Source organism: Haliotis cracherodii, unplaced genomic scaffold, assembly GCF_022045235.1.
Source record: "Haliotis cracherodii isolate W230 unplaced genomic scaffold, xgHalCrac1.p SCAF_12, whole genome shotgun sequence".
Lineage (NCBI taxonomy): Eukaryota > Metazoa > Mollusca > Gastropoda > Lepetellida > Haliotidae > Haliotis > Haliotis cracherodii.
Genome location: NW_027266267.1, coordinates 41,738,961 through 41,811,049, shown reverse-complemented (window position 1 = coordinate 41,811,049; position 72,089 = coordinate 41,738,961). Strand labels below are relative to the sequence as shown.

The 72,089-nt window shown below is 41.6% G+C and overlaps 2 protein-coding genes across 3 annotated transcripts; one reads left to right on the top strand and one right to left on the bottom strand.

Moving 5' to 3' along the window:
* Window positions 1-19,627: 19,627 nt before the first annotated feature.
* LOC139457390 (uncharacterized) lies at window positions 19,628-20,635 on the bottom strand. Its single transcript, XM_071238793.1, has one exon. The coding sequence runs from the start codon at window positions 20,633-20,635 to the stop codon at window positions 19,628-19,630; it is 1,008 nt and encodes a 335-aa protein (XP_071094894.1).
* An 11,626-nt stretch (window positions 20,636-32,261) lies between these two features.
* LOC139457901 (uncharacterized) lies at window positions 32,262-64,605 on the top strand. 2 transcript variants are annotated; one of them, XM_071239246.1, is made up of 6 exons: window positions 32,262-32,347; window positions 55,682-58,788; window positions 59,184-59,336; window positions 60,186-60,362; window positions 61,436-61,570; window positions 62,751-64,605. In XM_071239246.1, exons 2-6 carry the CDS (start codon window positions 55,756-55,758, stop codon window positions 63,003-63,005), a joined length of 3,753 nt encoding a protein of 1,250 aa, XP_071095347.1. In that variant the 5' UTR covers window positions 32,262-32,347; window positions 55,682-55,755; the 3' UTR covers window positions 63,006-64,605. The 2 variants fall into 2 exon arrangements, with proteins under 2 accessions (XP_071095347.1, XP_071095346.1); XM_071239245.1 differs by having other exon boundaries at window positions 60,183-60,362.
* The last annotated feature ends 7,484 nt before the right edge of the window (window positions 64,606-72,089 follow it).

Genomic DNA, 72,089 nt, shown 5'->3' with positions numbered 1-72,089 from the left:
AAGCAAAGTCATGAGGATTGTTGGCTTAAGCTAAACTGTCCAGAAAAGATAACAGAAACTGAAAGCTATCAATCATTCTAAGTCCATTACTTTGGTTGTTCTCACTTTCCCATCCTTGTCTGTATAATGTATAGTTTTAGTCAAAGAGAATGACATAAAACTTTCTGTATTTTTGGAATACACATTAAACCAAAACCAGTCTTCGAGATAGCTTGCATGATGAGATGAGAATCATTTCCGATAATACGGGGATTGTTATTGTGTGGGGATTTATTTTAAGTTAACATTTACCCTCATTGTTAGCATTTATCTAAAATCTTTTGCAACCAGAAATGTGAGATTGGTGAGAGTCTGTGGGAAGAAGCCTTAACTCGGCTGGTTCAACAACAGCATTTTTAATAACTGGTAGGTTCTTGTCAAGATAGTAGATTATCATTAAGTAAAGTTGAGTCAGAAACTACAACTGCAGTCAAAGATGGCCAGCATCCTAAATGAAGTCATGAGTATTACGTGCATCAGAGGGCCTACGCCATGTGATTGACCATGAACATTTGTACAAGGCAAAGCAAATTTCATTCTACGCCTAAAGAGTATGAGAATTTGTACTTTACTGAAGAAGTGTTGTCCCAAATATAACATTTGTTACATTTGAACACTTTGTAAATTGCATTGTGTGTTTATAATTCTAACCTGGAATATATGACAAACAGGCATTTCATGAAAACCTTGGATTTATATAGGGCTTCTAAAATAACCACATTGAGTAAACACGTGTAGTAAACATCCATTATTTAAAGATTGTCTAAAAGAGATAATGGGAATGTTATCCTCATGTGTTTATGTATTGTACGTACCATACATTAGAAATAAATAATATAACATATTCTCAACAAAATTGCGTATAATACATTGTTTATCCCTTAAGTATTACTTTTTTGATACAGAACCTCACACAGTTAATAATCCGTTTTAATGGAAAGTCATCGAACTATCCTATGAATTTTTCATATATGTTCTGATTATTTACCTCGTCAGGAAATGTTCAGGTAAGTTAAAGTATATCTTTTGTATAACAATAGCACGAAACATATGTAGACGAAGGTTGTATGCAGATAAATACATATTATGGACATACCACAATGGACACACTTTGTTTCACCACTTCGAGACTTTATACATGTGCTTCCTGGCTGACACCCGGAACAGGAAACCTGTGAAATGAAAGAATTGGTTGGACTTAGCATCCGCTTATAACAACATAGTGATTGTATTTACTGTGGTATACATGGGGGCAGTTGTGGGGGGATGCTAAAAGTGGTGCAGGCCGGAGGCGTCTCTTAACCGTACTTGCTTTTTTTAGTTTGTTGCCTCAGGCCCCACATCAGGACCATGCTACGGCGATTTGTAAACAACCTGTATTCTCAAGTGCAGTGACAGCAGATTTACTGACTTTGTGGCAACTAAAAATGACATGATAATGCTGAATTACATCTGCTGTGTACAAGTGCAGAGATTTTGCTAAGGGAAAACGTTTTAGAAATAACTTCGTTTTGCAATACAGTGGTGGGGGGAGTGGGGGTAGTGGGGATAGGGGCAACATTGTTTTTATTAATTGATTAATGCTGCTGGGGTACTTCAGTCCACCGGCAGAAACATCGACCTAGTTGCAGCAAATATAACCAGAGAATTACCAGTCTTAACTATCAAATAGGTGCAAAAGAATTGCGGTAAAACTTTTATGAAGAGATACTAAAAACACCGAAACCAGGTGTTCGCGAAAAGGGTAAGCATGTCCTGCTCTTCCGGTAGCAACCGCCACTCATGCTATTTGCATATAAAAGCAAATGTGGGATGCTGGGTGCCGCACATCAGTACTACTGCAACGCGACGGCGACATGTTTCTTCACAGGCAACTGTGCCGCGTATAAAGGATGCCGTACGCCTACAGTATGCAATGACGTCTAATAGTCAATTCAATTTCCCGTTCTGTGTTCAAGATCTCCATCATTTGTGATGTCGAATATAGCTATCTCAAAACCGAACAACACCTACTCATTTGGCGTAAACCATTTGACCAGTGAACTTCCCACAACTCTTGCCTATTTGTGTGACACAATCGGACAGCAAGACGAGAAGACAATGTCCAAATGAGACCTGAGGAACTGTACTTTATTCTTCCTGTCAGTTCTTTGAACGTCAGAAATATGAACTTCAATATGATTTCCCCTTCCAAACTTCTGAAGGAAAATATATTAAGCAATCGTTCTTGTGCATATTTGTCAGATATGCTGACAGGAATGACAAAAATCCGAAAAAGGAGGTATTTTGTAAACACCAAAACACCAATATAATAAATTTCAACAAGCATGAAAACCTCATACGAAAGAACAAGAAAGGAAATGGATTCAATACTGCGAGATGACATTACATCACATAACTGGACACTGTCATGAAACTTGTTGAAACATACACAGCAATTCCATGTGCAGTGTCTCCTGGATAGACTTGATATCCAGGAGACTTGCAGGTCTATTTTACTGTAATCATTGATGTGTGTTTCTGTGAAACACATACTTTACGAGTTTCCATTGCAACAGCTTTTACTTCGACTGAAAATGGCGGTAGTGCTTGTTTTCTGAACAGATCTTGAAAACCGTACAATACTTCTTTACCAAACTTGGCACATAAATAGGTCTAGAGGAAAACTTTTGATATTTTAGAATTTTTTTTAAAATATACTTTTCGAGTTTCCCTGGCAACGGCTGGGACTTAGACAATAAATCTTAGAAGAAAAAATATTATAAAGGGCACCAGTTTTCCACTAGACCTATTTATGTGCCAAGTTTGGTGAAGAAATATTGTACGGTTTTCAAGATCAGCCCCGGCAACGAGCACTACCACCATTTTCAGTCTAAGTCAAAGTCGTTGCCAGGAAAACTCGCAAAGTATTTTTTTTTTAATCCCAGAGAATCAAAAGGCACCAGTTCACCACTAGACCTATCTATGTGCCAAGTTTGGTCAAGATACCTCTCGTGGATTTTGAGTTCTGCTCCAGAAAACGAGGACTACCGCCATTTTCAGTCGAAGTCAAATTCGTTGTTAGGGAAACTCGAAAAAAATCTTTTTGAAATCCCCAAACTATCAAAAGGCTCCAGTTTTCCATTAGACCTATTTATGTGCCAAATTTGGTAAAGAAATATTATATGGTTTTCAGGATCTGCTCCGGAAACGAGAACTGCCGCCATTTTCGGTCTAACTCAAAGTCGTTGCCAGGGAAACTCGAAAAATATTTTTTTTAAAAGTCAAAGTTGTTGACAGGTAAATTCGAAAAGTATCTTTTTTCAGATCCCAAACTATCAAAAGACACCAGTTCACCACTAGACCTATCTATGTGCCAAGTTTGGTTAAGATATCTCTCATGGTTTTTGAATTCTGCTCCGGAAAACGAGGACTACCGCCAGTCAAATTCGTTGTCAGGAAAACTCGAAAAATATCTTTTTGAAATCCCGAAAACTATCAAAAGCTCCAGTTTTCCATTAGACCTATTTATGTGCCAAATTTGGTAAAGAAATGTTATATGGTTTTCAGGATCTGCTCCGGAAACGAGAACTGCCGCCATTTTCAGTTTAAGTGAAATTCGTTGCCAGGGAAATTCGAAAAATATTTGTTTCAAGTTTCAAAAGGCACCAGTTTTTCAATATTTGTTTATAATCCAAAAGTATCGAAAGGCATAAGTTTTCCCCTTGCCCTATATATGGGACAAGTTTGGCGAAGAAATATTTACGGTTTTCAAGATCTGCTCCGGAAACGTAATGTGACGGAAGGACGGACGGACGGCACCAATTACCATAAAGGTATAACTTACTATTAAGGCATAATGAATAATATTACTAAAAAGGCAATCTAAGGGCAGTGGTTAACCCGTTAAGCATTTGGTCTTCACTCTGAATGCCCTGTGTGTATTCACAACGTAGGAACATTGTTTGAAGCCCATTTCCGGTGTTTCTGTTACTAAAACTGACGTAAACCTCAAACAAACATGAATCCATGAACACTACTATGTGACTGACAAACCCAAGACACATAATCAGAGGATTACGAACCAGAAATCATAGCTTTCTGGCACGCCTAAGGGACGCATCTCTTCAGCGCAAATATCAGCGCTTCAGAGAAATAAGTCCATGGTCCCAGTTCAGGGGTTCATCTGACAATATCAAAAATATTCTGCAAAGTGTCTCAGTTTAAAAGTGACAAATGTATGTTCCTTACTAAACTTGGATTCTTCCGACAGGTCCAGTCTTCATTAGACTCTGTATTCTTTGGTTTACCAGACGGCACTTTATGTGATGCCTTGCAGATCCTGCAAACCAGCTTCTTGGAACTGAATCTAACATAACTGCAACTAGCGAACTGCAAACATTTAGTGAAGCACTGTAAATTCCCGTATGGCGCCAGTTCAGCAAGAGGGGTGTCACATGGCTCTTCTTGTGCACATTTTCTGAATACAGTCTTATCCTTGAGCACATCTACCCTGTACATTGCGACCAACGGCAAAATAAAACAAAAATAATGCACGTGAGGTGTCATTCTTGAAATCTTTGATACCAACACTCTTAATAGTTGAGTATAAAATGCTCAAGAAAAAACACGTCACGGTATTTTACAAAGCCTACTGCTACACAACCTCAAGAAAATTCACATGATCATAAACTGAACTTTTTATGGAAAGAGGATTCTTTCTTTGTTCACAGAGCGACTGCTACTAGTGTTCACTTACATTTTAGACCACGCTTGAGTAGTCAGCATCAATATTTCATATCATATCTAGTTAAATTGAAGGTTAATACGTTCCAGAGTTCTATCAATAAACCTTTAATGACACCTATTAACTATAAAATTTGTCGCCATGAGCATTATCAGTTGAGTACCAATATCTAGCACATTAGTGAAAATTAGAACATTTTACTTTCACTCAATATAACGATTAAGCAAATATAACAGGTAAAATCAAAATGGCGTGAAGAATCGCAACTACATGAGACCACAAATAATTGAGGATGGTCATCATTAGTTAGATACTGTGAAGAAACTCTAAATTTGTCTCAACGGGATCAGGTTGTCTGGCTCGCTGACTTGGTTGATGCATGTCTTCGATCACAATTGCGTGGATCGATGCTCATGACATTAATCACTGGATTAAGACTCGATTATTTACAGACCCCCGTCATACAGCTGGAATATTGCTGAGTGCGGCGTTAAACAACAAACCAACCAACCAACTCTGTGTGGGTCACAAATTTCCCTTTTGGACGATATCATCGCCTGAAGAAGCTTTCATTTTGGAAGCTCTAAAATCAGATTTGTGTTTCTTGATGATACATATCGGTATATAATTAATATCCAATTTCAACTACAATGTTAGTTAATAAAAATAGAAAACCAGCATATCCGGTACATTCACCACCTCGTTATGCTGACAGTAAAAATATATAGATCTACAAGGAGTCCTTCTTAAACCTTTGTGCTGATAAATAAGGAGTAAGCTTGCCGAGACTAAACAAACGGATTTAGTTATCAAGTTTGTCTAATTAAACGGACATAGTTAGAATGAGATGAAGTTGAGAAATTAAATTTGGAAATGTGATGTGTGGATACATATTGAAGAACCTAATATTGCAATAATTATTTTGTTTTATTGAACTTTCCATAAAATGAAATGGTCAGGTAGCATCAGATCATAGCAGAAATACAGTACCTTGTAACATCGAACATCTAAAGGTTTATGTCCAGTTCGTTCACTAATGAGTGGTTCATAATGAGCAGTTCGACAAATAGTGCGAAAGATGGCATCATGACATTCTATAATAACAGCTTCAAATTAGCTCCGGCATATCAAAACTGTTGATGCTTGTGAGAGACATACACAATACATGTGCATGGAATCCAGTCAGCCATGTAACTTAAATTCAGTTATCGTCGTATTGACATCATATAAGTATATTTGGTTAGAGTGATATGCTACTTATCAAAGAGACATATATTTCTCGTACAGGCATACACAACACAACTGTGGAGAGTCCTTGTTCTCACCATCACCGAATACTGTCGCACTTTCGCCGCTTCATTCAACATCTGTGAGTCTTCAACAGTATAGATTAACTGTTTACTCCCGTGACAGTTTGTGATCACTTTTATTTGAGAATTTTCACCAACTCTTAGCAATCTATGTTCGTGTCCTGCTCTCCAGGGCGCAGATGAGGCCAATTAGGTACAGTGTCCACAGGCAAGTGTCTTCTCCTAATGTATTCTTGTCTTCCTGTTTCTCTGTTATAATTTAGGCCTCTCTCTTAGAAATGCCTTCATCTTTCCGGGCAAGAGCTTTCATCTTAACATCAAGCACATTTCTCAAACCTTCATAAGAGATGTCCTCAAAGAAGTTGATGTGTAAGCCGCTTCTTCTGAGAAAATATTGTACGGAGGTCATAATTTCATACAGTGTTTTTCCTCGATACTCTCCCCCATTCTGATTTCGTACCTCAGTCACGAAAACCATGGGAGGTCGCTTTCTTCTTTAATCATTTCATGAAGATCAAGGAAAGAATAGATCTTAAGTAACCCATACTTGCCGTGAAAAGCGACTATGCTTGTCGTAAGAGGCGACAAACGGGGATCGGGTGGTCATGCTCGCTGACTTGGTTGATGCATGTCATCCTATCCCATTTGCGTGAATCGATGCTCGTGATGTCAATCACTCGATTGTCTGGTCCAGACTCGATTATTTACAGACCGCCTTCATATAGCTGAAATATTGCTGAGAGCATGTTATATGATTGTTCATTCTCTAAGTAGCATTCAGCAAACTGTCTTGAGCTTTAACATGCTGTTTAATGTATATACACAAAGTCCTATGTGGAGTAGAGTAGAGTCCTCTAACGTTGTTAGGCTGGAAACAAAATATCACCGTTAGTAAGTGAGTAATATTGCTTAAACCCACATCAGCAGTATTGCAGCTATTCGCGGCTACACTGTCAGTTACAAAAATAATCACAGGCCAGTGATTTTCTCCATGAGGCAATATTACACACAGCTTGCATATTCATTAAAGCAAAATTCTCACACACCAGCTTGCCATAAATTTGATTAATAGATTTTACATCCCGCCTTACATTATTTTATAGCTAAAATGGATAGAATAAGCATTAAACCGCCCGCATGTTATCAGAAATGAGCGGGCCATTGTTTAAGAAATAAACGACACTGAAGGGAGAATAAACGATGAGGGGTGCAGTGTCTTATTGTATGATAAACGCCCACCACGAGTCGTTTATTTCTTATATGAGATTTGAAAAGTTATGTTCTGCCTCTTTAAGAAAGTTGATAAAATGTACAAGCTTTAAAAATAGTAACCCTTATTTAAAAAATGATGACTCCCTCAATAGAATCCGACCTCGGCAACGTCGGACAAGTCCATTTTATGCACAGGTGGGTATTTCCTGCATATTCTCACAATCCTCACGCGGATACCCGTACCTTTTCTCCAAATACCGATTGTCATATCTCTCCCGTTCGGTCATCGCGTTTATCTGCGTTTCCCTGCTACATCTGTCGAGAACAACTCACTGGACACTCCCCTATCACAAATTACGTCGTCAATCATAAGACGTCATCAAGTTGCAATGTTTTATCATGAAATAAACCACGCTTCGTCCTTCATTGTTCTTTGCGATTTATCGCGTAGCTATCTTATATAACTTGATAATGCCCTCAATTTTCTTGACGACTAGCTATTATCACGCCCGTTGTTAGTTGACGTCATATGACGTTCAACTGTGACGTCATCTGGTTTGTTCTTTGGCGTTTCCATATTTGTAAACGTGGGTCAGTGACATTCGTAGTATGCTCATCGAAGTAAATGTTTCAAAAAGGAAAATGATGTTAATTTAATTTGATAACAAATTCTACCCTTTTTAGCTAACGCGGTAACGCTATTTTTCAGGGCGTTATCATTTGCCTCCAAGCTCCTGGAAATATATATAGATATACATGTACATATCGTTAATATGTATGTTCCTACTTTCTTTACTTGATGAAATACACCACACTCGTAGCCCTACTGAACACTCATGATGCACGTGAATAGTACCCTTTGACAGTAATTGTACACATAAGCCTTAAATAGTTCTATAAGAAAAAATAAATATTGAAAATAAAATGCCTCCCGTCTACCATGGTTTTTTTTAAAAATCAATTAAACTTGAACTATTAAATTCATTGCGGCCTTAACGTCTACATGCCAGGCATGCTTATACTGGTTGGTTGGTTTGTTGTTAACGCCACACTCAGCAATATTCCAGCTATATGAGCGGTCTGTAAAAAAGTCTTTACCAGACAATCCAGTGATTGATATCATGAGCATTAATCCACGCATTTGGGATTGATGACATGCATCAACCAAGTCTGCGAGCCTGACCAACCATCCGTTAATCGCCACTTACGACAAGCACAGTCGCCTTTTAGGGCAAGCGCGGGTTGCTGAAAAGCTTTTCTGCCCCAGATCTTCACGGGTCACTTGTACTGGAAATGTACCTGAATATACCCTGAGGAATCGGCATGGCTCTGAAGAAGTGAGTGAGTTTGGCTTATTGACACAAAAGCACGAGAACGCAAAATCACGAGATCGCGACACTGACACTTGCGTTTTTAAAAATAGTTACATATAACTGTATAGGCAGTTTGCACAAAAGCCGAGAACACGAGATCACGACATTGGTCACGTGTAAAATAGTTACATATAACTGTATAGGCAATTAGCACAAAAACACAAGATCTTCGGATCAGGACATTGGTCAAGTGTCGCTATCTCTCGATCCCGCGTCCTCGTGGTTTTCTTTTTAATAGTTACATATAACTGTATATGGTGTGACACAAAAGTACGAGAATTTGTGATCTCGAGATCACGACATTGCTCATCTTGTGGCTCAGTCGTCTGAGGCGTCGCTGAGTTGCGTCCCTTGGACGTGCCAGATGGTTGGTTTCGTCTCATTTTAAACTGACAAGCCAGGATGTTACTAAGATATAAATATTTTCAGAGCCATGCCCGCCCTTCAGGTTGTATATTGGGGTATGTTTCTAGTATAAGAATGCCTATTATATGGACTTTAAGGCCTGAATGAATTAATTAATTTAATGTTTTCACTATCATTGGACATTCATGTACAGAATTTCTTTTGTTAAATTTTATTGTGCATGTTAAGGGGTTTTCATTTAAAGTACATAGGAAACTGTAACAACGGGAGAGGACTCGTACATAGGACTTTACTCTACTCTACTCAACATATGTGTATGTAAATAACATAGCATTTTCAAGCAAAAGTCATGAGTTTGCTAAATGCTAATTGGAGAATGAAGAGCATGAAAGAAGCATGACCAAAGGAGTGTTAAGGTGAGCATGCCCCTTGACCTTATGATATTACGCATGCGCACGGACAGCGTCTAAAATACCAGAACGCGAGAGCGCGAGAGCGCAAGATCGTGATAAAATGAAATGTTGCATTCTCGCGTTCTCACGATTTTGTGTGTTTGTTACACGATCGGTAACTCGGATCTCGAAACCAGGTGGGCACTTACTCGATTGTCTTGCGACATGGTGGGCTTCAAGTCCAAGAACAGGTAAGCGTAAGGTTCTTTGGTGGCGTCTTCAAAGGCTTCACGCATAGAAAGAATTTTGCCTGGAAACACCTGGCGGGCAAGACTGTAGATTTGCGATGCAACTCTCGGATTTTTAAAGAGGACCGTGTAGTGAGCATTCAGACTAATGGCAAACAAGTTCTGAGTTGGATACTTTTTCTGGCAAGGCACTATCCACTTCTTTCATGCTATGCACAAAATCAAGAGTGACCCCTAAGAGGTCTGCCATCTCTTCCAAATCATGATGAAGCGGTTGCCATTTTCTGTACACCCACACGATGAGATGGGGTGGTGTATCCAACACCTCGGGGCGATGCATCTGCTCCATACATGATTTCACAAAGGAACTTTTTCCTGATCCTTCTGGTCCAGCAATGAGGAGGGTTAAAGGGTGGAGTAGGGTCAAAGGTGAGGTCATGACCTCTTCATCATAATCATCACCACGTGATGCCATCCTGTGTTCGGCGGCGGTGGCGGCAGTGATGTCACTGGTCTCACAGGTGATGGTTTTGGTGATAAGGAAGGCATCTCTTCTAGGAAATGTCTTACCACAGTCTGTCACTGACATGTAGATAAGACTTTATCATGTGTTCTGGATGAATGACACAAAGCAACTGATCTTTCAAGCATGGTCTTTCGCATTTATCTTTTTTTTCTTTACTTTTACAACAAACATGTGCAGACATGGCAGACAGACAGCGTTGACTACATCTCAACTCAGCCTCTGCACTCGGTTTGGCACCCTATTGGAGTTGAGATAAATCAAGAGACAAAGAGTGAGTTCAATCAATCACTGTTTAATAATGAACAACAGCAACATCACCCCAGAGACATAGGAAATACGAAAGACAACTGAGGAGGGAGTGCTTAACATGTCCCTCAAGAATGCGAAAACCTTTCATCTTCCATCTTCCATCTTCCATCTTTAAGCTCTTCAAGTGTGGTCATTCATCATACTGTCCCAAACAGGTCCCAACAATGTTTGGGACCCCTCTGTAAAACAGGTACAGTCTATGGCATCCCTGAAACAGACATGACACATCACTTGACCACTGTTGCAGCTTATGTATTTCAACATGTTGTTATGGCGGCAGACACTACACTCATGTTGTATGGAAGTGAGTTGAGCTTCTCCATAAGGATCGTCGTCGTTGTCGTCGTCACGAACCACTGGCAAACCTGAGGAGAAGACATCCTCCGGTGATGATGGTGACCAAGAAGCATCAAGCAGGATAGGTGTGTCCACCTCCATGGCAGGGAGTGCTGACAACTTGTGTGCTTCATCATCATAATCACTGATCATCATCACTGGTGGGTTAGGCCAATAGGTTGGTGTCCGAGGGGTTTGTTCCAACCACTACGGATGGGTGTCCTGTCAATCCTACAAGAACAGAACCCTTCAGTATACCCATGATCATAGTCATACATTCGTGATTCTCATGATAATAACGGCATACACATCCCATAGAATAGCAAGGTACTTACAGCTGTTCTTGATGAGGGGTCTTCAGAGACAGTTACTTCCGGAAAACGAAGACTACCGCCATTTTCAGTCTAGGTCATATTCGTTGCCAGAGAAACTCATCAAATATTTTTTTATTCAAATCCCAAAGTATCAAAAGACACCAGTTTTCCATTAGTCCTACTTATGTGCCAAGTTTGGTGAAGAAATATTGTGTGGTTTTCAAGATCTGCTCCGGAAACGAAATGTGACGGACGGACGAACGGCACCAATTACTCTTAAGGCATAACTTACTATTAAGGCATAATGAATAATATGACTAAAAAGGCAATCTAGGGGCAGTGGGTAAACCGTTAAGCATTCGCTCGTCCCTCTGAATGCCCTGTGTGTATTCACAACATAGGAAGATTGTTTAAAGCCAATTTACGGTGTTGCTGTTACTAAAACTGATGTAAAACTCAACCCAACATGAATCAATGAGCACTATTATGTGACTGACAAACCCAAGACACATAATCAGAGGAGTCCCAACCAGCAATCATAGCTTTCTGGCATGCCTAAGGGACGCATCTCTTCCCGGCAAATATCGGCGCTTCAGAGAAATAAGTCCATGGCCCCAGTTCAGGGGTTCATCTGACAATAATTTTTGTACCTTAAAGTTTCTTTCATGCTGATTGGCTGAATGGGTAGTCTAGTGATCTGATATTTGGAGTTCACACTCCTGTGAACGGACTGAAAAATTCACACAATATGAATTTTTTTTTGGGAAAATGGTCGTGTGACCTTTTGCCAGAACTACTTTCTGGGGTTTCCCCGAAGTCTTGATCAGTGTTTACGATCAACTCGTTTTATCTATTTTCTTTTTAATCCCTGCATTTATCAGGAATATAATTTATTCAGTATTTTTGCCAAATCCAAATAACAAATCCAAACCTCCAAATCTAACACACCCTGATGACAAGTCCAGTCTTCATCAGACTCTGTATTCTTTGGTGTACCAGATGGCACTTTATTTGATACCTTGCAGATCTTGCAAACCAGCTTCTTGGAATTATAGCTAACATAACTGCAACTAGCAAACTGCAAACATTTAGTGAAGCACTGTAAATTCCCGTATGGTTTCAGTTCAGCAAGAGGGGTGTCACATAGCTCTTTTTGAGCACATGTTTATGGAAAGAGGATTCTTCCTTTGCTCACAGAACGACTGCTGTCAGTGGTCACTGACCTTTTTTACCACGACTGAGTAGTCAGCATCAATATTTCATATCATTTCAAGTTAAATTGAAGGTTAATATGTTCCAGAGTTCATACACATCAATAAAAACCTTCATGTGTCATTGGAATCTTTTATCTACACACTAAAAATTTTGTCGCCGTAAGCATTATCAGTTGAGTACCAATCTCTAGCACATTAGTGAAAATCAGAAATTTTACTTTCACTCAGTATAACAATTAAGCAAATATAATCATAAGTAAAAACAAAGTTTTGTTAAGAATCGCAACTAAATGAGACCACAAATAATTGAGGATCGTCATCATTAGTTAGATACTGTAAAGAAACTCTCAATTAGTCTCTACAGCGTCAGATGACAATAGTCTCAAGGCAAAGGCAAAATCTCTTCATCCGTTTGAATTTGATTAATCTGTTACATGTTACAACTGAACTGAAATACATGTCCTGTCTCACAGCATCGTCATTATACTGCTTCGTGAATCTGATTTGGTAAACATCCCGCTGTAATGAGAGAGTGTTTGGCCTATACATACGAATGTGGTGGGCAACCACTCCCTTGTCGCCGGCGATGCTGTAGATACGGGTTCACTTGTCGGCGAAATTGTTGACTTCTCTGTGTAGGCCACAAATTTCCTTTTTGGACGATATCATCACCTGAAGCGGCCTTCTTCCTAAAAACAGATTTGTGTTTCTTGATAATACATATCGGTATATAAATAATATCCAATTTCAGCTACAATGTTAGTTAATAAAAATAGAAAATCAGCATACCGGGTTCATTCACCACCTCATTATGCGGACAGTAAGAATATCTAGATCTACAACAAGTCTTTCTTAAACCATTGTGCTGATAAATAAGGAGTAAGCTTGCCAAGACAAAACAAACGGATTTAGTTATCAAAGTTGTCCAATTAATCGGACATAGTTAGAAGGAGATGAAGTTGAAAAATGCAATTTGGAAATGTGATGTGTAGATACATGTTGAAGACTCTAATTGCGAAACCTAATATTGCAATAATTATTTTGTTTTATGCACTTTCAAAGCAGAAAAAAGTACCTTGAAACATCGAACAGCTAAAGGTTTATGTCCAGTTTGGTCATCTATGTTGGAGTGATAAATGCAGGTAGCCGTTGTCACCCTTAGAGAGTGGTTAAAGTAAAATGCTGTGAAACTAGCTGATCAACAAAAACGCCTGACCGTCTGCCATGGGGTGAACACCAAATGGGGCTTCAGCAAACCATGTTTCATATAACTGGTAGCAAGGATGTTTCAAGTAGAAGCCGTTGCATGATCCTTTCCTTGGTCGAAAAAATAATTATTCTACAAAGAGAGCGAAAGATGGCATCATGACATTCAACAATAACAGCTTTAAAGTAGTTCCGACATATCAAAACTGATGCTTGTGAGTGATATGCGAACTACATGTGCATTGAATCCAGTCAGCCATGTAACCTAAATCAGTTATCATCTTATGATATCATATAAGTATATTTGGTTACAGTGATGTTACTCACCAAAGGGACATATATTTCTGGTATAGTGTGTTTCCTCGATACTCTTCGCCATTCTGATTTCGTACCTCAGTCACTAAAACCATGATCAATCCAATCCTTTCATTCTGAACAAGGATCAACAGTTCTGACACGAACGGAGTTTCACAGACACGCCTTCTTCTTTCATCATTCCATTAAGATCCACGGTAGAAGAGGCAACTAACGAGATCGGGTGGTCATGCTCGCTGACATGGTTCATGCATGTCATCGTATCCCAATTGCGTGGATCGATGCTCGTAATGTTAAACAACTAACAAACACCAGTCAGTACTGTTTAGGTAATCATGGGTCGCTAGCTGGTATACAAACACAGTGAGCGTGTTCTTTTCAGTTTCGAGTTTCTTTTGACGAAACGTTGAACATATGAAAATACGGCTGCGTTAGTGGTAAGGGGAGCGATATGGCGACCGTCCAGGATTCTGGGGACCACCAGGGAGTGAGGAGGAGGGAGGAGTGAGGGAGGGAGGAGTGAGGGAGGGAGGAGTGAGGGAGGGAGGAGGGAGGGAGGAGTGAGGGAGGGAGGAGTGAGGGAGGGAGGGAGGGAGGAGGAGGAGGGTGTGAAGGGTGTGTGCCGATTGCGTGTGGAGATGATAGATCACTGAGATGAGCTTATACACAGTCGATGACCCAGCAACTTTGTTGCTAGGTTGACGTCACATCGCGAAAGGATCTTGCAACAAAATTCCACAAATGATGTCATCAGGTATTATGACGTGATTGTAAACTTTGAGGTGCAAGGTCTCGTTCCACAAGGCGATCATATTGTAGCACAATGACAGTCGTTCGTCTAAGTTAAAGTATGTGAGTTGCAATCACCTAAGTGCTACGATCATGTTGTGGAACGGACGTCTGAATTCTAAAGGTGAACAGACATGGACAGACATGGACGTGGTGTATGAATGCAGGGAGCGGATAAAACATTGCTGCTTGCTGATGGTCCGACACGCTGCGCGCTGATTGGTACGTTCCGCCGCCTGGCCTGAATCCTGGTTTTCCAAACTGACCTGACCCTTGTGTTTCTTTTCCATAGGAAAAGTGATGACAAGAGAGCGTCTGTGGGTTTTAGGGCACTGAAACCATTTCTCAGTCTGAGGCAGCGAATGTGCCGAGGGCTTTAAATCACCACACTGTCTTGAATCATCTTCTTTGACACAGGCACGTGGATCAGCAATGGACCCATTGTATCACCAACAATTTGATCTTAGACCATGCATTTTTGTATAGCCACCTGTCATGGGAATAGCCCCCTCTTGCCACTGGGCCAAGGCACTCAAGGGAACAGGCGTCTCTGTGTAGGTTTTATAGTCCTCCTCACCGAGGAGCGGTAGTTGAACAAATCCGAGCATTCTCGAGAGTGGACTTGGCATGACCACTTCTGTGGAATAGAGTGGTCCACCAATATTTCCCATGATAGGATGATTGATTGCTACTTCTTCAGGGGCTTAGAATCGCACCTTTCCAGTATGTCAAATCGAAGACTATCTTGGGGATACTTGACATCAATGACAAACCATCTGCCATCACTTTGCACACTTTGGGCTGTTCTTTCAAGACACCCGTAATGTGTTCCTGAATCAAACGGTTGAGGGTTTTCACCAAATCTTCAGATGAATAGACCTCTTTCTCGATAGGAATCTCCTTGCTCCCCGCGCATTGTGTTTCATACACAAGGGTGTCTTTTTTCAGTTTGAGGTTCAGCACAAACCAGCCAAAGGTGGGGCAACGTTATACAATGTCAACTAGTGAATTTCGTGGATGCCCACCTCCCACTGTTGACGTTCCAGATGCAGAGGATAAGGCAACTTGATTTCATACGCATTGACGGTGTTGTTTGGATAGTTGTCCATGTAAAAGTCTTGTTTCCAAAAAAAGGTGGCAGCCATGAAGGAGGTTCTGTCATCACTGTCCACCCTCTGAATGAGCCTGAGTGACAGCATGCTCCTTATTTTATCTGTAAATGATCTGAATTAAAACTGGCAGGGTAGCTTGTCCATGTCACCAAGACCTCTTCTTGACCCTGTTTCGGTCCTGTACGTCTTTTCAGCACGCGATCCATGGCATACACATCATCTGTTTTCAAGATGGGCTGTATTTCTTGAGGGTAAAAGATTCCTTTGAGGACTTCACCATGATGATCTTTGATCCGATACACAGGAGATGTTCTCCCTGTGAACAGATGGTCCACCTTAAACAGTTCCGTGGTCCAGTTGGGGAGATAGCCTTTCTCAAAGGTGCCTTTGGTCTTGTTCAGACCTATACGGGTGCCCGGCAGTAAAAGAGAGCAGATCTTGTCGTGGGGGACGACAGTCTTTGGGGAGTTGTTTTTCGTAAACGCTACTGCCGTCATTGTCGTTGTTCCTCCATGTAGTCTAACACCCAAATTTCTGACGGGGGGTTCTCCTGGGAGGACGTCCTCAGGTCCCTGACCAATGGTCTGATGCACACGCCGGTTGTACGCCTTGACCAACTGGGGTAAGACTTTCAAATTGTGTCTGGTCCCATGCTGAGTAAAGTATCACCACATTTTATTTTTCAGCGTCCTTTGAAACCGTTCCACCACAGCTGCTTTCGTTTCAGGATTTTGACTGGTGTAGAAATGAATGCCGTGCTTCGTCATGAGAGCATTGAAAGGGCTGCTGACAAATTCTCTGCCTTTGTCTGTTTGCAATTGAGCAGGTAGTCGGCCTTTGGCTTGTTTCATCAGCAAGGTTTAAAAACCTTCAGTCAAAACAGAACTGTTCTTGGCCTTCAGGGGTTGCACCCATGCCATCTTTGAAAACACATCGATCACGCACAGCAGAAATTTGAATCCTTGGTTGTCATCTTGAAAGTCAATCATGTCACTCAAGTCTGCTTGGCACAATTCATCGACGGCTCCTACACTATAGCGGTCTCTTGGAAAGGAGCGTCTGGCTTGTTTGTGCAAGGTGTAGGTACTTTGGGTTTGCAACCAACTCTTGATTTGACTTTGCGATTGGATGGTTTTCTTCTTGCTTTTACTGGTTCTTGCATCTTGAGCATGGAGCCGTGCTGTTTTCCACAAAGGTCGCCAGCCGCCAAAACTTGCAGGATGTTCATGATGAAAGTAGTTTTTTTTCCAACCAGGCCGTGCAAAGGGGAGTGGGAAGTCCTTTGTGTTGTTTCTTCACATCACACACTGATCCAGCCCTTCCTGGTGTCACTGCTTTATGACCTTCCTCCAAACAAAGAGGCTAGGGCAGAACCAATAAGAGGAATGAGTCCTCCTAATAATCCTCCTCCACGTTGAAGAAGTTTTAGTTTCTTGCTCGGTGGGACTTGTTTTTTTCATGAGCCTATTCAAGACTTTGCCGTGCCGTTGCAAGTGTTTACGTTGAGTCGTGGTCATTGGAATATTGCCTGCATACAAGTTCACCACACATTCACAAAGGGCACGGATAAGATCGGTAGAAGCATGTTTGAGAATGGCTTTGCGCATCGCTGGAGCAGCAGCACACAAATGACACAGAGCGTGTTACTGTTTCCTGAGACACCAGGACATCTTTCCTGCAGCTTCTCTCTTTAATCAGGCAGAAGGGAGTCGCAGCTGTTGTCGATCTGCCTTCTTGGACTTTCTTTTGGTGCGCATTTGCACTATCCGCATGAGTGCATTAGCTTGATACACTTTCGTGAGAGGGTCATGAGCCTTTACTCCTTTTGACTTTTGTCGTCGTCGACGTAGATCGGTGATCCTGTTTTTTTTAGGAGGGGTGCTTGAAGATAATGTTGCAACAGGATGCTTGTCAGGACCCCTGCAAGTGTTCCACTAGCACTGCGCTGCATCAGGTAGCTATACATGGATTGACAAATTTAGTCAGGGTATCTTTATGTGTCCTTATGTTGAGCTTTCAATGGGGCGCGTCCTGCTCTCAGGTTCCGCACGACAATCATAAACCACTGCAAAATTTCTTCCTTTGACGGCAAGGGTTGTCGCAAACATAGACAGTCTCTTGTCTTTTTTCTTCTTTTGCGCGAACGTCTTCTTCTTCTTCTTATCTTCTTCTTCTTATCTTCTTCTTCTTATCTTCTTCTGCTGCTGATGCTCCTGCTGCTGCAGAGGTTGAAAGCGTTGAAGATTGTGTGGTGGTGGCGAGGGTGCTGATGATGTTGAAGGCCGTGGCTGTTGCTGCTGACGATGCATGTTCACAGGTACCATGAAGAGTGAGATGGTCCTGGTGGTGAAGGAGTCTTCTTCTGAAGTGCAGAGGACACAAGTCCCCCTTAGCGATCAGGGGGTGTAGACCATGTCATAGAGATCCTTCATGACCATCTCTTGGTCTTTGTTCTGTCCCTTCATAGGATGAGTCTGTTTCCGTCTTCGCCCCATGATGACTGTGACTCAACTGAAGGAGTCACATAGGTTCTCATAGCTTCGGCACATACAAAATGGGCATCTCGGAAACAAGTCCAAGAACAGGTAAGTGTAAGGCTCTTGGGTGGTGTCTTCATAGGCTTCACGCAGAAAAGGAACTTTGCCTGGAAACACCTGACGAGCCAGACTGTCGATCTGCGATGCATCTCTTGGATTTTTAAAGAGGACCATGTAGTGAGCATTCAGACTAATGGTGCGATGTTGTGGTCATTGGGCAAACAAGTTCTGAGTAAGATACAGCACGGATTTGTTTCGGTGATGACTTTTCTTGGTGAACCATCGCATCACTTCCGTTTCTTCTTCTTTCGTATTGTCACCCAGCAAATCATGGATGACGAGCCAATGCGGGGCCACCACTTTTTCAGGCAAGGCACGATCCGCTTCTTTCATGCTCTGCACAAACTCAAGAGTGACCCCCTAAAAGGTCTGCCATCTCTTCCAGCTCATGATGGAGTGGTTGCCGTTTGCTGTACACCCACACATTACCTCGGGGCGTACATCTGCTCCATACATGATTTCACAAAGGAACTTTTTCCAGATCCAGTGGGTCCCACAATGAACATCGTAAAAGTGTGACATAGAGTCAAAGAGGAGGTCATGACCTCTTCCTCCTCACCATGCGATGTCATCCTCCTGACTGGGCTGGGCATGGGCTAACATCCCAACTCAGCCTGTACCCTTGGTTTGGCACCCTATCGGAGTTGAGATCAATCAAGACACAAAGAGTCAATTCAGTCAATCATTGTTTAATGATGCGAACAATGCAAACAATTGGAAACAATGCGACACAATGCAGAGGAAAAAGCGGACTACAACCCTTATGATACTGGTGTTGCTGTTACTGCTGGTGTTGCTGCATACTGCGTGGGTTCATGGCTTCATGGATGGTAGTGTGCAGGGCATGGTACTCTCTTCAAACACGTCTGTCTACAAGATATAACGCCAACAGCCAACACAGCGTGAGGAACATCATGAAAATGGTTTATTCTCTGTACCCAAAGGGGAGCGTGTCTACAGGCAGGTCTGTGGTTGAATTTTAGACGATGCGTCACTTGTCGTAAACAGTGCGGTAGTCTTTTTGTGAGGGTTGGGTAACAAGATCGTTCCCTTGCTGAGGTCCTTTACACTGATTGATTGAGTATGGTTTTACGCCGCGTTTAGCAATATTCCAGCAATATCACGGCGGGGGACACCAGAAATGGGCTTCACACATTGTACCCATGTCGGGAATCAAACCCGGGTCGTCGGCGTGACGAGCGAACGCTTTAACCTCTAGGCTACCCGACCGCCCCGAGGTCCTTTACAGACGATGCAACCTGATTTTCTTCCCCTCCTCCCCAGGCTGTTGTCCCTTAATCAGTCCTTTCATGGTGTCAAAGTTGAGGCGTTGTTGGTTTCTGTAATTCAAGGTGAACCCTCGCACTTTGCAGGTCGTGCACGTTCCATCGGGTCTTGGGTTCATTAACTCATAGGCATAGATTTTGGGGCCTCCTGACACAAACGTCTTGATGGTGTTTCCGTTCAGTTCGTCTGTAAAATCAACCAACGAATTGCCCAGCTCTGGATTCCATTCCCCAGGTCGATGAATGTATAAGACGCTGTCCGTGTCTAAGTACAAGGCCCTGCAACCCAACAGGCTGAGGGTCTTGCACAGCTCGAGACGCGCTTGTGCGGTGACCCAAGCAGCCAGGACGACATTGAAATTAGGATGGGATGTGAGGAATTCTTCCTTGCGGGTATAGGTCACCTGCACTATATGTTCGTTGATAATGTTGATATCGTCGATGGTATTTCGCTCATCTCTCAACAGAGCAAAGTACTTGGCAGGATCACTCATATAGATGGACTGACTATAATCTAAGCACTGTCCGTACTTGCCCCAGTGGGAATTAAGATTAAGCTTGGCATTAGCACGGAGTCCTGGGTTCTTCTTGATGTCGTCCTTGTTCAGCAGGATGCCTTCTTTCTGATAGATCGCCTTAATGTAAGCATCGTGATCGGTAGATCCCTTGGGGTATCCGCTGGCTTCGAGCTTCATCTTGAAAAAATGGTAGACATGAGGGGCAAAGAGTCCTCCTTCGTGAGTGTCGGGGTCATTCTTCTCAAAGGTGTTAAAATGCCAGACTCCGCAGATCTGAAGCACTTTGTAGCCATACTTCTTAACAGGCAGGACCTCTCTTCGTCCGTGTGCTCGCAGGACGTTTCTGACCGGGTTTCGCCACACGTGCAGCTCAAAGGAGTGATCAGTTTTCCACCCGATCTGTAGGTCATTGTGGTGAATGGTAGAGTTGTGTCGGGGGAAGGACATGACATTGGATAAGACCTTTCAAATCAAACAACTCCTCCACAGGGGGTTGATGGTAGAGGGTCAGGTGTCCCGTGGGAAACTCTCCGGTCTTGCAAATGTAGGGAGAAAACGAACAGAAATCGATATACTTGATGGTTTCACCTTCTTGGGCCTCGTAGTATAATCGGGTGGCATCGGTTCGTCCTCCATACAAGGCGTCACAAAGGTTTAGCCGGGCAGGTAAGTTGGTACAGTGGGGTCCCTGCAAGAAAGCACGCAAAGCTGGGTCTGTCCGTTGCTGGGCTTTAAAGTCGCATTCCCACAGGGTAACGATACGCTTTACATCAGGGTGTTGCTTTAAGAGGCCAAGGGGATATTTGGTGTCAGTATAACATGCTCCCATTGACGCACCCAGGACCACTTGAGGTACTCCACATTTGGTCTTGTAACAGGAGCGGACACAGAAACATCCAATGAATTCATAGACGGTGCTGGTGCCTGATCGTAGCCATCCACACTGTAACGATGTTTACCCTCACCACACGTGAACGTCTTTTCACCCCCATTCTTGTCGTGCTGGATGTGCATATTGGGGTCGAACCAGTTCATACAAGCCAGGGAATATCTTCTCTTGGATTGGTAGCCTTGAGGTGGAATGACGGCTATGGTTTTGGGTTTCAGAAAGAGTTTATTGAAGATTTTCGTGCTGAGGGAAGGGAGTGTCACCACCTCTACAAAGGGATCCACGCCACACTTAGTCATGTAGTCGTGACGGTAGCTAGCGCATCCACGTCTCAAAGTATCGACATCGCTCTGGCAGTAGGCTTCTTCTTGCAAGTCAAACAAGGCTCCTTCTTGAACTTCCTTGTTATGCCACTGGAGGAAGGCGGTGCATTCCGCTGGAAACATGCCATCGGGATCGTACATGTCGGCTGATGGATAGGGACCTCTGTAAGTCTGGTTGGCTTCGGTATTGAACAAGTGAGGAAAATACCCTTTCTTCAGTTCATTCAGTTCAAAGTTCTCTGGCAATGTTTTCATCAGGTAGGGTATGAAATTCAAATCGTCTTTGAAACATAAGCCTCCCATGGTCGTCTGTAAAATCTGTATCCCTCTCCCAATCTTGGCTGGGGGTTTCACCAGATGCGGGAGCATGCCTTTCATGATCAAGTGCAGATCATACCCCCGTGCGTTATGAGCAATCGCATAAATGAAGTCATCCTTCTCAGGTGGCTGGATGGGGGGGTTCTCCGTCTCCTTCATCTCCTCCTCCACGTCCACCTCCATGGCATCCTCACCCTCACCCTCCTCCTTGGACGGTTGACATCGCCGACGCTTTGTAGGGGGCTTGCTTGAGAGGGTCCCGTCATGTTTTCTTTTGCCTAGGCCTGCTGCTGCCCCCTTGAGTGCGTCCTCCTCTTGGTTCCTCTTCTTGGGTTTTTTGGACAGGGTCATCAACCATGCACACACATCGTCTAGTGTGGTGGGGCCTTGAAACACTTTCTCGTGGCTGGTGCCATAACCTTCTTCTCTCCATAGACAGTCTTCGCACAACTCCTTTGCCGCTTGACCAATGCATTGTCCACATCCTAAATTCACCACACACAAATTCGGAGTGTGCACCCCCGTCTCTTGCCTACATTCAAAATCATAGTAGAGGAATTTGACGTTGTCTTGTCGGAATTGGTTGTAGCATCCCTCCTCCTCCTCTGCATCATCAGCTTCACGGAGAGGTGTGACGTAGCATCGATGTTCTGGGGTCACGGGTTCTCGACACACTTAGCATGGGAGTCGCTCATCTGAGCACTTGTGATGGGCCATGAGTGTGTCCAAGACGTGGACAAGCTGAAAACAGCTCGGGCACCTGTGAATCGATTGACAGGCGCTGGGTCCTCCCTCTGATGGTGACTGGAATTGTCGTGTGTAACAGCATTGATTTCGGAACCATCTTTGGCTGCCAAGCAAGACATCCCATGATCTTCCTTGGGTCCGCAAGGGGTGGAGTGGAAGCATGCATGGCAGCGATATTGCTTGCAGCAGGGGTGTTTTTCAGGATCCTGATAACCGCGGTCGCAGAGTTCACAGTAATGGTTAGACCCATAAAAGGCTGCCATTGAAGTGATCACATCATAGTGGTCATGATGATGGTATAAATGCAGCACGGTGGAACGAGTGGTGCCTCATCACGCTTGTATAACAGTCTGTTAAGCAAGTTGATAATTCAGTTGATAATTCATTTGGGCCAAGCCACTTTCCGCGCATTCTTGGTCGGAGGGTCGGTCTTCTGGGCATAATGCTGTGCCACCACAATGGCCCTTCCCAAACAGGATTGATCTTTGTTCTTGATCCGTACAAGGCACCTTTTGGGTTCTAAAAATGATTCCAGTCCAAGCACGTTATTCAGACATTGACCATTGCCTGATCCTAGCCTGACGGGATCTGCTACGTGTACTAAGGTGGAAACATCTGACCAATCAGAAGCTTGGGTTTTCAACCAATCAGAAAACAGCACCTGAGCGAGTTGTGCTTTCTCTCCCATGGAAAATGCATTTTTTTCCTATGAAAAAACAAACAAGGGTTGGGTCAGTTTGGAAAAAAAAAACGAGGCTCAGTCCAGGCACCGAAACGGACCAATAGGCGTGCCACGTTTTGGACCCATCAAAACAGGGTCCATTTCCACTCCTAACAGTTGAAAAAAATTAATTGTGTTGTGTTGTCTTTAGGATGTGTAAAATAGTCTGTGCATCTAATGCATAAAAAATGAAAGGTGAATATCACATCAACATAATGATAATTGATCAGTCTGGTTGAGATGACTCTCAAAACATATTGATCTTGGTGGTAGTGGATGAGGAGTCCTTTTAGTCCTGAGTCGGGCTAACTAATCATAGGATGATCTACAACTGTATCCATGGTCTCTTGTTGTGCCCTGACAACTGAATAAAACAATTACACAAGTATTATCTAATGACATGACTGGGGGACATTTTATAACATAAACAAACATGTGTTGCCTCTTCTTTTCAAATAAATAAATAAATTTGTATGCCCTAAATGTACAACTGTCCCGAATATTAAAATTACAAAACTGTAAATAAAGGGACTGGCAAAAATACCAAGATGAATAAAAACAAAAAACATCTTTCAATGTTTTAATTTTTATAAATTGTTTGAATTTATTATTGCATCATTCATACCTTTCTACTGAGTAAAGATAAAGCTTCAGTCAACTTCAGTGAATGCATGATCTGATTGTTTGATACATGTATCTAAATAGTTTTAGACAGGGCTGCGGTAAAATAATTACCTATCAGACATTTTGTTCCCTACTCTTGAGACTTGCACTGGGTACCCGGGTAGGGTCGGGTAATGGGAGGTCGGGTACCCGGACAGTAAATTTGGACTCGTCCCAGCCCTAAAGTATTCAACAGCTAACTTTACCTTTCAACTGTTTCTTAGAAACTAGAGATATCAATAGAAAAATCGCGTGTGTAGGATACGGTTGATGCACTTGGTTGATGCATGTCATCGTATCCCAATTCCGTAGATCGATGCTCATGATATCAATCACTGGATTGTCTGGTCCATACTTGATTATTTCAAGACCGCCGTCATATAGCTGGAATATTGCTGAGCGCGGCGTCAAACAACAAACCAACCAACTGAACAATCCTGAAGAGTGCTATGAAATATCCTGACAATGAAATATCATTTTGGACTTTTATTAATCATAACATCAAGGTCCTGTCTTGGCCCTCCACGTCTCCAGCTTTTTAAAATTAAGAACGGACCTTTTAAAAAAAAACCTGCCAGGTTGATCATCAATGATCATGATGACATTCGGTCCACACTGGCAGGACGTCTACATTCTTTTTCATTCACAAGCCAGGTACTAATGAGCCACAAAAACTATATATGGGCTCAAAAAACAATAATCGCCACTGAAACTGTAGTTTACTGTAATCTGTACTCTGTAAAACATACATTCAGTAATGTTAAATAAAATATTAATTACAAATTGTTCAATATTTGCAATATACTTTCATTACATATAAAAATAGAGTTTTGTTCTTAGTCATTACATCAATGAGAAAAAATAATGTATTTGTATCTAAATATAATCAGCTTGAACAAAGGACAAGTAGAACTGCAAGAAGATAATGAAGCTGTTGAAAAATCCGACCCCAACGTCGGCGATACCTCTCTGGTCGGCTAAATTATGGCTCTCCTGTTAGAACGGTTTTTTTCTGAAGCTAAATGCATCTGTATCAGATGGTATGGCGGTGGGCATACCTTCAGATGAAATCCTCAATAAAGATAAAGACACACGTGTCAACGGCGCCGATCTGTACTACTCGTTCAATTCTGTCCAAGAAAAGAAAACGAGAGTTGAGGAGAAGTGCAGGTAAAAATAACAGTAAGAAGAAATTAGCGTCTAAAACTCTAAAAACTAAGTCGGTCCTCCAAAACATACAATTGCTGAGTACGGTCATGTTTGAGGTGAATATCACTGCATATAACCATAGAAACATGGTGCTGCCACTGACTTTGGGCGTGGACGTCAGAGATACCGGAATAAACAACCGTTTCCGCGTACCACAACCAGTCTTGGCGCGGCGGATAAAACTCGTAGTGCAGCTCAGGGGAAAAAAAGAGCTCTTCCACTTCTTCAACCCCCACAATCTTAGAGGGATTCGAACGAAGGCCCGCGCACACCCCGAAGTCCACGAACAGGTGTAGGTGTTCGCTCTGTGAAGGAGACGCATCCTAAGACTTTCGACTCTATGGTCCACCAACTGAGACGTGTCCTGAGGTAAGACGGTAGCGTGATGGCTACGTACGGGGTCCTGACGTCTACCGCCGTCATATAGCTTGAATATTGCTGAGTGCGGCGTAAAACAACAAACCAACCAACCTGACGTCTGGTGAAGAATCGCTAGGAACTTCTGTATTGTTCCTGCCCCTTGTATTGTAAGGGACATCCTCGCGAAAATCTCGCGTTCTCGCATTCTCCTGTTTTTGGTACGTAGAGCTTTTTGTCAAAAGTCGACAACGCTAGAATACGACATTTGGACATGATGCAAAATCTTGCGATCTCGCAATCTCGATTGTCAAATCTATCAAATTAGACCCCAAACACGCGAAATGGCGAAAACGCGAGAATGCGACATTTCATTTTATCGCGATCTCGAGTTCTCGTGGTTTATTTACGCTGTCCGTGCGCATGCGTAATATCATAAGGTCAAGGCGCATGCGCACCTTAATACTCCTTTGGTCATGCTTCTTTTATGCTCTTCATTCTCCAAGTAGCATTTAGCAAACTCATGACTTGAGCTTGAAAATGCTGTGTAATTTACATACACAAAGTCCTATGTAGAGTAGTGTAGAGTAGACTCCTCTCCCGTTGTTACAGTTTCCTATGTACTTTAAATGAAAACCCTCAACATGTTCAATATAATCTAACGAAAGAAATTGTGTACATGAATGTCCAATGATTGTGAAAACATTAAAGTGTCCGAAAGCTGGAAACAAAATATCACCGTCAGTAAGTGAGTAATATAGCTTAAAGCCACATCAGCAATATTGCAGCTATTTGCGTCTACACTGTCAGTTATAGAAATAATCACAGACCACAGTGAGGCAATATTACACACGGCTATCATATTCATTAAAGCAAAATTCTCACAGACTAGCTTCCCATACAATTTAATCAATAGATTTTTCATCCGCTCCCGTCTGACTACAAAACATTCCGCCTTACATTATTTTATAGCTAAAATGGATAGAATTATCATTAAACCGCCCGCATGTTATCAGAAATGAGCAGGCCACGGTTTAAGAAATAATCGACACTGAGGGGAGAATAAACGATGAGGGGCGCAGTGTTTTATTGTACGATTAACAACGACCACGAGTCGTTTATTTCTAATGTGAGATATCAACATTATGTACTGCCTCTTTAAGGATGTTGATAAAATGTACAAGCTTTAAAAATAGTAACCACTATTTAAAAAATGATGACTCCCTCAATAGAACGTCGGACAAGTTCATTTTAGTTCGATTGCCCGTACCTTTTCTCCTAATACCGATTGTCATATCTCTCCCGGGCATCGCGTTTATATGTGTTTCCCTGCTACATCTGTGGAGAACACTGGACATTCCCCTATCACAAATTACGTCGTCAAACATACGACGTCATCAAGTTGCGAGCGTTTATTCAAATCTCCAGAAAAAAAACGTCATGATAGAACAATGTTTTATCATGAAATAAACCACGCTTCGTTCTTTATTATTTTTTGCGATTTATCGTGTAGCTATCTTATATAACTTGATAATGCATTCATTTTGCTTGACGACGGGTCATTATCACGCCCGTTGTTAGTTGACGTCATATAACGTTCAATAGTGACGTCATCTGGTTTGTTCTTTCACGTTTCCATATTTGTAAACGTGGGTCAGTGACATTAGTAGTGTGTTGATTGCAGTACATGTTACAAAACCGATATTGATGTTAATTTAATTTGATAACACATTCTATCCAGTTTTAGCTATAATCACGGTAACGCTATTTTCCGGGGCATAATCATTTGCAGAAGACCTCAGTGTTTCCAACTGCCCTCCTTCGTCGGGTAATTAATGGAAAACCTCGGAATTCTTCAAATAAATAATGCCCTGAAAAATAGCGTAAACCCTTATACTATTGACACCAAACTCCTGGAAGTATATATAGATATACATATCGTTAATATGAATTTTCCTACTTTCTTTACTTGATGAAATACACCACACACGTAGGCATACTGAACACGCATGATGCATGTGAATCGCACCCTTTGACAGCAATTGTACACATAAGCCATAAATAAACTGGGCGACAAAAGAACGTATAGGTCGAGTTCCATGATCGATAAAAAAAATAACAAGCGGAGGTTTTGTTGTGAATTATAATATAATCTAGGGAGGGGTAACAAATGATTGATCAACCACAGTTTGAATGAAATTATGCCTTCACAGGTAATGTAAGCTCAAGGTAAACAATGGTGGGGTAAGAAATTTCATTTTCAAAAGTTGTTTGAAATGTCACCAAAAAATCGTCAGACACACTACAAGTTCATTGTCGACACAATTGCTATCAGTAGCGTGTATGACGTCCAGCTGCCTCAATGCATGCTGTGATACGCCGCCTCATCGATGACGTCAATCTTCTGATGACGTGGACTGGAATCCGTTGCCACTCGTCTCTCAGCGTCTGCTGCAATTATTCTCTTCTCCTTGACGGGAGGCTGATGGCGTGCTCTTATCTGTCTGTCAAGATGGTCCCACAGATGTTCAATTGGATTCATATTGGGTGAGTGGGCAGGCCTGGGCAAAACGTCAACGTTCTGCTGGTTTAGAAAGTTCCGAGTCACTCTTGCAGTATGGGGCCTGGCATTGTCGTGTTGAAACAATGTCCCCTGCTGTTGGTTTTGTAAGAACGGAACACAACTGGCTGCAATACTTGGTCTCTCTACTGCACAGCGTTCAGGTTTCCCTGTATAATCACCAAATCAGTCTTCTGATCTCCACAAATACCGCCCCACACCAGGACACCTCCTCCGCCGAATGGATGGACGTCTCGAGTACACGACGGAGCCAAACGTTCCCCTCTGTGTGGATAAACTCGTTCTCTGCCGTCATTTAAAACAAGTTAAACCGACTTTCATCAGTAAACGGCACTCGACGCCAATTTCTCACTTGCCAGCGTCGAACCTGCCTCGCCCATCGCAGTCTCAGGCGTCGATGTTGAGCAGTCAGTACCATTCCGCGGAAAGGACGATAAGCTCGGACTCCAGCAGCTCGAAGTCGTCGTAGTACTGTTCGTTGGCTAATGGGATGTCCCAACGCTGTTTCGCAGGTGAATGAGCCGTATCTGACCGTCTTCCAGTGGTGTTGTCTCTCGGGGTCGGCCGGTTCTAGGCCTGTCTTGTGTCCTCCCTGTCCGCCTGTACCGTTGAAACAGCCTGGCTACTGTCAATGGTGTACAACCAAACCTTCTGGCAGTTTGAACCTATGTTGCCCCCATTTCGGCCATACCGATGGCTCTCTCTCTCTCTCTGCTCCTGTGACAGTCGTGGCATTTCTTTTGTGTGTTTTCATCACGTGGGGTTATACCCTGCAGACGAACGCTTTTATACAGCTAACATGCACATGCAGTTTATGGTTGAGGTGTTTTTTGGTACCTGTTCCTAGGCAGTCATATTCCCAATACCCACTTTCCACTAGTTATCGCTGTTTTGAGGAAAGTTACAAATTGCCAACCTATACTTTCTTTTGCCGCTTAGTTCAGTTCGATAAGAAAAAGAAAATTGAAAATAAACTGCCTCCCGTCTACCATGTTTTTAAAAAAATCAATCAAACTTTAACTATTAATTTATTGCGGCCTTAACATCCACATGTTAGGCATGCTTGTACTGGTTGGTTGTTTTGTTGTTTTACGCCGTACTCAGCAATATTCCAGCTTCATGACGGCGGTCTGTAATCAATCGAGTCTGGACCAGACAATCCAGTGATTGACATCATGCTCATCGATCCACGCAATTGGGATTGATGACATGCATCAACCAAGTCAGCGAGCCTGACCACCTGATCCCGTTAGTCACCTTTTACGACAAGCATAGTCGCCCTTTACGGCAAGCATGGGTTGCTGAAGACCTATTCTACCCCGGATAATCAAGTCCGAGAGCCTGACCACCCGATCCCGTTAGTCGCGTCTTACGACTTCGCAATTGGGATTAAAATCCAAAAAGGACGTTTATCAGCTACATAATTTCCATTACTTTCAGACAAGAAAAAAAACATAACTAATTTATCTTGGTTAACATACAATGAGTTTGTTATGTATAAAACTGAACATGGTAGTAATAAGGTATATTGACTGCAGTCACCACTGATGGAACAACTAGTGCACGGAGACGTGGTGCGGACGACCTTGCTTGTATATTTCTTCTGTCATGCAACGCGTCCTTCTGTGAAGAAACGCTAAATTACATTCTCTGTGCGATGTGATAGGAAACATGTTGTTGAGTTACTTCACCACTGGACACGTGAAGATCCGAGGTAGAATAGGTCTTCAGCAACCCATGCTTGCCGTAAAAGGCGACTATGCTTGTCGTAAGAGGCGAATAACGGGATCGGGTGGTCAGGCTCGCTGACTTGGTTGATGCACGTCCTCGTATCACAATTACGTGGATCGATGCTCATTTTGTCAGTCACTGGATTGTCTGGTCCCGACTCGATTATTTACAAACCGCCCTCAGATAGCTGGAATATTGCTGAGTTCGGCGTTAAACAACATACAAACAAACAAACTTCTAAAGCTCAAGTAGTATACACAACTGTATTATCTAGTGGTCTGCACTTGTTATGACAACCGTGTGGCAATATATAGTTTGGCAGAGAAAACCCGAACATCTTAGAATTTGCTGTACTTTCAAACCCTGTCGTAGTGCTCGTGTATACTTGTAATAGTAAGGTTTTTCCCTACGCTCGTGCTTGATCCCGCGGTCAGTTACTGCGTCATGTTATGACGTCATGAATGCTTCATGTTGTTTTCTAAGCGCTTGGCTGCAGACGGCAAACACAACCGTGATGATGCCGTGCATAAGTCATTAACCCCCTGGATGCCACAGGGACATATATGTCCCTCCTCTTCAATCCTCACTTTGATGTCGAATACAATTCAAAATACATCACCCACACAGATACACTTCACAGTTTTGAATAAGGTGGGAAATTGCCTGTTCTGTGATATCATCAACTGGCACTTTAGGCCAAGCAAAAGTACTGAAAATTAGGTACACCGTAAATGTCGCCATTTCTTACACTTTACTAAATCACCACTCACGCCGTTATTTAGAAATCTACAGCATGTCTTGAAAATTTACTCGGAGAAATGAAATTCAAAAATAGCATATTAGTGATCACGGGTATCTGTCTTTTATGAATCACCAATGATCATTCCAAAACGTCTCCTATAACCCTAGATTCGTTTAGAATGTTTTGGAAAATACGCGAACGCCGAAGCGAACTTTCCGCCATATTGGATAGTGTTTACAAAATCACGTTTCAGGTACACCGGTTATGAGGCGCCTGTAACATCACGTATATTTCAAACTTATCTGCGATACACACATCCTTGAATTCTTCATACATTTTAGATCAAATGACCAATGGTCTTAGTCACCAATACAAAGTGGCTGGATGAAATCATGCAAAATAAATTACGTGTGAAAACGAACGCTGTGCACGAAAAACTGCACTTGTTTGAAATGTAATCAAAGCCACATACAGATTTTATACAGTGTAGCATTTTCTCCTATTTTGAGCTATCCATTCGTCTAATCGTTCAAGATATTGGCTCAACATTTTCAGAATATGCATGGGAAGAGAATATATATATATACAGTAAACTACGTTTATAACGAACACGCTTATAACGAACTGACGGATACAACAACTGGTCTTTTGGGTCCCGGCCATTTGATGTATACATGTATATGCTGAATATATATACTTATAACAAACTACGGTTATAACGAACTAAAATAAGTGGTCCCTTTGAGTTCGTTATAACCGCGTAGTTTACTGTATATACGTTTATACCATGCAGAGACTTGAATTTTATCATGGTAGTATAGAGAGTAGTATCGTCAATGTAGCGCTACCGGCATATTTGACCGGGCTTAATTAAACAATTGAAAAGGCACACAGTAGAATAAGAACGACTGGAGTGAAACGATTCATCTCTCGTCAGAAAAATCGTAAACACCATTACTGACGGTAGCTTTATTCCAGTGACTATATATAGTGTTATTTGGCTTGAAATATATAGGATCACGAATACCTATTCGATAACTGTGCCGCCTCCGTGGTCTTGTGGAAGAGCGTCCGCCCGGAGAGCGGAAGGTCCGGGGTTCGATCCCCGACCGCGTCATACCAAAAGACGTTAAAAGATGGTACTTAAAAAAATTGTTGTTACCCTGTCTGGCGCTCGGCATTAAGGGGCTAAACTAAGGACTGGTCGGCTCGGAGTCAGTATACTGTGTCTGAGTGGGGTATTCATGTTAAACTGCGGCATGGTATCTCAGTGAGCTAGCACTATAAATCGGCATCAGTCCGGACTAGTACAAGCAGCCACACACACACACGTACATGCACGTCACTATATATAAGTGCAATAAACTTGGACGCGACGTAACCCCCATTTCATCTCACCTAATCGATAACTGTCTGTGCATAATGGCAAATCCCAAACAATAAAGCTCACACAGTTCATCTATCGATAAATAGCTTTGTCGGCACGCACTTTACTATTAGGGGTTAATGGTGTTCTAAACATGAAACTAAGTAAAGCTGTTCTTTTAAACTTTTCGACTTTACTTTTCGACTATAAATGCCCAATAAATGTCGGCTAGTAAAAGAAGAGAATTATGAAACATATACTTGGTACAACGCGAGGATAGACTGGTACCCTGTCCAACAAGCGACTGCTAGGATTTCGCAGCTGCCAAGGGAAGTAACACTTGGTGTCTCATTTCGATTTACGACAGGAGCCACGGAAGTTCAGGGGTCGTAGCCATGGGAACGTTTAAAACACGCTGCATTGTGGGATATGTTGTATACGCCATGTTGGCTGTCACCAAGCCTTGAAAGAAATATTGTTTACCATTACATCGGAGATCAGTATTTTATTACGTAAGTACGACAATATTCTGCTATATCGGCGATGAGCAATGATCTGAATTACCTTACCCCTGACTTACACATGCATGTAATTGCTTGTACAAGACATAATAGTGAAGGAGACGACGTGTCTTCACTTTGCCGGTAGAATATTTTAATGTCTGTCGTGGATGTAAATATTGGCAAATCGAGCACATGTCAAATTTAACAGTTACACTTGATTGACTGTGTTATGACTACTGTGTACAATATTGAATGTGCGAATTATTTGCAAATTGGAAGAAACTTCCGCCTGTATCCCCCCTCCAGAAGTTATATCTCCTATGCACAAGCCGCTCAATCCTTTATATTATACAGGATACATTTTGGAGGGGGGATATGGTCTTGCCATGAACGATAATTGGGCTCTTTTTACTTTAGGCAACTACGTCAACTAGGTTAAAGAGGACTAGCCTCTGTGTTTTTTTATCAGTCATATCTTCAAACATATTTCACCACAAAACTGAATAATGTTTTCATGACAAAATGTAAAATCGCCAAGCTCCGACGTTCATACAGTTTGGCCATCACCCTATGTATGAAGGTTCATACTCCAATGAACTCACACAAAGTGAAAGTCAATTCTTACTTGTCACGTGTTTGAAAAGTTGGCTAAAATGGTTATAAATGGGAACTACTATACATATATTATTTTTTCAGTTCATTAATTTTCATTATTATGTAAAAGAATGCAGTTTATTGGGGATATTATATTGGCGCTGAACACATCCAAATATCCTGGGCCCTTGGATCTCCTTTACAGTCAATCACCCCTTACGATCATTAGGGTTAGGTACCCATTTAGTGCCTATTATAGATCATTCTATGGCAGCTCCTAATATTCTTCTTCAACCCACCCGTGAAGATTCCGGAGTAGAATAGGTCTTCAGCAACCTATGCTTGCCATAAAAGGGGACTATGCTTGTCGTAAAAGGTGACTAATGGGATCGGGTGGTCAGGCTCACTGACTTGTTTGATGCATGTCATCGATCCAAATTGCGTGGATCGATGCTCATGATATTAATCACTGGATTGTCTGGTCCAGACTCGATTATTTACAGACCGCCATCATATAGCTGGACTATTGCTGAGTGCCTCGTAAAACAACAAACCAACCAAATCAACCTGATATTCTTCACACAAAAAGGTCGAGTAAAAAGGATGAAATTGTTTTGTGTCAAATATTTTGGCTACTGAAAACTGTCCTGGAACATTCACAAAAGCCCCTTGCACCGGGTACATTTTTTCAGTACTGATTCAAAAACGAACTTGCTGTTGTGTCGTCACTAGCCATGCTCATGCCTCCCTCATTCCTAACTATTATCCACATCATCCTTACAGTGTTCTCTACAACACTTTTCTGTCACAAATCCACCTGACGGATTATTTAATACCATGTCATTCATGCGTACTCGAGAGTTCGATGTCTGACACCTGACGCCTGGATCTGTTTTCAGTTCACGCCGGGGCGGTCGGGTTGCCTAGTGGTTAAAGCGTTCGCTCGTCACGCCGAAGACCCGGGTTCGATTCCCGACATGGGTACAATGTGTGAAGCCCATTTCTGGTGTCACCCCCCCCCCCCATGATATTGCTGGAATATTGCTAAAAGCGGCGTAAAACCATACTCACTCACTCAGTTCACGCCATATCGGCTCATTCCTCACCAGATTACAGAATGGGACGAGTGTGCCAAATGGCATTGGGATCATTCATAAGTGTCCATAGACTAAAGTCACGAGATTCTATGCCTACCCATAACCTGCATGAGTGTCCATCATGTCACCTATTCGACCCCTTTTGTTCAGTCCCATAATGTCGTAGGCATGACTAGGTAAATTTGCACTTAGTTTCACAGTGTGGACGTAGCTCAGTCGGTTAGCTGTCGGGCTAACAATCTGAAGGTCGCAAGTTCGCGTCCGACAGATTCTCACAAAAACTGGTTGCTGTATTCTAAAGGTGCTCCAAAGTCCAGTTTCCATCCTTGCAGAACTAGTCTGGAATTTCGTAGTTATGTTTTCCCAATCTCTCTCACTCACTCACTCCCCAGTTCATTATTGCTACACTGGAGCTCCATGTTGTGACTACTCAGCTACAACTCATCAATAAACCTCAAGTCGTAACAGACTCAAAGCAGGCATGATTCCCCGAGACAAAGCAGCTAGTGGACCGTGCTGACCATGTTGTAGAGACCTACAGTAGAGCTCACAGTGTCAGGTTAGGTGGACACATTCGGCTTGTCATGTTTGTCAAGAACTGTGTTGTGTTTGCTCCACGTCAGAACACACTTACATAGCACTGTGGAGTGTAGCATTGTCTTCCCTCAGAACACACTTACATAGCACTGTGGAGTGTAGCATTGTCTTCCCTCAGAACACACTTACATAGCACTGTAGAGTGTAGCATTGTCTTCCCTCAGAACACACTTACATAGCACTGTGGAGTGTAGCATTGTCTTCCCTCAGAACACACTTACATGGCACTGTGGAGTGTAGCATTGTCTTCCCTCAGAACACACTTACATGGCACTGTGGAGTGTAGCATTGTCTTCCCTCAGAACACACTTACATGGCACTGTGGAGTGTAGCATTGTCTTCCCTCAGAACACACTTACATGGCACTGTGGAGTGTAGCATTGTCTTCCCTCAGAACACACTTACATAGCACTGTGGAGAGTAGCATTGTCTTCCCTCAGAACACACTTACATAGCACTGTGGAGTGTAGCATTGTCTTCCCTGTTTGTTGTTGGAGATGTTGATGCATGCGTAGCTGCAGTAAATTAAGTAGAAGTGTCACTGTGAGGTAATTGCCTGCTAACTGTGTGTGCTGTTGTAGCATTTGAATGTTTGTTACCTTGTAGTACACCATCTACTGTTTTAGGCAGTGACAAAAAATTGTGAATCTATATTGTCATTAATGTGTTTTAAAGATTGTGAAAATTATATTTTTAAGCAGGGATTTATCTAAGTACCCTGGAAAGGAAATTGGAGAAAAAACATTTTTTTATAGTTCTTATTTTCTTAATTGTTTTAGGCAGTGACAAAATATTGTGAATCTATACTGAACTGCAAAAGAAATGTCAGCATTGATAAAAATATGATGAACCGTATTTGTTCAAACACTGTAAACATACTTTGAGACATATAAAAAAGATGAAACTTGACAAAACTGATCATCAAGTTTGAAATTAAAGTGTCAAATGTTCTTAAAGTGAAACACAACACTAGTCTCTGAGAAAATGGCATCACAAGTCAGTATCTCGTGTGTCCACCATGTGCATTGATGACTGCCGTGCAACGTCGATACATGGAATGGATGAGGGACTTGATGAAGGACATAGGCACTTGAGCCCACACTGAGAAACGCCTGACACAGTTCAGCTGCAGTTGTCGCCCTTGGTCAGACGTCATTCAGGTTCTCAATGAGATTTATATCGGGACTGCGGGTACCGTTGCTCGAGCATGTATGTGGCCCTTACGTGGACTTGAAATTCATTGGCTACTTGCCGGATCGTTTGTCCAGCTTGCAATCGTCCAAGGGTTTGGTGTCGCTGATTTCTTGTCAATACTGGCATATGGTAGCAATTCAATAACGAATGAATGTTATTCGATCTTGGTGAATTTTTATAGGGCAAGAAATGGGGGAATGCATGTGCATTTCAATTTGCACAGAATTCACGTGCATCGGGTTACCATGGCCGTTGCCGTGATGCAGGGATTTATCTAAGTACCCTGACAGGCAAATTCGTGAAAAAACAAATTTCTATAGTTCTTATTTTCTTAATTTCAGAATTATTTTGACGTTGTATTGAATCATTGCTTTCACTGGCAGAGCTACAGATAAGCTGCATATTTGCGTAAAATACCCCCCAAAGCTATTCAAAACCCAATTACTTTCAATTAACTTCCATACAGAAACGCATGCATTAAATTAAAAACTCAATTGTTTGAAAACAGCAAGCTTTTTCAACGTGCGTACAATGGAGCTAATTTACTTTCTGAGTCAAGCCTATATTTAAAATCATTATGTACATCTAAAACATTATTTCATTCTTTATTAAATCTAATTTTTGGAAGAAAAGAAACCAATAGAGTGATGAATAGATGAGTGAAAAAATATTGGTTACCCAATGAAAAATGTAAAAACCCAATTAAAATAGAAACCTTCGAGTAAAAACTCAATTGCACAAAATGTTATCTGGAGCCCTGACTATAATGTTAAATGAAACATTAAGATTCCTTATTTACTGGTCCTGTTATCAGGAGAATATGAGTCACCTGACTAAGCCATCTCATTTCTTTTAACTATAATCATGATAATGTACCACGGTAACACGATTTGGGAAATGTTTATCTACCATCTGGGATTTTTTTGCAGCAAACTTGTGGTGGAATATCTGCTTCTGAGCAGTTCAAGATAAATCTCTGATATGTGATTGGTTTTAATGACCATCATAGGTAGACTGAGTGATGACTTGGTGTCCTTATTGTTTAAGTACAGTGTAGTACTACATGGGCAGTAGGTAGCTGTGTGGTTAAAGCGTTTTCCTGTCATACGAAAGGCCTTGGTTCAGTTCCCCGCCTTAGGACCATGTCTGGTGATATGTTTGACTATTGTTAAAAGCAGCTTAGAGCTCACTCCCTCACTCACTCACTCACGATGTTACTTGTATTACAGTAATTAGCAGTGTTACTGTAGTTGTTTTGTTTGTTGTTAATGTACTATAATGTACATGTCTTTGTAAACTTGACAGTTGTCATACCGAGTGCAGACTATTAGATAATAAAGTTGTTTATCATCCAAAACTGGCTCCCACAGGAGATATCGCTTGGGTGGGATCAAGCGATATCTATACAGTAGACATCGCTGCAATGAAATTGCATCACAATGCTTTGCAGACCATTGTGACGTCATTGGTTACCATGACGTCACAATCAAATGACATCACGAATGGTTCTGCTACTGAAGCTGTTACTGTTAGTAGTACTTTTTACACTTAAGACACTGCTTATTACTTTCTACAAACTGAAAAAGTTGGAAGAATGATGTTGGATGTTAAAAAAAATCTCACCCGAGTGTCTTTTGATATCAAATATATCAACACTCGTTGATAAAAGTGGGAAAAAATCCTCGGCAAGCCTCAGATTTTCCCACTTTTATCAACTCGTGTTGATATATTTGATATCAAAAGACACTCGGGTGAGATTCTCTATGTATACTACTTGAGCTATAGAAGTTTGTTTGTTTGTTGTTTAACGCCACACTCAGCAATGTTCCAGCTATATGATGGCAATCTGTAAATAATCGAGTCTGGAACAGACAATCCAGTGATTGACATATTAAGCATCAATCCACGCAATTGGGATGCGATGACATGCATCAATCTAGTCTGAGAGCCTGACCACCCGATCCTGTTAGTCACCTCTTACGACCATCATAGTTGCCTTTTACGGCAAGCATGAGTTGCTGAAGACCTATTCTACCCCAGATCTTCACTGGTCTACTGTAATTGTGTTAACGAAAATGTGATTTCAGTGACCAATCATTAACAAGTAATAAAAAGATCATAACGGAGTGAGCGAGGGAACATTTAACTTAGCAATATAGGGATGACGTCTTTAGTTTGTTTTTGAGATACCGATAATGTAGATGCCCCATGCGCTGTCTGGCTGATTAGAATGTTCGCCATACATGATCTCTTATGGATGTGTCATCAGATCTTTCTACAAAGAGGTATATTGTGTCAGAATTAAAAATCTGATTTAAATGGGATTGATAGCAATGAGAACGATTATTCCAGCCTGTGCCAAACACTTTTGAGTCTACCAGCACGTAATTGTCTGTAAGAATCAGTTTTAATAGATTTTAGTGTGTTGTTATATGGACCAGTAATCGTTGAGTCTACTAGACCTAACAGAATGTTACTTAACTCGAGGTGAGGAATAGAGGATTAGATCCCAGACTGTTATTCAATTGAAAGATGTAAGATAAAACCTCATGGTAAATATCACAACTTAAAACAAACTTGACAGATCAAATAGCTAGTCATTTGTCATATGAATGAACTACAGTCATGCCCCGCTTATATAGACTTTAGATATCCGGAAACCTCGGTTCCCGGACGATTTTAATTCAAAACGAAATAATTACTATATAGATTTACCTGTATATACAGAAATTCGGAATTTTCATACACAAAACACTGAAATGCACACAAAATTGTCTCACTTACCAGGACAATACACTTCCGCTGGTGGTAATCCTTCTGCTGGTGGTAATCCTTCTGCTGGTGGTAATCCTTTGATTCGTGAGAAGTAAATTAACCAAGTGACACTGAGTTACGTTTGAGACGAGCTTGTTTATTGTACATGTAATCCCGAAACGTAAGCGACACGCAGTTACAGCACGCGAAAAAAAGGGATTGTTTGAGTGAGTGAATTGGGTTTAACACCGCTTTTAACAGTATTCCAGTTATATCGCGGTGTGTCAGCTTACTGTGGGAGGAAAGCCCGAAGTGATGCAGGTCTCAGACATTTACCACTTCAGTGAAACCCACAAGCACGGGTATGGTGCTGACAAACCTAGAAACATAATAGGGTCGAACCGGGATTCGAACTCACAATCATAGGTTTCTGGCGTGTCCAAGGGACGCAACTCTGCACAGCGAATCACGGCGCCTTAGACGACTGGGCCACCTGTGCCCCCCGAAAAAAGGAAAATTAATATGGTAAGGGATTAATGAAACATATTTTAAAAGACTGCAGGACCTGCTCCTTGTGAGGTTGCATAGCCATATAGTCAGGGCTCTGAAAATTCTGTTTTTTCCTCCACTCTGAGATTAAATCTTGGCTCCCATTTGCCTCATTTCGTGGTGATTAAGGAGCAAATAAAGAAGTTGTTGTACACAACATTACAAAAAGGCGTCCGGTTGGTTGTCATTTAACAGTGCTGATCCACTTAAAAAAAATAAACATGCACAAAGAAATGGTTTTCGCAAGCCCTTTGTAATTTTAACTGGCCATGGGCCAACGGGCTAGCAGTGTTTACTTGTGTACAACTGTGATTGATCCTAAGCACCCTGTCCAGGGGTAGGCAGGTCACACGACATACAGGTGTTTGTACATCTGCTTAGTGTTAGCCAAGCAGTATTATCTGGCAGAGACCACTGCCGCCTGCTGTGAAGTATTTAGCGCATGATTTGATATAGACTTACACAGCCCTGCTGGACTGGGGGCAGGTTGGTGGCACTGATGGTTATCTTCGTAGTAAGTGGGTTTCATCATCACTTATTAACCTCAGAGTGTTCATTTGTATTGATCGTTAGGTTTCTTCAAACTTGAGAAAGACCCACATGAGGTTTTAAATGCGTAGAAAACCCGGGACTTACTGTGGAAGACCCGGGGACTTGATTTTCATCGTTATTTATAAACCTATTCATTGGGATCGCTATTAAGTAAGAGTCCTGGGTATTTTTTTAATATAACTGCCTTTCAGATTGTAACATGTAATGAAATGTAAAATCAAATGACAAATGTTTTCTTTATATTCCCGAGGATCGAACTCGCAACCTTCATATCTGCAGCCCAGTGAGTGTACCACGAGGCTACGGAGGTGTTGATAAGCCTCACTGGTTTTTAGAATGTCCTTTTCAAACTCCATATGCCAGCAACAGATATTTTACGCGCATTTCCTAAGGTTCATGAAAAATATGTTCGAAACATAAAAATGTTGATAAATGTTGATTTAAGTTTCCTTTTTTCGGTTTATAAGTCAGATAAAACACGTTTCGAGGTTTTGGTTGAAAATGTAAACCCGCCTGGTCGGAAAGATCCTAGGCAGGTTTACATTTTCAACCAAAACCTCGAAACGTGTTTTATCCTTCACATAATAACTTGTATAATGTTGAAATGGTCACCTGAAGAAAAAAGGTGGTGTAATTGGTTGTGAAATAAGAGACTTGTATTGTTTTTGCACATTTGCATATCAGATTGGCCAGTGAATTCCTTGTGCTGTTTTAATGGACTTAGATTTTGTGTGTGCATGTAAAGTGTTGGAATAAGCCCAGGGAGTAGAGGGGTTCATGTTGTTACCCTCATGTTAACAGGTGCTGTTTAGGGGTTGACGATAAGTACTATCCGACACCCACGCTAAGTAAAACCTGTCAGTCATGTTCTTCTCCAGTGGCAAGTGGATTGAGGGAGACCAAATCATGTATTTCCTTTAATAATGGTTTTCCCAAACTGTTTTTATTGTAGTGGACAAATAAAATATGTGTGAGGACAAGTGAGTTTTCAAGTGCCACTTGTCTATTATATATATATATATATATATATATACTACTCATCTGTTGATAGGGATACTCAAGACGTGTCATTCTATTTGAATATACACTTGACATATTATGAGAATCAGTTTTGTGCATCATGGAAAGATCTTAGATATCATTCGGAAAAATGGTGTAGTGCATTAGGGTTTGTCAAGCCCTGCTTAAGTTTCCAATCCTTCTAAGGACAGCACAAAACTTTACCATGTTCAAGGAGGAGGGAATCACCACCATCCCCGGCCCCCGCTACCCCTACCCCTATCTATTCCCATCCCTACCCCTATATATATTCCCACCCCACCCTACCCCTACCCAAACCCCTATCTATCTAAGGAATCAACAGTTTTGATGAAGTAGTAGGATATCATTCAATTTCTTGTAGGTTGTTGTTAGGGAACACAGACAATATCAGCTTACCATCGGCATTTATGCTAGTCCTTATAATGATAAGTACAGCAAAACCCTTAAAAAGGCAAATTTTTACTAATCCTTATGATACCTTAACTATTGGGCAGTTTGGCAAGGACTACAGGACCCGTGCCCGTTTCTTACACTGCACTGTCTTCATAATGAGCTTACAGTATATCCTGGCATTCTTTCTAATACAGGGGGGCACGGGGGTCCCAGTCATCTAAGTCGCAGCGATTCGCTGTGCAGAGTTGCATCCCTTGGGCACGCCAGAAACCTATGATTGTGGGTTCGAATCCCGGTTCGCCACGATTATGTTTCTAGGTTTGTCAGCACCATAACTGTGCTGATGGGTTTCGCCGAAGTGATAAACATCTGAGACCTGCATCACTTCAGGCTTTGCTCCCACATTAAGCTGGCACGCCGTGATATGACTGGAATACTGTTAAAAGCGGCCTTAAACCCAACTCACTCACTCACTCACTCACTCACTAACTCACTCACTTTGTAATACATGCTCTTGCATGTGTAAGAGCAGGACTAACTATGTATGACTCCGGTATTCCATGTTCTGAACACAGTGTTTTCTTTAGCCACTGATATGCTTCATGAACTGTTGTACAATCTTCCAACCTCAGAAACACCAGTTGAGAGACTGATTCTAGTTTGATTAACGCTTGTCAGATTTGTGGGTGATAATGTTATTTAGAATTTGATATCCAGAAAGATAAGTGTTCACGGCGGTTTCCAATGTTAAGTAACATTTTGGAATACAACTAAGGTCCTAGAAAATCTGCCAATCTGAAACCCGGAAATTATTGTTTAATAATGTACCATTTTATTGATCTTTGTATGGTTTAATCATTGTATACAATTTGTATCTGCTAACACCTTCATGTGTAAGAGATTCTCTTTCGGGTTATCAAGTAACATTGTCGAATCTGTTTATTTCACAACGTTGTATTTTTCACTCAGCATATTTGTCAGCGTTAGAAATTGGCAATAGTCCTGTAGTCCTTACCAAACTGCCCAATAGTTAAGGTATCATAAGGACTAGTAGAAATTGGCCCATTTTAAGCGTTTTGCTATATGTTATCATTATAAAGACTAGTGGACAAAAACTGTTAGTTTTTAACCCTGTTTGTATTAGTGCAATGTGAGGGGTTTTATTAAAATAGGATTAAATCAGTTATTTCTCTTGGTTGCAATTACTGAATGGGAAAGAAACCTTCCTCATTTAATCTATTGACTAATATTATCCTCGCCCATCCAATATTTACATGTGCATGATCTGCCAACACATCAGTGTTGCTTTCCGTGTGGTTAAGAAAGAGATCAATGCACACTACAAATACCAATTAGATTTTGCTGGTTAATGACAAAGTACTGGGTGACAGTCCGTGGGTCGTCTATGACAACAGCTAGCTACACTAGCGTCGTCAGGCGGACATAGGACACAGTCAGCCTGTCAGCGTGAGCCTCACACACACACACACACAGTCGCTATGCTGCAGCAGACACCTCCTTGGTTCATTGGCTGGCCAGCACCCTGGCTAAGTCAGTGGAGATGATTTAGATAGCCCCTAACTCAGTGAGGACCTGTCCGTGTATGGAAACACTGCTGTGATACCTGTTTATTGTCATGGAACACAGCTAGCCTGGAGACAACATGACTCCCAGGTAGGTCGTGGCACAGGTAGTCAGGTTATCACCTCTCAACTACGTGGAATTTCAACATTTCATTGCTTTAATGATTCGTACTTTCTAGGTGTGATTTATTAGCATTGCCTACATCACGAAGGCAGACATGTTTTCACTTTAACATGTGGAATATTTTATTTGGGGCAGATATCATCTGAACTATCGAAGTGGCTATGAGAATTTGTAAAATCAAGCCTGCAACATAATCCACTAGTCTGAAATCTATGTCTACTCTAACTTCTTTTGGTTTAGTTGGCTCATCAAAAAATGACCAAATGTCAGTGAAACAATCTACAGAAAAGGATGCCAAGAGACAAGCTTGTAACGACAAACTCAAAAAGATTTTGGCACAGCTGCCAGTCCGAGATGAACGTATCAAATATTTATTATTTTCTGTTCTAGAATTTTGCAAAGCACTTTCATGAAGAACACAATATTTTTATGATGGTAAATTAAAATTTTTGGATCGAAATGGACAGAGTTATTGCCCTTGCCTTTTTAAATTCATGTCATCACAGGTAGTCAATAGAAAAACTATTTGAGATTCTTCACAAACTTTAGACAGGTCTTCAAATGTAAAGAACAATCTCTACAACATAAAAACAGACTTAAAAGAACAGTCTTCACCACATGAAAACAGGTCTAACAGAAGAGCAATCTCTATCACATAAAAACAGGTCTAACAGAACAACAATCTCTACTACATAAAAACAGATCTAACAGAACAATAGTTACTCTTTCAGTTCAAATAAATTAAAATAATTGGAAGATGTTTGTCAGCAACAGACCCTTGACTTTATAACACCCATGTTGTTGATCATATAAAACAGAGATATTGCAAAGAAGCCCTGCTGGGGTCTTGTTGGTTACATTTCATATTTATGCCGACCCGCGAAGATTCTGGGGTAGAATAGGTCTTCAGCAACCCATGCTTGCCGTAAAGGTGACTATGCTTGTCGTAAAAGGCGACTAACGGGATCGGGTGGTCAGGCTCGCTGACTTGGTTGACATGTCATCGATCCCAGTTGCGTGGATCGATGTTCATGATATTAATCACTGGATTGTCTGGTCCAGGCTTGATTATTTACAGACCGCCATCATATAGCTGGAATATTGCTGAGTGCGGCCTTAATCAACAAACCAAACCAAAAAAAATATAAACCAAACCAAAAAAAAACATATTTATGCCATTATGTACACCATCCATCATGCTGCTGGAGCTTGGACTGGGAGTACTTCATGCTTGTTTAAGTAAGGATAAGAATTTATGGATGAACAACTTCTTTATTACAATTTAGAACGACGTTTCGGTGTAGGTTCTATCAAGCAAGTGATACTGTAAGGCCACAAACCCAGGGTACATAATGTCAGGAATACTGTAAGGCCACAGACCTATGGAACATAATGTCAGGAATACTGTAAGGCCACAGACCCAGGGTACATAATGTCAGGAATACTGTAAGGCCACAGACCCAGGGTACATAATGTCAGGAATACTGTAAGGCCACAGACCTATGGAACATAATGTCAGGAATACTGTAAGGCCACAGACCCAGGGTACATACTGTCAGGAATACTGTAAGGCCACAGACCCAGGGTACATAATGTCAGGAATACTGTAAGGCCACAGACCCAGGGTACATACTGTCAGGAATACTGTAAGGCCACAGACCCAGGGTACATACTGTCAGGAATACTGTAAGGCCACAGACCCAGGGTACATAATGTCAGGAATACTGTAAGGCCACAGACCTATGGAACATAATGTCAGGAATACTGTAAGGCCACAGACCCAGGGTACATAATGTCAGGAATACTGTAAGGCCACAGACCCAGGCTACATAATGTCAGGAATACAACATTGTTCAGTTTCTTACTGACACATGATATATCTATATCCTGGCTCTATACATATATAAACAACATGTATAGCCAGACAACCAGATCCCAGAGAGTTTCTGTTGCCATTGTGGTTGCCTGTGGTAGCCTAGTAGGTAATAAGTGAGATCTGGGGAGGATCATCGGCTCACATGGGCAGTTCCAGCACAGGTCACAACAGGAAGGAGGGAATGAATATGTTTGATAAATATTGAAACATTGCAAAAGAAATGAGAGGAAATGTTTTAAATGATGTCTCCATTCCAAAGTCTTCTGATAAACCAGATTGAAAAATATCCTCGGAACTATTTTAAAATGGATTTTCATAATTATTTGACTATCTGAATTTTTTTAAATTGTCCAAAAATATATTTTGTAATTGTTGTCTTTCCAACAAGGAAATATGACAGTCTGTGACCTAACCACTAGCCTGAAGCTAGTTTTTGGTCCAGTAATCCTAGCTTATGACAGCCCATATTTAAGGAATAAAAAGAGCACAAAGACTCGGATGCTGCTGTTGACACAGACTGAAACAGTGTGACCAGATTCAGATGTTGGGGTACTTGAAATATCAGTGACCTTCCAGTCAGACCATTTACACACCATTTATATGGTAGACCCGTGAAGATTCGGGGGTAGAATAGGTCTTCAGCAACCCATGCTTGCCGTAAAAGGCAACTATGCTTGTCGTAAAAGGCGACTAACGGGATTTGGTGGTCAGACACGCTGACTTGGTTTGATGCATGTCATCTATCCCAATTGCGTGGATCGATGCTCATGATATCAATCACTGGATTGTCTGGTCCAGACTCGATTATTTACAGCCCGCCGTCATATAGTTGGAATATTGAACAACAAACTAACCAACCATTTATATGGTAATTGAAACACAAATATCCTAAAAAAAATTAAATTGTTTTCATAAACCATTTAAACATGAAACATAAACATAAACTGATATTTATAAAAATTATACTGTTAAAAGTAACATTTATATATTTCTTGAGAAAGAATCTACCCCAAGAACTAAAAGCCTGCTCTAAATATAATGAAGAATGCATGTGTGTACGTACGTCAGTGAGTGCCTGACTCTACATAGTTTGAGTGTTGTGTTGACACTGGGGCACAGCAACCACCTCAACCAGGCCTCACCAGTGTCCACTCAGGGCAGTAACTAGACTGACACTTAGTCTCTGAAAAGATATAATTTTGATACAAACAAACAGCTATAAACTTGAAAAGTAGTCCCTGTGAAATGGGTCATCTGGACTTGCTTCATTTAGAGCTCTAGCAGTACATAATGGGCAGAAGGGAATATTGCATTGTTCAGGGACTGTGAGACAGGCTAGGGCAATAACATGCAGCCTCTATTACTGATCTTGTTTTTAAAGAATTCTATATTTATGTTTGGTTTTGCTGATCCAAACTTTGATGGAATGATACAATAATTTTCTGTACGGTCTGCGAACTAAACCAAGTTATGAAACCAAATTCAATTTGGATCTTCAGCTCTGGTTCAGGGCCCCGTTCCTCAAAGCAATTGTAGCGCTAAGGTGATGGTAAGTCCAATACTTTAACATAGGCTTACGATCACTATAGCGCTAAGATCGCTTTGAGGAACGAGGCCCAGAAGAGATCTGTAGATAAGAAATAAAAAGATGGCCTAAGATCATGTCCCAGGGGTAGAAACTAACATTTTTAGTCTACTTGTCCTTATTATGGAAACAAGTAGCAAAATCCTTATTGAGGGCAAATTTCTACAAGTCCTTTATACCTTAACTAGTGGGCAGTTTGACTATACTTTCAGTTTACTTGTCAGGCAAAAATTTGTTTTGAATATTTTAATGTTTGCCAATTCAAATGAAATATGATAACATGTTTTTCATGAATTTTATATTAAGTTGATGGAGGTCTGTTCGGGTTTGCACATACATGTTATCATACTGAGTTGTGTACAAGACTCGTGACTCGCTGTGCACAGTTGCAATCCTCAGCTGCTAGGATTTGCTGGTCCTTGGTTTAAATCACAGGATTTTTCCCTGATAATGATCCTCCCTGGTAAAAGCCTGCAACTCTCTAACCTCTAACTATACACACGCACACTAAGCCGTGATAGATCCAGACTCCCATCTAGGGGCTGGTAATCCCATCTCACTTGTCACTGAGTTCATGACTGTATTGAGCTGAAAACTGTGGCCTGTCAACTTAATTATTGACTGACATCATAGAAACGGCAGATATGAAATCAGCTCTTTGATGATATAAGACTCTCCAGGTGATGTGCTGAACTGTAAACTATTACTGCATGCATCACACTGACAGATGTTGAGGTAATACAGCGCCGGTAATACAGCCCGGGTAATATAATACAGCCCGGGTAATATAGCCTGGGTAATACAGCCCGGGTAATACAGCCCGGGTAATACAGCCCGGGTAATGCAGGTATGCTAATACTGGTACCCGTAAAGATCCAGGTTAGAATAGGTCTTCAGCAACCCATGCTTGCTGTAAACGGTGACTTATGCTTGTCGTTAGAGCAGACTAATGGGATCGGGTGGTCAGGCTCGCTGACTGGGTTGATGAATGTCATCATATCTCAAATGCATGGATCGATGCTCATGATGTCAATCACTGGATTGTCTGATCCAGACCTGATTATTTACAGACCGTTGCTTATAGCTGGAATATTGTCGAGTGTGGAGCTTGTTTGTTTGTTTGTTGTTTAATGCCACACTCAACAATATTCCAGCTATATGATGGCAGTCTGTAAATAATTGAGTCTGGACCAGACAATCCAGTGACTGACATCCTGAGCATCGATCCATGCAATTGGAATGCAGTGACATGCATCAACCAAGTCAGCGAGCCTGACCAGCTGATCCCGTTAGTTGCCTCTTACGACAAGTAAGGTTGCTAAAGACCTATTCTACCACGGATCGTCACAGGTGGCTGATAATTGCTGTGCTATTTATCATGAGAAAAATATTTTGTCACCATGTCCTGAATAATTAACCATCATGAAACTTTCTTGGTAGTGTTTGCTGTACATGAATTGATGTGCAGAGTAGAACTACTCACTGAACAACATCAATATCCTGTAGGCAGATTCAATATGGCTTACAATTTCAGAAACTCTCTGAAGGAAACAGTATTGATTTGATTGTCTGTTGATAACTTGACTGTGAAACATCCTCATGATACATGTGTTGATGTGGTTGATCCAGGTGTTCATGCTGTGGTTGATCCAGTAGTTCATGCTGTGGTTGATCCAGGCGTTCATGCTGTGATTGCTCCAGTAGTTCATGCTGTGGTTGATCCAGGCGTTCATGCTGTGTTTGCCCCAGTAGTTCATGCTGTGGTTGCTCCAGTAGTTCATGCTGTGTTTGCCCCAGTAGTTCATGCTGTGTTTGCCCCAGTAGTTCATGCTGTGGTTGCCCCAGTAGTTCATGCTGTGTTTGCTCCAGTAGTTCATGCTGTGGTTGCTCCAGTAGTTCATGCTGTGTTTGCTCCAGTAGTTCATGCTGTGGTTGCTCCAGTAGTTCATGCTGTGGTTGCTCCAGTAGTTCATGCTGTGGTTGATCGAGGCGTTCATGCTGTGTTTGCTCCAGTAGTTCATGCTGTGTTTGCTCCAGTAGTTCATGCTGTGTTTGCCCCAGTAGTTCATGCTGTGTTTGCTCCAGTAGTTCATGCTGTGGTTGATACGGTCATTAATGCTGTGGTTGATAATTAATGTCAGATTTGAACCAATTTTAACTTTTCACCTTTTTTGTTTGGTCTTCTACAGACCGCCTCCGTGGTCTAGTGGTAGTGCGTCCGCTCCCCCGGAGAGCGGTAGGTCCTGGGTTCGATCCCCGACCTCGTCATACCATATGTTAAAAGATGGTACTTGTTGTTACCCTATCTAGCACTCGGCATTAAGGGGCTAGAACAAGGACTGGTCGGCTCGGAGTCAGTATACTGTGTCTGAGTGGGGTATTCATGTTAAATTGCGGCATGGTATATCAGTGGGCTAGCACTATAAATCGGCATCAGCCCGGTCTAGTACACACACACACACACACACACACACACACACACACACACACACACACACACACACACACACACACACACACACACACACACACACACTCATGCCTGCCCGTCACCTCATCTTTGAATTTGAACTCATTCTGAAGGATTATATATTCTCGTTGTAAAGCGAGTTAATGAAAGTCCATACGAAGAACAGGGGCTATGTAAGTGCAATAATCTTGGACACGATGTTAAACACCATTTCACCTCACCTTTGTCTTCTGCATATTAACCTAGAAAATCAATAAAATCGATCTGCAGCAGTAGAAACTAACAGTTTTAGTCCAGTAGTCCTTATAATGATAACATATAGCAAACCCTTTAAAAATGGTACCATATTTTCTTGAGTATAGTGCACACTTTTTTTCAAAACACCACAGCTGTGTAGAAGGGGGTGCACATTATACACGCCATAATGAGTTTTGATGGTTTTTTCCCCCAACGGAAAGACATTACAGTGAGCACGTAACACCGTAACACAAATCCATACTGAAGTACGCAAATTAATCATGTAATTACACTGTCTGGCTATAAAAAGTGTTCTTTGTATATCTGGACTTATGTTTGTAACTTATTTCATTAATTTTATTCCAAATTCCTTTTAATATTGTTTTAATCTATTTCGGCGAAATCGTGTGTGAAGTGATTGAAAGATTAACAGCAACCATGGTCAGATTACCGCTATTGACACCTTGAAACAAACTTTAGTTGACAGAGAATGGATACATTTATCATAAATGCCATACTTTGACTTGTTAAAAGTCATATTTGTTATAGTTTGACGACTCTATGTCAGCATGTAGTTCCTCGATCACGTGCGCGGGAGCCTCGATGGTAACTGGTCAGACTGGTTCCAGTTGAAAAAAAATAACCGGCAAAAGCGATCAGCTGCTACGCTTAGGGATATTATTATTTTAAATATATTTAGTAAAAGCTGCAACTAAATTAACAAGATGTTGGAATATATTATACCTGATAAAAAAATAGTTTCAGAAACAATTTTTGCAGATCCTTGCATAAAAATCCTAAATTTCTACCAGTCCTTATGATACCTTAACTATTGGGCAGTTTGGCAGGGACTATAGGATAAGTGCCAATTTCTACCGCTGATCTGGCGGTAGTATAATATCACTTTGTCTTCCTCTTCTGTAATTCCTGCTCTTGAGGCCGTGATATATCACATACACTAATGTACTTTTCCTGTGCAGTACTTCTTACAAAATATCTTGTCATTTTTAAGGGAATGCAGATTTTGGCAAACAAGATGTCAACTCAGAGATTTACCTAGGTCTCAGTCCGTGACTTTAGCCATTAGACCGAAAGCCTTAGTCTAGTAAACTTCTTTTTGGTCGAGTAAGCTCAACTAATAATAGTCCACATAATAACTGTTCCTCTGAAAATGATCCTAACAGCCAAGTTCGGGCTGGTTGTCCCAAACGTTTTTGGCACAGACTGAGGTCTGTATATTTGCAAGTGCTTGGGACTTTGTCATGAATTCTTTGGTCCCAGAGTGAACACTGTCCCAACAACCAATACTAACACTGTGTGTGATGCCATATCAGTAGGGATGGCTAAAACGATCGATAATCAGAATTATCATCGATGGGAAGAAATATTAACGATTATCGATTATGAAACTGTTGTCATCGATAATAACTCAAATAAACTATTTTGATGAAATAAAGTTTAGATTTACCGGAACAGACTTGTTATTGTCAATCATGTCAATGGTCAAAGATGGAAAGCAACTGTTTTTGTTATATCTCAAATGTCCACAAAGTAATAAATTTTCACTGCTCGCCAGTGGAGTGAAATATGTTGATTTCTTTTTAGACTTTCTTGCGTATTTGCTTAAAGATACTTCTCCGATATTTATCTCTAAATTGATCGATATTTAGTTAGTGGTCATCAATCTCTATACTGATAGCCAGGCACACATTTTAGTGTTCAATATTCCTTGTATTTTAGTGACATTGCATGGTTAGAATTGCAATGGCTTGATTTAGATATGTTCCCAGTGTCTGAAGGGCAATACATGGATTGTATTTCAGAACAGAAATAGGAGATAAATCAAAGTTACATGTTTCAAGTTGTGTCACTCCAACATCTGCTCTTCTGCATCCATTGGGACCTGCAGTATTAGAGCTGAGCATCGCCTGGTATCTTGCGATATGATTTGTGTCATAATACAGACTGATGATACTACTGGTATCTAGATACACCACATCAAATAGTAAGAAATGATGAAATCACTGACAGAGCTCGAGATAAGCTGCGTATTTGCGTGAAATATGCATTAAATAAACTTAAATATGCAGACAAATCAAATCCTAGCATATCAAATTCACCATGAAAAAAAATATTCGACGTAATAAGCGCCCCGCTCCAATATGCCCAGGGCGATATTTGTTAATATATTGGCAAGTGAACAATCCCAATTAGCGCCCCTTCCAACTGATCAATGTACACAAGACTTAGTTATTCGCGTATGATACTCACTCGTGTGTTATATGCACCCTTAATTATGGGCAATTTAAGTCTGTCGTACATAAACATTTCAGGTTGTCAGCTTAAACCACAAAATTTATCTTTCAACTCTATTTTTTACCCCAAAATAATATTCTAATAAGAGCCCCCTATTCCTAATTTTGAGAGCGCCCTGGGCGCTTATTACGTCAATGTTATGTTATTGAAATACAATTATTGCAGACAGGTATACTACCATTCACATATACAGGGATTGTGATATAACAGGTTTTAAGTAAAATACCGGGACCCAAATGTCAAGAAACAGGTGGGTAAAACAAATTTGAATACTCTCTAAAACTAGAATAACCAAATAACCCAAAGCTTGTCTATTTAGCTCTGCACTGAAATAAAGCTCTAAAACCTCTTTCTTCAAGCATTTATTGATTGTAATCCCCATAAACTTTTAACAAAGAATCACAAGAACAAAACAGTTTTAAATGAAGGGATGGTTATTAATTGTAACAGTTAGTCGGCATGTCTTCAGTCACCACATTCTCGTAATCTGCCATACTTACTGGTGCCACTATGCTACTTCTACCATAATGGGAGGTAACTCTTTTGGTTTCTGTTCTATTTATAGAGTATCGCGATCTCACAAACTGACGATTCAGGTATCAATGATATTGTAGGTATCGGTGAATTGTCACAGCCCTACGCAGTATATATCATGGATAGTATTTGCAGGGTTAGAAACTAACAGTTTTTGTCCACTTGTCCTTACAATGATAACATATAGCAAAACCCTTAAAATGGACCAATTTCTACTAATCCTAAGGATACCTTTACTATTGGGCACTTTGGTAAGGACTACAGGACTAGTGCCAATTTCTAACGCTGATTTGTGTCCATTCTTTATTGTTATGCCTGTATTTTGTGCCTGGTAAAACCAAGGTCAACTTATCTCCTTGACCTTGTGGTTGCTGAGTCTTCTTCACTCTCCACTCCATCAACTCTCCATGTGACATGACCCGTGAAGATTCCGGGGTAGAATAGGTCTTCAGCAACCCATGCTTGTCGTAAAAGGCGACTAATGGGATCGGGTGATCAGGCTCGCTGACTTGGTTGATACATGGCACCGATCCCAATTGCGTGGATCGATGCTCATGATATCAATCACTGGATAGTCTGGTCCAGACTCGATTATTTACAGACCCCCGTCATACAGGTTACACACAACCAAATGTTTTCCCATAGACTTCTATAGTAACATTATGATTTTTTTTAAAATAACTAAGCATTCAACAGCTATTACCTGTACATGTGTGCACAGTTTGGCCTTAGAGCAGCAAAAAAAATAAAAATGACTAGCTTAGCCAGCTCCTTTTCCGAGTACCGGAAGCTAAACACACCACCCCCAGTTTCGCACCAAATGTCACCTACTTGAAAATAGCTGTGGTCACATTCAGCATAAGTCATCATGTTGAAAAAGACAGTACTAAATATAGAAAAACATGGTCAGTTTTAATAACTGGATGGATGTACATTTGAAAGACATAAAAATCTTACAGAATATCCTCCAATCACAGCCTGCAGATATCTCTCGATCTGCACTGAAGGCTCCATACGAAAACCGCACTCTCCAAACTGGTACTGATTTGGTGTAGTAGAACCTAAGGCTGGAATATTGCTGAGTGCGGCGTTAAACAACAAACCAACCAATCCATGTGACATAGTAGGTCAGGCTAACATTTATAGTAGCAGGAATATCAGGGCAATAAATCTACACCAGATCCTTAATACATGAAAATAGTCCAATTTGTCAATTGCTTTACATAAACTTTAATGACATTCATGGTAGTATTAGAGCCGAGGTTACACCCCTGACTGGCACTACACAACAAGCCAGCTATTAAACTCAGCCTAGATATGACCCAGATCCTATCTCACTCTGCCCATAAAACCATTGCATGTTGCTATTCAGGTAGACAGCACAGCATCAAAGCCTGCCCATAATGTAATTTAGATATCGGGCAGGCTGTTTATGACTAACAGATTAGTAGAGCGATTGTCATGAGAAGGCTGTATATAATTGCTGGGTGTTGATGAAATCAGTGTAAATGGTGCTGGTTTATCAGAACTGGAGCATGTGGTTGAACAAAGTTTGATAATGTCTGTATGACTTTGTCATGGTATTTTATCATTTGTTCCAACATTGAGGTGCCTGTCGTGAAATATTTTTGAATTCTCTCAGTATGTTGGTACTGCCTGTCCAGATTGGTATTTAAGTCTTGACAAAGATGGCAGGATATGGCAGTCAATGTAAAAAAGCATTAATTTGCAGCCTGTTTCGTAATTGACAATGGGAGATGGTGTGTAGATACAGCGTTAGAAATTAGCACTAGTCCTGTAGTCCTTGCCAGACAGCCCAATAGGTATCATAAGGACTAGTAGAAATTTGCCATTTTTAAGGGTTTTGCTATATGCTATCATTATTAGGACTAGTGGACTAAAACTGTTAGTTTCTATCCCTGAGATAACCAGAGGCTGTGAACTGTAAGTGTTTGTCCTGTTATAACCGACTTCCTGTGTCTGCTTGTGCTGACATGGTGCATGGATAGGTTCCAGGATTGTCCATCTTGTGCTGACATGGTGCCTGGATAGGTTCCAGGATTGTCCATCTTGTGCTGACATGGTGCCTGGATAGGTTCCAGGATTGTTCATCTTGTGCTGACATGGTGCATGGATAGGTTCCAGGATTGTCCATCTTGTGCTGACATGGTGCATGGATAGGTTCCAGGATTGTCCATCTTGTGCTGAAATGGTGCATGGATAGGTTCCAGGATTGGCCATCTTGTGCTGACATGGTGCCTGGATAGGCTCCAGGATTGGCCATCTTGTGCTGACATGGTGCATGGATAGGTTCCAGGATTGGCCATCTTGTGCTGACATGGTGCATGGATAGGTTCCAGGATTGGCCATCTTGTGCTGACATGGTGCATGGATAGGTTCCAGGATTGGCCATCTTGTGCTGACATGGTGCATGGATAGGTTCCAGGATTGTCCATCTTGTGCTGACATGGTGCATGGATAGGTTCCAGGATTGGCCATCTTGTGCTGACATGGTGCCTGGATAGGCTCCAGGATTGGCCATCTTGTGCTGACATGGTGCATGGATAGGTTCCAGGATTGGCCATCTTGTGCTGACATGGTGCCTGGATAGGTTCCAGGATTGTTCATCTTGTGCTGACATGGTGCATGGATAGGTTCCAGGATTGTCCATCTTGTGCTGACATGGTGCATGGAAGGTTCCAGGATTGTCCATCTTGTGCTGAAATGGTGCATGGATAGGTTCCAGGATTGGCCATCTTGTGCTGACATGGTGCATGGATAGGCTCCAGGATTGGCCATCTTGTGCTGACATGGTGCATGGATAGGTTCCAGGATTGTCCATCTTGTGCTGACATGGTGCATGGATAGGCTCCAGGATTGGCCATCTTGTGCTGACATGGTGCATGGATAGGTTCCAGGATTGGCCATCTTGTGCTGACATGGTGCATGGATAGGCTCCAGGATTGGCCATCTTGTGCTGACATGGTGCATGGATAGGTTCCAGGATTGTCCATCTCGTGCTGACATGGTGCATGGATAGGTTCCAGGATTGTCCATCTCGTGCTGACATGGTGCATGGATAGGTTCCAGGAGTGGCCATCTTGTGCTGACATGGTGCATGGATAGGTTCCAGGATTGTCCATCTTGTGCTGACATGGTGCATGGATAGGTTCCAGGAGTGGCCATCTTGTGCTGACATGGTGCATGGATAGGTTCCAGGATTGGCCATCTTGTGGTGCCAACTAAACATGCTGAAAGCGCCAACTCGTTTCGTATCCCAACTCGACCGACTAGGGCAAGGTAGAGGTTACACACAACCAAAGGTTTTCCCATAGACTTTTATAGTGACACTTTGTTTTCCAGTTTTAATTGTAGCATTTTAAATCATTTATTTATATTGACAGCAACAGTAAAGGAGGCTTTTTAAAAACATTTTACTATCTATGGTCAGAAGCATAAAAAAACACTGCTTTCATAATTATTATTTTTTATTTTTATGTCATTTTTTAATCAGAGGATTTGTAAATCAAATTTAACAAAATGTCTAGCCTTAATATCCAACTGTTTGACTGGCATTGTAGAAGTTGGCAAATAATGACGAAAAACATACAACTTTATAAATAACAACTTCTTCATCATTATCAAGCTGGAGTGACAACAACCACTCCAGCTTGATAACGGTGTAAAAATCTACATCGAAACATCGCTACATGCAATAAACAGGAAGTTGTTATCCATAAAGTACATTTTTCTTAATTCTTAACTTAATATCCAACACTGGCCACTCACCCCTACCCTCATGACCTGGTTGTCAGCCTCCCTGGTAATCTTTGTGTGTCTATTGCAGGCAGCAGAAGCACCCTGGCATCCCTCTGTGTGTGGTGGAGCTAACATGGCCATCGCTGCTGTCTCCTGCCTATCATGAGTGTCAACCAGGATACCTCAGGATACATTGTTGACAAGAAACAGGGTAAAATACACACGCAGAACGCCGACCTACTCTCACTGCTTACAGAAAACTCCAGTGACAGTTTGATCAGTAAGGCTGATCTCATAGACACTCAACGATCTGACAGAAGTCATAGGAGCAGCAAAACTCCCTTAGATGCAAATAACAATTCTCATTTAGAGGAAGATTCAGAGAGTGTTGGTAGACAATCCCAGACACCGCAGCTTGTATCAGATAGACGGAACTTTCCCCAACCGAAGCCCAGTGCACTTCTCCCATCAGCTCGAGCTCCGTCAACTGACATAAAGGAGGCAGGCAGGTCGAGTTCCACGAGTGTGTATGCAGTAGCTAATCCTGATATTCTCAGAGCTTCAGGACTCACCCCGACTCAACAGAATCAGTACTTTCCCAAATATGTTTCTCTCAAGTCCAGGTCTCAGGATGCTCATCTTGCTTCCATTGCAGTAGCAGAGGAGGAGGAACCCACACCCACACCCACACCCACACCCACACCCACACCCAGGTCAAATAGTGTGTCTGCAGCACCAAGGTCAAATAGTGTGTCTCCAACACCAAGGTCAAATAGTGTGTCTCCAACACCAAGGTCAAATAGTGTTTCACCAACAAAAGAATCAGCTCCTGCATCTCTGTCGGCAAGCTCTAAATTAGCATTTATTGCCGATTCCCTGGAGTTTACTGAGACTGACCTTGAGAAACATTTAACTCCATTGTCTCCAGATCCAGAAGCTACGAGTCGAGATCAAGATCCAACTCCAGCCCAGACTCCATCTGTTGTTGTTCAAGAGAACACTTTTGATAAATCTCTAAATCACAAGGAAAAAGTTCAAGTAGATAAAAACTTACTTCAAGTTCCTGCCAGTAAGTCCTCAGCCAAGTCCAAGGCCCACAATCCTGAGAGTCTCGTGTTTGAGCGAGACTCACTCTCCTCCAGTGCCAGTATAGAGGAGATTGGAAGGGCTAGGAAGACTGCAGACTCAGCTGATTCGAGCAGGAGTAGAGTTTTTGTGATAAGGAATGAGTCACAGAATACTATGAGTGGAGCCAGAAACCGTAAAGTTTATGTAGAATCCCCAGCATTCACTCACGAAGAAGAGGATGAGTTCCGATTTGTGAGTAGTCGTGTTGATGACTACCAGGATATGAGCGACACCTACAGGCAGCTTGATGAATCTACTGTGGAACACAAATCCAAGAAGAAGAGCAGCGGAAAACATGTGCGGTATCAGGATAGTGATAGATTTGAAGACAAAAACCAGCTTGACCTTGAGGATGATGCTAGGTCCGTTCATAGGTTAAGTCAAGGTCATGACGTAACTTACAAGTCAGCTTTAAGAAATCCAAATCGACAAGAATCTGTGTCGAGTCCAGTTAAGAGTTTGGTTCTTCCAGACAAGCCATCCTTTGACCAAGGTGAAATAGAAGAACTAGACCGTGAGTCCAAATATCAGGATGTGTTGAAGCAAAGAATTGATCATAGCAGACAGACATTGGAAAGTGACGAAATCCCTAAATTACCTTTATCCCCAGACACAGATCATGACTTCATGCGCGATTCTCTAGATATGGCTGGAGAGATTTACCAAGAAGGCAGAGGTAGTGCCCCTCGGGATTCGATGGAGTTGTACCAGGGGCAGCCTAATCAGAGTGTTGCCCCGAGATATGGACAGATGGAGAACACCACATGGAGGAACCCCCCTCCCCAGCCGTTCTCGGCCCCTCCCTACGAGGAGGAGAAGGAGGATGTGCTGGGTCAGTTCCACAGACAGAATGCGGTGGATGGATATGCCTCGGAACCAGATTACCGCATTCAGCAACGGAGAGACGACTACCCGGAACCTCCAAGTGAACCCCACCACTATCCACAGGAACATCAAGCTTATCAAAAACATCCAAATGGTCCGGCGTACCAGGCCCATCCTCAGTATTATGAAGCATCTCCTCAAGGGCAGCGAGACTACCCTCATCAACAGCAGTTTCCTACGTCTGGTTACTATGACAATGGTCAGGGTTACCCTCAAAGGAATCCTCACATTTCTTCCTTTGTCCCTGAGGATAGAATTCATCAATCATATGATTCCGAACTGAGTTATCGACCTCCGTACAACGAATATGAACAGACTAATCCCAACGGTGGTTACATGTACTATGATGATGCAAACGGTGGGCCTGAGAACGGTCACTATGACAATAGACCCGAGTTGGCAGGAGGATACTCCAACCAAAATAGAGTTGATCGATACGTAAATGAAAACGTGGATCCTAAAATGGAAATGTCGAGTCCAGGGAAACTCAAGTATGACTATGTCACAAACAACAGGTTTGACTATGGACGGCAACCACCAAAGTCTTACAAGCAGCTTAGAGATATCAAAAATGAGGAAAAGTCAAAGTTAGAGACATTTTTCATCAAACCCAAAGTGAAACCTAAGCATGATGCAGCTGGGCAGTCATCTGCTCGCACTGTGAACTCTTTAGAAGGAGCTGAATTGTACCATCCGCCCAGAGCACTGAATGAGAAGCCTGCCTCAGCTGAAGACCTGTGGGCCCAGAGAGCAGCTAAGTTGCAGCAGAGGTCAGCAGGGAAACAAGGCTCCAAGAAGAAAACCGGGTCAAAGCTCGTCAAATATCCCAGTGACAGTGGGTTATCTGCCCGTTTAGACCCCAAAGTGCCATTACCACGACCAGCCTTCCTGCCTCAAGCTGTGAATTCAGGCCCTCACAGTAACTATGCCTCCCCCCCACACTCATTCCCATCGTCCCCCCAGAGGCGCCCCCTTGAGTTGAAGCCGATCTCGCAGGAAGTGATCACCTCTGATGGTCAGAGGATAAGTGTGGACGTCAACCTGAAGCTCATGTCCCCACCACCGGCCCACCACCACTCGGATGGCTACCTGCACAGGCCGCAGACGTACATACAGGACGTCACTGACCCTGTCGGTCAGGCTGGACATCAGTACCCGATCATGGACTACCACAACCAGCAGGTGAGTCACCCAGAAGTGATTGAGTGAGTGTTAATGCCATGTATTCCAGCAAGATTCCAGCTTTGTCACAGCAACCAGCAAATGTTGTGGGCCATTCTGAACACCCATCTTGCAGCAGTAGAAAATTCTGATGGCTATTTGTGTTTGTATGACCACTGAACACTGAAAATTGAAGTACCAATAACGCATGCAGTGAGATGCGAATAAAACCTGATAATATTATGTTAGAGCAGATTTCCATGCAATTTGGATGCTAATGATTCCTTCTTTGCACATTTCTACCATGTTCTACTAGTCCTTATGATACCCTAACTATTGGGCAGTTTGGCAAGGACTACAGGACTAGTGCCAATTTCTAACACTGCAAATGTGAGAAGTATGTTTCTGGTGTACAGGATTATGGGGAGAACTACAGTGATGCCTACAGTGGTGTCAGCAATGGACAGCCCGGCTATGACAGTATGCCAAAGGATACTCGCCAGCTCGGCAACGCTTACCCCAAGATACCTCCCATACCTTCCAGTAGTGAGAGCAAGGACTCGCATCAGGTAATGCTTATCCTAAGATACCTCCCATACCTTCCAGTAGTGAGAGCAAGGACTCACATCAGGTAATGCTTACCCCGAGATACCTCCCACACCTTCCAGTAGTCAGAGAATCTAATACCCACATCAGTCCCTGGCTGCAAGCTGAACTGTTCTGTATTGGTCAGTGTATTGGGATTCTATTCAGTAAGTTATTGTGGTGTCTTGATTGAAAATGTAATTCAAATAATAAATCTCAGATCACTTTATCTGTCAAATTCTTGGAGTTAACTTCAGGGAAATCATTTTATGTGCATTTCTTACCATAGACAAGCTTTTCAAGACTTAAATCCAGACCAGTGTGACAGGAGTGCTAGGATGTGCAACATTACAACACACCATGTATGTATCTACAGCACAGGGGTCGATTTAACTGCTGGCCTGTTGGCCCATGGCCAGTTAAAATTACAACGCACTTGCTGAAACATAAAGCAGTTGGCCCATCTGGCAAATAAACATTTCACCCTTCTCTGTGTAGGTTTAATTTCATTGGATCATCTTGTCAGGAGGACACCCGGATGCCATCTTATAATGTTGTGTATAACAACTTCTTTATTTGCTCATAAAGTGCCATGAAATGAGGCAATTGGAAGCCAAGATTTTATCTCAGAGTGTAGGAAAAAATGTTTCGGGGGGGGAGGAGTTCTGAAGTTTTCAGAGCCCTGCTAGGTGGCTTCATGAACGCAGTTTCGGCCATTTTGCGTCCTCCACCATTTAGTTTTAGGCAAGTTAGTTTGAGGAGGGCCAGTAACTTACAAAAGGAGCAAGCCCTGCTGGCTACTTACAAATTTGTTATTAAATCTTTCCCAGCAGCAGAGTGAACCGCATGATGGGTACGTGGCCCAGTTCCGCAAGCAGCGAGACAAGAAACAGCAGGATGAGCATCCATGGTACAAGGTGTACAACATCAACGACTACAGAAAGATGCAGAAGGAGGTCCGTCTGGGGACTCTCGGACCCGACCTCGATAATGACTCCTTCAAAGACAGGGTGAGATGAAGTTCCAGTGATGGATTAGTAGCACTGATTGATTGGTTCCTCTCTGCCAATGCTGTAGTTGATTTAATTGTGAATTCTTGTTAACAATTCAATCAATTGAGAAAATGGCTATTTAATCTAAATTTTTGGTTCAAAATATTCATCATGATTTTGGAAAGTCATTCTTAATATTTGACCGCCTCCGTGGTCTAGAAGTAGAGCGTCCGCCCGGAGAGCGGAAGGTCCGGGATTCGATCCCCGGCCGCGGCATACCAAAAGACGTTTAAAAAATGGTACTTGTTGTTACCTTGTCTGGCGCTTGGCTTTAAGGGGCTAAAACAAGGACTGGTCGGCTCGGAGTCAGTATACTGTGTCTGAGTGGGGTATTCATGTTAAACTGCGGCATGGTATCTCAGTGTGCTAGCACTATAAATCGGCATCAGTCCGGACTAGTACAAGCAGCCACACACACACACGTGCATGTATGTCGCTATATAAGTGCAATAATCTTGGACCAACGTTAAACCCCATTTCACCTCACACCATTCTTAATATTTATAAAAGTATGTAAAAGTCTATTGATGTACAATTTCAGGAAAATATGGACAGAAAAGGACTAGCTATTATTACATCGGTAGATCAGCCTCAGAACTTTGTCTTTTTTAGACAGGGGGCACGGGTGGCCCAATCGTCTAAGGTGCTGCGATTCGCTGTGCAGAGTTGCGTCCCTTGGGCACGCCAGAAACCTATGATCGTGGGTTCGAATCCCGGTTCACCCGCGATATAACTGGAATACTGTTAAAAGCTGCGATAAACCCAACTCACTCACTGTAAACAATTGAGTCTGGAACAGATAGTGCATTGATCAGTATTGTGAGCAGTGATCCATGCTGTCAGGATACGATGTCATACAATCAACCAAGTCAGCGAGTCTGGCCACCATATCCACTAAGTCGCCTCGTATGACCAGCCGATTGCAAGGGACCAATTTTTACCCAGAATCCCCACAGGGGCAATGGCCAAAGGTCGCTGTACAACATGGCTTGGTAGTGATGCACACTTAAACTCTGTTTTTGCTGCTGCAGATGGAGAAGATGCAGAGACAGACACACTATGCACGGCAGGTGCAGGAGCGCAACAAGCAGGAAGTCACCCACAGGAAGCCGCCATCCTTCCCCAAGCCTAAAGACCAGGATGACATCATGAACAAACGCAGGCTGGTATGTGTGTGCGCAGCTTATCCCACAGTTTAGTCCTCTCCAACTGGAGTTAAATGCACGAATATCCAATTGTTCTTCCCGTTTTCGTGATTCTTAATGAGTAACTTGAATCTTATAGAGTTTTTTTGTATGAGACCTCAAGATTAGAGGAAATGTCATCTGAGAATGTTTTTGCTCCTTGGATAATTATAATTACTTTATGACTGCGCTGTCAAGAGCCTAGTTATTTACACCAGCTTTCATCCACACAGGTGACACATGTAAGTCCTATATAGTCTATGAAAATCTCAGAAAGTATGTGAAAATATAGTAACATACTCTTCCACTGCATAACTCTGTCAAAAAAAAATTCTCGAAAGGGACATTGCTGTGTCTCGATAGGAACATTTCTTTTTTTTTGTTTCTCAACAGGGACATTTTCTGTATCACGAAAGGGACATTTTCTGTTTCTCGATAAGGACATTTCTGTTTCTCAATAGGGACATTTTGTGTTCTCGATAGGGACATTTTCTGTTTCTCGATAAGGACATTTCTGTTTCTCAATAGGGACATTTTGTGTTCTCGATAGGGACATTTTCTGTTTCTCGATAAGGACATTTCTGTTTCTCAATAGGGACATTTTGTGTTCTCGATAGGGACATTTTCTGTTTCTCGACTGGGACATTTTCTGTTTCGCAATATTAACATTTTCTGTTTCTCAATAGGGACATGTTCTGTTTCTCGACAGGGACATTTTTTATTTCCTCAACAGGGACAATTACTGTATCTCAATAGGAACATTTTCTCTGTTTCTCGACAGGGACATTTTCTGTTTCTCAATAGGGACATTTTCTGTATCTCAATAGGAACATTTTCTGTTTCTTGACAGGGACATTTTTTTTATCTCGACAGGGACATATTTTTTTTCTCGACAGGGACATTTTTTATTTTCTTTATTATATTTTATTTTCTGTTTCTCAATTGACAGGGACATTTTTGTTTTCTCAAAAGGGACCTCTCTTTTTTTTTCTCGACAGGGACATTTTTTATTTTTTTTATTTTCTGTTTCTCAATTGAGACATTTTCTCTGTTTCACAACAGGGACATTCTTTGTTTCTCGATAGGGACATGTTCTGTTTCTCGATAATGACATTTTCTGTGAATTGCACTGGAGTATCTACTTGTGTTCTCTCCTCCCCAGGCTCTGGAGTATGCCAAGAACGTGCCCAAGCCCAGTGTGAAGGTGCAGCCCAACCCCTACAACTCCTACCAGGTAGCATCGCAGATGGTCAGCACCAACCCCGCCTCCGGACCGCTGGTCAGACAACAGTATAAACAACAACCTGTTGTGGATGTCATAGACCTGGATAAACTGCAACAACGACATGAGCAGGATAAGCAGAATGTGGCCAAGATTCGACAGAACATGGACAGCGTAGTGGCCCAGAATGCCTAGAGTGCTTGCAGTCACACACACAACTTGGTGAAACAGTGCATTTACTTTGTGGAAGTTGTTCATTTTCAGTTCTGGATTGATAGTTATCCACCATCAGGGCTGTTATGTTATGCATAGTTATCTGTTGAATGGATTTGTATAGTATATCATGTGTCTACATTTTAAGATTTTTGTGTCATTTGAAATAAGTTTTTATAGATTTGAAGATGAATATTTTTTTATTGAAAAAATCAAACTGATACGATGAATTTGAGGTGACGATTCCTCTTTAATACTGCTGGTAACTGTGCTATTGAAATAAAGACTATTGATTTTTCATGAAACAGTATTAAATGGAGACCACCCTGTTAGTTTCACAATTTGTGTGAGATCAAAATACTGTATTATCTTTCTCATCACCCGTTCGTTTACCGGACTTTGCTGAAGGGGTACGGTGTAAATTTTTTCTGCGCTTGATAAGCGAATTTATTTTTTTCCAAAATACTGAATCCGCTATAGGGGGGTGCGCATTATACATGGGTGCGCACTGTACTCAAGAAAATACGGTAATATGTACGATTACAATGACATAATGACACAACACATTTTGAGACAAATGTTACGACTTTGATGACCATGTGTCATGTCCTGATTCACTGAGCTACACCTCAGCGCTGTTGGATATCACTTTGTAAATATATAGCTGTAAAATCATATAGTGATATCCTGACTTCCTGCCATTCCCGTGTCTCAGACATGACTCAATATGTTTTCCAGCAAAACATCAAAAACACCATGCATATATTTTTGCATTGCTTGAATTCAGTCCCAGTACCATCAACATACTCCGTTAGTTCCAGACATCAAGGGTGCTAGATCTCCATTCAGTGTTATAAATACCCTGGACCACTCACTACCTTTGGGAGATGACGTCACCATTTCGACATCTCTTTTCCCCTCCCTCGTCCGTTTGATTCGATTGAATGGCTATTTTTAGTGTCATGTCATTTGATTCAGGCCTAAAACGAAGCTATGGTAGCAGATTGGTTCAGGGTGTTTTTTGTATTTTATTAATTACCAACAGGGTTAAAAATAACCAAGTTCATAAAAATCGTGCACTAGTGCAAAGTGAACTGTTTCTGTTATTTGGACGTCATTGTTGATGTCATTAGAATCTCATTGTGACCTAAGGACGGAATGACGTCACACTAGAAACGACATCATAGCTGAAGATTATTGACGTCATTCGACAAATTGATCTGGGACAACAGTGTTGTTCAGTGCATTTTTTGTTAAGGAAAGCTCAAAATAATTAAGAAATTATGGGTAATAAAGAAATCATTACTCTCACATGTGTGTCATACTGGTTTTTACGAAACGTGTGTAAGAATTCATTCACAAGAATACTGACACTCATTTCGTAAAACCAGTATGACACACATGGTCATATAATAATCTCTATTTATTATCCTAGACTGGAGATATACTACCCTGGATTAGGGAGGATGTTCCGACACTCCGTCCAGCCTCTGTGATATGTATATATCTATATCTGTAAGTTTTGTACTCCCTGTCAACTCATCACATCAATGTAGTTCTAGAAACATGGGAAGATAGTCTTTGAGGATGGTGTACATCTACAGTGCTACTATTTTATACTGTAAAAAGTCGGTATTGAGAAGCTATTTCAGTTTGTTTGTGTGTACAAACATGTTGTGTTTGTGATATGTTAACTTGGTTTTTATCATATGATTTACTGTAGTGATCTTTTAGCTATGTTCAACGGGCACCGGGAGTTCGTAACTAGGAATACTTTGTGGAACAATGTCCAACTGTTGATATATTCTGAACTATTTCAATTTTATGTAAATATTTTTACAATGTAGATTTATGTTGAAAAGAGGTAACGTGCTTCATTCATGGAAGAAAGAGTTCAACTAATCTGTACATATTGAAATATTCATGTTGTAAAAACTAATCCCCAAGTTCCCAACTTAGTAGGAGTAGTTTCAAAGTTAAAAATAATATGATAAATCTTTGATAGGGGAGTGGGGCATCTTCCCGAGGCAAGAGAGTTAACTGACTTTAAAAGTCTAGTTTCCACCCTTGCCGAACTAGGCTGGAATTACTGGGCTCGATCGTAGCGCCACCAGAGACTATTGCCAGTTATGTACCTTCTAAGCCTCTCCTATTGGCCAATCAGATTCCACCTCTCGTATCAATTGCATTTGCTTCGTCCAGTCAGGACGATCTGATCGATAATCAAGATCTGTATTGTGATAAAACGGGTCTTACATCATGAAATGCATCAAATCATGTGAGCACCTTGATTAGAAACATGAAAAGATTTGGAAAATATCTTCTGACAACGAGTTGGCGGTGCACATGCTTTGCAAGTCCTGCGATCGACCGAAATCTGCATGACAGTTTACAAACCGGATTTCGATTTCGTTGCACGATTTTGATTGGACTATGCATAGACTCGTTAGTCCAGCCAAAACTCCATAATATCAGCCTAGTTCGGCAAGGGTGGAAACTGGACTTTTATAGTCCGTTAACTCTCTTGCTTCTGGAAGATGGGATTGGGGAGACGCTGAGATCAAGTGGGGTGACATGAAAAAATTAGGGCGAAAGAGGTGGAGTTGCATGAAACAATGACACAGTTCTATTTTTCCAAATAAACATTTCATAAACTTGAACATTATTTATTTATGGACTGGCAATTTGTTATTGGGAATTCCCTGTTCATGAAAAATATATTGACATGTATTTGTGTGTGTGTGTGTGTGTGTGAGTGTGTGCGAAAAAAATTGTCAACGCCAATTTTGAGCACATAAATCAACATGGTTACATTCTGAAAACATAGGTTGGTTTAAAATGTTAGTCATGATATTTTACTCTATTTATCCTTGGATTGTTTCAAATAGTGATGCCCTGTCTTATAGGCCGATATTGTCAGTGTATACAGGTGTATACAGGTGTATACAGGTGATCAGCCATAACTTCCTGATTCCTGGTACAGTTGCCTCCATCAACCAGTCACAACAGACAGGTACACAGGGAAATGTTAGTGTGGCTATGGGATTCCTATTGTCATGTCGGTATTAGCGGGTGTCTTCTATTTTGTAGCATGCTAGGGGAACTATTGGGGGCATATTGACTTCTGCAATAGTGTTGGAATAGTTTCATTTGTACAAGTACTCATGCCATCACACAGAATTATCATGGCCTTATACAACACGATGTCGAAACGTAACATTTAGTTTCTGTAGATTGCTGAGCTTGTTGCTGGGAGTAAAGGGAGGTCACTCTTATCAGCCATGTATAGTTTGATGGGAGTTGGGTAAAATCAATCGATAGTGTCCATACTCTGTATAGCTGAAGGTGTTGATTATCAGTATTTATTTTAATCTTATTTATATGCACTATGATGCCGTAGCTTGGTGTCCTGTCAGCTCGCGATTTCTGCTTTGTCCCAGATGTGTTTTCATCAGGGCCAGACAATAATTGTAATGTATTGATAGTTGATTCCTGACACTACGAGCAGACAGGGGCTCGGTGGTTAGTGTGTTTGTTCGGCGCCTGTATGTACTGGGTTTGATTCCCTCCTGAGCATATCATATCATATCTTTGTTCCCCATTATGAGGGACAAATAGAAGCCTAGGACTCATTCATGGTTGGCCCAGTTGTGTAAGGTGCTGCAATTTGTTGTGTAGAGTTGTGTCCCTTGGGCACGCCAGAAACATATGCTCGTTGGTTCGAATCCCTTTTCATCCCAATTTTGTTTGTAGGTTTGTCAGCACCGTAACCGTGCATATGGGTTTCACCAAAGTGGTCAAAAAGTGATACCTGCATCACCTCGGGCTTTCCTCCAACATGAAGCTGACATGCCGTGATATAACTGGAATACTGTTCAAAGCAACTCACTCATCAATATTATGTTTAATATAGGCCAAACAAAATCAAAATGAACTGACAATCACTCGTGCCATTTCAGTTTTAATATTAATCATTCATATTTATTATTAGAGAAGAAAAGTCTTATAGGAAATAGGAAAAATTCAGTAAATTTACATTCAAAATATTTTAGTAAGATTGTAACAGAAAGCTGATGATTTAAAATCACCAGTGACTTCAATGTTATTTGAGTTTGATTGAAATCTCATTAATTCAATATTATGTGTTAGGAGTTTTCTTTTTCTTATTTAGTCTTGAAGCAGAAACAAAACATTACTTCCTAGGTATCATTTAATTATTGTTTCCTAACCAGGTAGTGATAGCATTGTGTTGTAATAGCCTTTGTTTGTTTCTCATACTGACATTGTGATTGGTTGACGACTTGCTGTACTCCATGTGTTGTGTTATCCTGGAAAGACTTTCATCCCGGGGTATCAGGACTTGCTGTACTCCATGTGTTGTGTAGGGTTACCCTCTGGTATTCGTGGAGGACAGTTGGGAAGACTTTCACCTCGGGGTATCAGGACTTGCTGTACTCCATGTGTTGTGTTACCCTCTGGTATTCCTGGAGGACAGTTGGGAAGACTTTCACCTCGGGGTATCAGGACTTGCTGTACTCCATGTGTTGTGTTACCCTCTGGTATTCCTGGAGGACAGTTGGGAAGACTTTCACCTCGGGGTATCAGGACTTGCTGTACTCCATGTGTTGTGTTACCCTCTGGTATTCCTGGAGGACAGGTGGGAAGACTTTCACCCCGGGATGTCAGGACTTGCTGTACTCCATGTGTTGTGTTACCCTCTGGTATTCCTGGAGGACAGTTGGGAAGACTTTCACCTCGGGATGTCAGGACTTGCTGTACTCCATGTGTTGTGTTACCCTCTGGTATTCCTGGAGGACAGTTGGGAAGACTTTCACCTCGGGGTATCAGGACTTGCTGTACTCCATGTGTTGTGTTACCCTCTGGTATTCCTGGAGGACAGGTGGGAAGACTTTCACCCCGGGATGTCAGGACTTGCTGTACTCCATGTGTTGTGTTACCCTCTGGTATTCCTGGAGGACAGTTGGGAAGACTTTCACCTCGGGATGTCAGGACTTGCTGTACTCCATGTGTTGTGTTACCCTCTGGTATTCCTGGAGGACAGTTGGGAAGACTTTCACCTCGGGGTATAAGCACTTGCTGTACTCCATGTGTTGTGTAGGGTTCACCTCCGGTATTCCTGGAGGACAGTTGGGAAGACTTTCACCTCGGGGTATAAGCACTTGCTGTACTCCATGTGTTGTGTAGGGTTCACCTCCGGTATCCCTGGAGGACAGTTGGGAAGACTTTCACCTCGGGGTATAAGCACTTGCTGTACTCCATGTGTTGTGTAGGGTTCACCTCCGGTATTCCTGGAGGTGTACAGGAGTACAGTTGGGAAGACTTTCACCTCGGGGTGTCAGGACTTGCTGTACTCCATGTGTTGTGAAGGGTTCACCACCAGTATTCCTGGAGGAGTACAGTTGGAAGACTTACCCCGGGGTTGTAAAGTCCAACAGATGAAACATGTCCAACTTATATTGTCATGTATATACCTTGTAACTAATGTAAATGGAAGTGTATTATAGCTATCTAGATGTGCTCAGATGTATTGATTCATATGCATTAAAACATTCCATACTCACACGCTGTGTTGGTGTCTGTTTCATGGAGGAGGCACATTGCCCTACCACAGTTTACTTTACCTCTGCAGAATGAACTGCTGGATGAAACAGGAGAATTTTTGACAAATATTTTTTTTAAATTTCAAAGGAGATTTTTGAAGCAGAGCTGGAATATTGTTTTGGCTTGATCTACAAATATACACATCCACCAAGAACCACAGATAAAAAGATATATACTGAGGGAAACAAATAAGGGAACACATGAAAATACAGATGCTCCTTTGTTGTTGTCCAGGTTTTGTTCCCAAGCTATGGATGTCACTGTGTGTAAAAATCTGGGAATAAATAAATAAGAGAACACCATTTCATTGCAGTGTCCCTTTGTTTCCCTCAGTATATTATGAATATATGTGACCAACCATGAGATAAGGGACCTTGTGGGTGAAAAATCTTAGGACCACAAAAATACAATTTATATCTATTACAGATACATGGTATCAAACATTGGATTCATTTTCTGCAAAGTCCCTAGATTTATGACTGTTCATGTAATGATTGAAATGTTTACATATAAATGTCTGATTAATTGAAAGTTGACATGTATGCTGAAATGTTTTATTACATTACGAACAAACTAAAGAAAAATAAGATATTTTTGAACAATCCGCACACATGGCAAGTTTCACAGGAGTAAGTTGACGTCAAAGGTCTTTCTTTATGATGGACACCACAGTTGTATCCAAGTACTCAAGGTCCCTTTTCTCCTGGCTGGTCATGTCTATTAATCCTTGATGGTCCACTGGGTGACCATTCGGGGTCATGTCAGAACGACCTTTCATCCAACAAATCAGAGCCTCGCTTACCAGATCATGAAAGTGACAGTCGAAATGTGTTTTCTAATCATACAACCACGATATATTTAACATGGTGTATTCCGAACGACAGTTACAGGTTTTATGATTATATCCATACAATCTATGCCATTCCAGAATGTTCTTATCAATTTTAAAATTTTTAATCGAGAAGACGTCAATATATGTTTCGAAGCGTAGTCACCAGTTTGAAAACTAGTGTCGTAAAGCTCGAGAAAGCTGCTTTCTGATTGGCCAATGTGGATTTCTTGTCGGTCATTTCATTGATCGGTCAAAATTTGCGAAAGGTCGTTCTGACGTGACCCGTAATGGGATGTCCTCAGATCTTTGTTTAGCGTTGGCGAAAACTAAAATCTGATTTTAATGAGATTGAAACACATCCAGTAGGTTCCTTGTACAGACAATAATATTTGTCAGCCTCAGACCCAGTGAGTGAGTGGGTGAGTATGGTTTTATGCCGCTTTTATTATTCCTGCAATACCACGGCGGGGACACCAGAAATGGGCTTCACACATGGTACCCATGTCGGAAATCGAACCCAGCTCTTCGGAGTGACGACCGAACACTTTAACCACTAGGCTACCATCAGACTAAACCTGATGATATAATTGAAAGGCATCGTTGAACCCTAAAGACTTACTCTTTTGTTTCTTTTTCCTCTGCATTATTAACTATATCATGATAGGATCATTTAGTTCTTCAAATGTTTGTACCTATTTTCTTTTGGACCAGATAAGTGCCTGGTACTTGTATTGGCAACTAGATGGTGAACATGTTTCAAGTAACTCCAACAATTGATAATAAAGTCTTTTATTTACATATAAGATAGCATATATAAATATGAAACACTTGATATCAAAGCATGACCAGCACTTAACACATGCTTATAGAATACATTGAATAAATCATACATCTGGTGGATATCACACTGTTACCATGACAACATGCATGCAAAAGTTCATTCGGTGGATAAACAATACTGTCACCATAGTAACATGCATACAGTATAATACACAGTACATACACATTCAAAATGCATTAAACAAATTTTGATTTAAAGGAAAATCAGGGCTACTTTAACAAGAAGATTATTGAGGACTGGCAGTGAGTTGGGTTTTACGCCCCTTTTGGCAATATTCCAGCAATAGTGAGTGACTGAGTTGGGTTTAACGCCGCTTTTAACATTATTCCAGTTATATCTCGGTTAATGTGGGAGGAAAGCCCGAAGTGATGCGGGTATGGTGCTGACAAACCTAGAAACATAATCGGGGCAAACCGGGATTCAAACGCACAATCATAGGTTTCTGGCGTACCCAAGGGACGCAACTCTGCACAGCGAATCGTGGCGCCTGAGACGAGTGGGCCACCCGTGCCCCCTATTCCAGCAATATGATGGTGGGGAGGACACAAGAAATGGGCTTCACACACAGTACCCATGTGGGGAACTGAACTGCGTGACGAGTGAATGCTTTAACCACATGTTTCGAAAGTTGTACACTGCTGGACACACACAAGGTGGGGTAGGTACACATTACTTCTATACCACATGGGAAGTTCTCTGATTGTCCCATAAATAGTTTTTGATTTGCATTTTGACTTCAGAGTGAGTGTGAGTGAGTGATTTGGGTTTCAACCGCCGCTTTTAACATTATTCCAGTTATATCACAGCGTGTCAGCTTAATGTGGGAGGAAAGCCCGAAGTGATGCAGGTCTAAGACATTTACCATTTCGGTGAAACCCACGAGCACGGGTATGGTGCTGACAAACCTAGAAACATAATTAGGGCGAACCGGGATTCGAACCCACAATCATAGGTTTCTGGCGTGCCCAAGGGACGCAACTCTGCACAGCGAGTCGCGACGCCGTAGACAACTGGGCCACCCGTGCCCCCTTTGACTTCAGAGTTCAACCAGAACAATCCTGGTTATATAGTAGTAGTTGTACAATGTCTCCCAGTAGTTGTACCAGTAGTAGCATGGTGTTGCCGGAATAACATCCACAGCTTCAGATTGATATCCATTATTATTTTGACATGCCGCTTTCAGACACTGGATCAGGGGACCCATATTAATCACAAAAAATGGGGTCATGGGTGACTGTTTTTTTAGGGGGTCAGTAGAACTAGAGTATGAACATGGGACATGGATTACTGTTTACGGCTGTAGTTAAGCTTGGTCACTGAGATACAGGTGTGTATCCGGTACATGTGAACTACTCTGCTGACCAGGCTCAGGATTTCTTAAAGAGTAAATTTGTAAATTTTACTACAAATTGCATATTAAATTACTTATCCTATCACACACTATGTATATCTCATTGCACACTGTACATGCTCTAAGATAGGATAAATTCTAAAAATTGTACATTTTACAAAAAATTGTATAATTGTATTTATAATACTTATCCTATCTCACACTATGATCTCCCATTGCATACTGTAAGATAAGATATGTTAAAAAAAACTTTTACGATGCATTGTACATTTAAAATACTTATCCTATCTCAGTCTATGCATATGTCATTGCATACCGTAAGATAGGATAAGTTAAAAAAAGAAAAATTACAATAAACTGTATAATCATAATACTTATCCTATCTCACACTATGATCTCTCGTTGCATACTGCAAGATAG

Bases quoted from the DNA above. Each gene is read 5' to 3' on its own strand.
- LOC139457901 (XM_071239245.1), top strand. From the start codon at position 55,756: ATGAGTGTCAACCAGGATACCTCAGGATACATTGTTGACAAGAAACAG. The intron at 59,337-60,182 runs GTAATGCTTATC...AATCTTTCCCAG, and splicing joins AGAGCAAGGACTCGCATCAG to CAGCAGAGTGAACCGCATGA. The intron at 61,571-62,750 runs GTATGTGTGTGC...TCTCCTCCCCAG, and splicing joins TCATGAACAAACGCAGGCTG to GCTCTGGAGTATGCCAAGAA.
- LOC139457390 (XM_071238793.1), bottom strand. From the start codon at position 20,635: ATGTCCTTCCCCCGACACAACTCTACCATTCACCACAATGACCTACAG.